This window comes from Physcomitrium patens, chromosome 10, assembly GCF_059467195.1.
Source record: "Physcomitrium patens ecotype Gransden chromosome 10, ASM5946719v1, whole genome shotgun sequence".
Classification (NCBI taxonomy): domain Eukaryota; kingdom Viridiplantae; phylum Streptophyta; class Bryopsida; order Funariales; family Funariaceae; genus Physcomitrium; species Physcomitrium patens.
Window position 1 is genome coordinate 16804851 of NC_143419.1, and position 71203 is coordinate 16876053.

Here is a 71203-nt window from a genome sequence, read left to right on the forward strand (position 1 = left end):
TTACAGTCCACGCCTCCCCCGCCTCCCATACTCCCGCTTCCCAACCCCGACCCCGCGCTCCCAACTCCCTGCCCGTACCCTCCCCCACCCCGCACCATCGACATCCTGCTCTCACCCGACGACCCATTCTCCCCCGCTGTCGATCCCTCCCTCTCTCCCGCCCTCGTACCCCCCTGCTGCCCCTGTTGCACCGCGTGCGAATGCGAATGCGAATGCGAATGCGAACCCGCCTGGCTCCCCAGACCCTGCGCACCACTCCCCCCACCTCCATACCCTCGACCCCCTTGTCCCTGCTGCTTCCCCACCCCACCTCCACCTCCACCTCCTCCCGCCTGTTGACCATGCGCCACCATGTGATGCGTGAAGTACGGCCCGCCCGCCGCGAAAAACTGCGCCGCTGCCTGCACACACCACCACCTCCATCTCGTTACCCACGTCCCCACTTCCCCCGCCCTCTCACTTCTCCCCACTCCCTCCTCACTAAACTCCCACCACCGCCACCCCCGACCCGCTCACTTCTCCCCACTCCCTCCTCACTAAACTCCCACCACCGCCACCCCCGCCCCGCTCACCTGCTGCACACCCGTGTGTGATACCGCCCCATAGTGACCCGGAAACTGCCCGAACGGATATCCCGACGGCTGCTGCATCATCGCCTGCATGTACTGAGCTTGCACTGCTGCCGACGCCACGCCGCCGTTGCTCCCCACCGACCCCGCCCCACCCATTCCGCCTCCGCCCCCCACCCCACTTCCACCCCCCCCACCGCCCGAGCTCGCGTTCTGCGTCACCGGGTACCCGAACATCATACCACTCTGCGCACCCAAACCACCCCTTCCCCGTCAGCCACACATCCACTCATCATCCACGCGCTCCACCGCAACACCCACACCCTCACCCAACACATCCCACCTCCACTCCCTCCACTTCACCCACCCACTCCATCACTCCCTCCCATCGCAATCCGCCCACTCCCACCTGCACTGACAATCCCGCCGCCTGCTGCCCGCCGTGTTGCTCCCCACCTGGCGATTTCCGCCCCGCCACCCCCACCCCGTGCGCCCGCTCCTTCGCCCCCTGCATGCTCGCGGCTGCTGCTGCAGCCATTGCGGCGGCGTTCAGCCCACGCTCCGTCGCATCCACGTCCGCGCCGCCCGCTCCAACGCCGCCCACCATCGGACTACCGACTGCGCCTCCTAACACCGCGTCCGAACCACCCACCGCCACGTTCAAGTTGTACGACTTCGAGTACCCCTGGTTCGGACCACCGAAGAAACTTTGATGCTGCTTCAATTGCTGCTGCAAGTCGATGAAGTGCGCGATGTACACGTGAAGAGCGCACCGCTTCCATGCTGCCCGCTGAGGCACAATGTACGGAACCTGCACATAAACCCAACCCACTTACGCACTGCGCTTCGCTTCGCCTGTGCCAACGACAAACGCGACAGCTCAACAAAGTGCCACACAACCACACAACAACCTTGGAACGCCTACACACAACAGGAAGGCAAATGAGCCCAAACATAGCGGAGATGCGTTCTCATGTTCAACGTCGAACCTGCAGAGTGGATGAGCTGACCTCGGGAACTGCTGCAGGTGCTGGGGTGGGAAAGTACCTGCATAGCATGAATACCATTTCAGGGTAACATTATGGCCTCACATCAAGAAATGTTTTGACGAATATATTACTATGTAGCACTGATGTCCAAGTTTGACAAAGTATTTACCCTAAACTTCCAGGGATGCTCTTAGTGATTTCTGCGGTGCAGCCCAGGACTCCCACAGATTTGGACGAAACCGCTGAATGTGCGCGCCCAGTAGCTGCAGAACTTATAGCAATTGGAGGAGCAGGGACAGATACTGTCGACGTAGTGGCTGAAGGACCTAACCCTGTCAAGAATTGTGCGTGGTTAAAAAATGTCTATTGTCAAAGTGGAAGGCAATTCCAAGCACTGAAACGATAATATGGCCAAAAAGCACCCAGTGGGTCCTGTAGCACACACATTGCAGCCCTAATATTGTGAGTTGAGGTATGGATATGAGGAAACTAGGTATTGAGAGCAACTTTTAGTATAGTTATTCCAGGTCTTAATCTGCGTCTGAACACTACCAAACTACTTCACAATGTCGAGATACTTCAATTACTTTTTAAGTTCTTTTTAGATGTCTTTGTTACAAAGGTAGCAATTGTACACGCATGGGACAGTGTATAGGCATGTCATCTTTGTTCGCAATAATTAAAAGCAAGTTAGGACTCTACAAAGGGACCATGCACACCTGCTTTTTCAGCCTTTTGAACCCTTTCGTTTTCGCCCTTGATTGTATTGGACGACTTTTGCGTAGCAACCTTTATCGCTTCCGTGAACTCTCTTTCCATCTCCCTTGCTCGCTGCTTCGACAACTCTCTTGCCGACTCTCTCTGAATGTTAGCTTCTCGCCGACGGTCATTTTCGGCACGACTACGTTCCAACTCCTGCTCCCTGTCTTTAGCTTCGTCTTTCTTGAGTTGTTTCGCTTTTTCCTTCTCGGCAAGATCTGACTCTTCAGTGTGTTGTCTTGTTTCAGCCCGACTGCTGTCCACATTCACTGCAATTGCCAAATCAACCTGGCCAAACACCTAAATACCACATGTCATCACCACAAATCCTTACATCCAAGTACAAAGTTCCATTCTCAAGCCAATTATTATCAGCTAAATGCATTCCAACATACCGCAGGCTTCTCAGTTGCTTCACGAACATCTCCTACCTCCCCTTCACAGTATTTCTCACTGCTCGAAGCATCTTCAAGATTACTTGGAGCCACCTGAATTATCCAAAAGTAATTATGTCAGGATTAGCTTGTTGAAATACCATTCGAACCATGCCATTAGTGATCTCACACTACAAACGTAACACTGGACTTACCATCAGGTCTATTTCTCGCTTTGGTTGTCGACCTATATCCGCTGCCAGTTCAGGAGTCCTGTCAATAGAAGCGACACACAATCAGCAGGATACACAAATTAACTAAACATTCCTACAAAAGATAATGACAATAACAACAATACTATTGCTATGACTCAGCTAAAGTATGCACCTCTTGCCAAGCTCCGTCTTCGTAATTGTTTCCTCTGCAATAACACTCGCGCTCAGTGCAACATCCACCGATGTGTTCGGGCCTGTTCCAAAACCAGAACATTCGCTCATCCCAATCTTTTTCTCTCGAACCGAAGACCCTTCAACTCCTTTCTCCAGTAAATTAGAGCTTGGAGCTTCCACTTCACCATTACATTGGGTAATAGTCTTCTCCAATAGCGTAACCTTCTTTTCCATACCATTGTTATCAGTCCGAGGGGTCGATACATCCGCTACACCACCTCGGGATGCCGTAACAGTGGCAGCCACGCCACTCGATGCGACCGCGACATTGGGTGCGCTGCTCGCTGTTTCTGCCACGTTGTTAGAGATCGCGCAAACAATGGGTGTCACAGAAACGTTGCCCTCTAATTTCACAGTGCCTCTCTCCGCAGTAGGTCCCTGGCTTGAGCTTTGATTCGCATCCTTCACCTGGACAGCACTTAATGCGATACTCGCTGTCATCGCACCCGTCTTCGGCCGAGACCCACCGTCGTCTGTTCGAGTTCTCAACCGAGGACGCTTCCTCTTCGTGACTGAACAAGATCACAATCACAAGCATAAGTAGAAGAACATTAAATTTTCCCAATTAGTCATCACGGTTTCTAGAAAATATAAGATAACCGGTTCGGAATTGCACGCTAAGCCTCGCATCCAAATCATGCAATACAACTCCAATTTACCACATCCAGCAACAGACAATCACGCTGTTACCTTCATCCGCTGCTACTCGAACTGCAAGTATTACTGATAGGACTACTAAAGAATAATGCATACCCTCTGCAAACGAAGCCCCTGTTGGAGGTGAAGACATCGGTGACGCGGCCGAAGCCGAAACAGGTGAGGAACTCCTCACAGTTCCCGCAACAGCTGCACCTGCTGCAGGACCCGCAGCCGAAACCGACGAGGAAACCGCGGGTCCATTGCTAGGGTGAGGTGGTAGGCTGCTCCCAGAACCACTTGAGATTTTCCTCTCCAATTTTGCTTCCGATTTCAAATCACTATGTATCACTCTCGGCTCAGGCTTCGATTCCACTACAGCTGCAGCAGGCTGCGTGAACATTCTTGCCAGGTCAAACAGGGCCTCCGCCACTTCCACTTCTTGCTCCGACACGAGAGATGGAGTCGTAACCTGCACAGTTCCACCAACATAAACAAAAAACTATTCAATAGAGAAATAAAACATTCACTCATCCCGACATCAACCGCATCACAATGTCAACCACATTTCATGCCTACATTACAGCTGCCAACGGAAGGAACTAACCATGAACAATGAATAAGGTTGTCCGAGAAGCGTAAAAACTAATCAAACTCCGAAAACGCTCTGCGACCCCAGCCAATAAGGCTCTGATCAATCACCGATATTTGACTTAACACAAGTCTGCAACTCATATTAAATCTATTCCCCAACTTTACTACGACAAATACCAAGTTATAACTCCACATTGAAACAAGCTCCTCAATAATTCAAATATGTGTGTCCATTCAGTCCGACCGTGTCTACTTACCTTGGGCAACTTGTGATTCCGCTGTTTCGACCCGCTTGGTTTCTGCATCACCCCCCAACCCCACCCTTCAGTCCTCATGTCCTCCCACTCTCCTCCCCGCCATCCATACCCAACATCCTACACACCACCCCCACCCCCACCCCCACCCACACCCCATTCCCTACCGTCCGTTTCCCTGGCTTTAACGACACCATCGATAACGACGACGGTGTGCTCGACGGACCTCCCACCGCACCCGCCCCGCCTCCTCCACCACCACCACCCGACTCCGCCACTGCTGCCATCGATACCTCCGCAGGACGCTTCCCGATCGCTGCACCACCACCACTCCACCACATCAGCCACCCTCCCTCCTCGCCTCTCCTCTCCTACCCGCCCCCTCCCCCTCATCGCACCGCACCGCACCGCACTCCTTTCCATCACCTCTTCCTACCTCTCCCTCAACCTCCACACACACACACACACACACACACACTCCACCATCCCACCATCGACCACGCAAACCCACCTGTCCGCGCCTTCCGAGGCACCGCCGGTAAATCCACCCCATTCCCATCTTCCGAAAACTGCCACACACCACACCGTCCAACTCCCAATCAGCCCCCACTCCTTCGCAACCCGCTCCGCTCCGCTCCACCCCTACCCCACACTCCCCCACACTCCCCCGCCTCCCAACTCCTCCCCCTCCTTCCGCATCCGCCCCTTACCTTCGCCTGAGCCCGTGCTTTCCCCGACCGTCGCACAATTATGGGTGGCGGCTGGTCGTCGTCGTCTTCCGACGCCCCCATCTCCGTGTCTTCCGTCGTTTCCTCCACCTCCTCGGCCGGGCTCCTCCGCCCCTGCCCCTGCCCCTGCCTCTGCTTCTCTTGCGACCCGTACCGCTTCCTCTTGCTTCTGCTGCTACTTCCTACAATGCTGCTCCCCGCTCCGTGGCTCGACGTCACCCCACCCCCGTCTTTCTTCCCTCTCTCCCGTAGCCGACCATTGTGCCCATCCTCCATCATGTCGTCGCCATCGTCGCCAGCTGCGTACCACCCAACCACATCCCCAACCCAAGCCTATCAGCACTACACCTCTACCCTGCCCTCCCCCTCTTCTCCACGCTCCCCACCGCACCCACCACATCACACACCACCCTCTGCCCCTCCTCCACCACGCCCCACCACCGCAACCCACCCTCTCCACTCGTCGCCAAACGCATTTGCTACAACTGCCCATCCCACGATTGCCATTGCGCCACTTCCCCGCGATCTACCCGCCACCTATTCGTACGCTCGACCGTCTCTCACGGACCTCCAAAGATCCTGCAACTGTCGTGTCGGGACACGACTACACAGTCACATGCGAATCGTGACACACGGAGGGACTACACTGTAACGTGGTCGGAGACGAAATCGGGATGCAGGTTAGCAGTGCACGCACAGAAGCAGAGTCCAAAACACTACATGATAGTGAATGCGTATACGGCAAGGGGCAAAGTGGACTACATGTCCATCGCTCGAAACGACGGCGATTGCGGGACCTTTAGAACCACATTCGCATCAAAAAACGAACGCGGTTCAAACTTCGGTACAACAAACTCAGCTCCACAGCTGATCTGCAAATAGCTGGACAGCCAAGAGGTACAGCTGCATCCATAGGAGGAGAAAGCACGAAAATGTGCTGCACAAATTATCGCCCGTTCGGCTCTCGAAGGTATCAGGAACAGAAATTTTAGCGACTGGTCAACTGACAGAATAAGATATCACTATCTCTCTCAGAACCCAGGTCCAAAATGAGAAAATATTCGCTTATCACCTCAGTTACGAATTCCACTTTCCAAGAAAACACAGGACGGGGCTCGTGGTCGCTGTTCCCACTAATGACCTACGTCTCATTCTCTTGAACAACACTTGCAATCCACATCTCCGTCAACGCTCTAAGGGCTCCCGTACAAACAACGTGATAACCCTTGACATTTGGTTCCGTACTACAAACTCAACTACCCAAAATCATCCCCTTCTCTCGTTCACTTTCGATTGCAATACTCACGGTAGAACAGACTATCGATGCTACTCACCATGCCAAAGTCAAGCATTCAGAGCCTGAGATTAACTCTCCACCTTCACATTTCATTATATCTCCCCAGGTTCCTTTCTCTGAAATCCTCTAGTGACCATAAGCTGGAATCTTCTTAGCACAAAGTATTCCGATAAACTCCTACCAATTAAAAAAGAAAAAATCTCTAAATCCGGCAACTATCGGCTTCACAAGGGCTGACGATCACTACGCACTTCCCGGTGTGGAGGATGAGTGATAGACCTCAGATGAATGAATTGAGACCAATAGAACAGTTCTATCGCCCTCAGAAGTCCCCGATCTTGAGAAGGGCCCCCCACATTTCTTTTAAAAAACACTACAGAAATCCTACAGTATGCATCAGATTTATCAGGCAGCTATGGCCAGGAATAATTCTGAATCTCATAGCGCAAGTAGTGATAAATACCAGCAAAAGAAACCGAGAAGGAAGGCTCATATGTTTACTTATGCAGAGGAAGAGATATGTGGAACAAGATCGGGCTTTGAGCAGACCTGCAGCGTCCTTGAAACCTGTGCGCGGTCGTCTAATAGCTTGAACCATGACGCCACCTACACTCCCGCGCCGACCCTCACGGCCACGCTCCATGAGAGCTATGGAGGACCACACCCCTGGCTATCCTCCCTGCTCCAGCTACTGGTCCCCCCCTACCACTTCAGTTTTGTGGAAACAAAGATTGAACAAACCACGGCTGGCAGCTAGCACCAAAAAGAATACGAAAACACATGTACGGGCGTGTGCACTGGGAGCCAGATTAATAGACGGCCTGTACAGCTCTCCTCCACGGAAACTCGGGAATTGTGAATAACAGGACCAGCACCACTACAATTCCGTGGGGTGAGCTGCAGATGGAAAAGACGCGGGTGATAATGGGAGGAAAGTGAATAATCTTACGAAAGCAAACTACGTGAGGAGCGAGTCGGAGAACCGCACCAAGAGGGTTTATCCACTCTCCTTGCCGTCCCGCAGCCTAAAGCTTTTAAGGGAGTACTGCTCCAAACCCCAGAGATGGCGGGAGACAACCACAAAACGAGTCCGGGACGCGACGACAGAGTCGAAAAGGAAGAGAACACCACAAGGGCCAACGTCACAAACCATGTCACCGCAGACCAACCTGATTCCGCCCACTACCGAAGCTCTAAAATTCACTCCACGCAGTGTAAAGAATCCACACAGGCCCCACAACCGCAGTGTAGAGCATCCACTCATTCCAGGCGGCCGCGACACAAGAACAGAATGCCGTCACAGTTCTCACATCGTCTTGAAGTGGGACGCAGCGCAGGTCGCGCCTCCAAGCACACAGCACCACGCTCCACTAATCAGTCACACACTACTCACTCTACCACTCAGCTACTCTACCCCCCTCAACCGCTCCTTCCCGAATAGGCATTCCTCCCAAGCAGTTCACATTATCTCCGGTACGCGGAGTCCGATCCCAGCCTCAGTCTCCACCCTGTGCTCACTATTTGCACTCACTCTCACCGCAGATGGCACCATTCGGATCCCCTCGGAAGAAGTCGCTACAACGCACTGTCCACCGGCCCAAAAGCACATAGGAGGAGGGGAAGAGGCGAAACTGGGAGACAGAAACACGGTGGGTGCTCTTCAAACACAAGGGTTCTCAATTCCACGACTTTGTTGCGGGGGGGGGGAGACAGGGCTCGTGAGGGAAACGGCAGCACAACTCCCTGCAAAATCACGATTCTCGCCCCAGCCTCACCACCACAACACCACCTTGTCTTCGCCTCGTCGTTCCAATGGGGGGGGAGGGGGGGGATGGCCATTCCCATCCTCATCTTCTTCTTCACGCATACATGGGCCCACATCCACCATTCCATTCCATCCCCCATCCTTCCAATCCGTCCTTGGTTTGGTAATTGACCACCACCAGTTGAGCGGTCACAAGACAGTTTGGGCCAGGTAGGTTCGTAAACCAGACCTATTTCCATGCCTCCTTTCGCCTTCAAGCCCTCGTTCAACCACAGTGAGACGCCTGCCCTTGCAGCAGCATTCTTCTAATTGTTTAGTCATTACTCCGCCAGAGACTTGAGAATTTTAATTTTCCGTTTTGGAGCATGGAATTAAAGCAATCCCGTCTTTTCTTTTACTGTCTGCCTCGAGGAACAGACCGACGCGTCTTAAATTAGCCTTGCCAGTGGTCCACGAGTCTGGATTAAATTTGGTTTTTCACTACCGTTCTGGCTTCTGTGTTGCGACCCCGCTATGTATGGCCCACCTCCCCCTGGTACCAACAAACGTGCGTGTGTGTAAACCCTCTGTCTGCCACAGGCAAGCAGAGTGGCATGCTTGACACGGTGGAGTTACTCTACCAGTCCACTGACAAGGAGGGTAGAAGAACCAACACGTTGAATCTCCATATGAGTGTCATCTTAAATTTATACGTTTTATAAATATTTTAAAACGTGTTCTTAAAATATATATATATATATAGAATGTGTTTGCAGAACGTAGTTATGTTCACAAAAATTTGCATTAAAAGACGAGATGTTTTTATACAATGTGTTTCACAAACATTTATAGAGCACATGCCAAATAATAGAGAAATTTTCTAAAATATTGCAAATTGTCCTTGTTCTTCTTCTTCTTCTTAACTCCTTCAAAACAACATATAAAGCGTTTAATTTAATGAAATCATGTGCATTGTGTTGGTTTTTTCTCTAAGCAAGTGATATCACTAAAGATGAGATTTAATTTACTATACAAACTATATATATATATATATAACATATTATTCTCAAGAACTTGAAATATGTGATGAGCATACCGCTCTACACATGACGTGTTTCTAGGCTGCAACAAAACAATACGTTTGTCAAGTATGTTACCCAAGTAATTGTTACTAAAAGGAAAATTAAAAAGGATTCAAGTGCACCTAGCATTTGACGGCTTTCTTGCAGTGAATTAAAGTAAACTATAACAATCTATCGTAAAAAAGTAAACAAGAATATTTACACCATCAAAAAATTAAGATATACAATTACAAATGGGAAACCGTCCATAAATTGGTAGGCAAGAAAGATTACAAAGAAGTGCGACGTAGGACAAGGCAAAATTCCCAGGAGTCAACAATCAAGCTCTGGGTTTCTCTGTATTGTCAAGCAGTTTGGATGTGAATCGGACGCTCCCCATGGAGTTTGGACGTACACGAGCTCACGCCGTCCCTTGTGCCAGCAACTGCTGCAAAAGTACCACAGAAAAAGACAAACAAACCAAGGCAGAGAAGAAGAAGAGAGTGCAGGTGTTGCGCACTGCAGAGGTGTGCACAGTGGCAAGGTCCCCCGCCTGTTCTGGTCCACGTGGAATGCTATATTCTCCACGTTGGACGCAGAGCTCTACAAGGGAAAACAAACAACATATGCCACGTGATCCCACCCTATGACCGTGTTTCATCACCTCCCTTTGCTGCATGATGCATTCACCATCGGTGATACCCCATTGCCGCCATCCATGCAACTAGCAACCAAGGTTTAGTTCGATCCTTGTGCTGACTGGACGGATCAATTCGGTTTCCAGATGGGTACGAAATGTGTAAATTGAATGCAGTTGAGGGGTAGTAGAATGCCACTTCGACACCCTCTCCGTGATCCTGGCCCGAGTCATTTTGGCTTTAACATTCGTATGTAAACCGTATGGAGGAGGCATTCCAGGGTGTGTTGTGTGGATACAGACAACGAAGCCAAGGACTCCACGTGTGCGTAAAATTTAAGAGAAATCTTTTCACACCGTAACGAACAAAAGGCTCATGAAAGGAAAGTGCGTCGGTCTGTGAGGCACGTGGACTGAACGTGGGACATTCCGATAGGTTAAGAATTCGGCGATAGCGGGAAGCATCGTCTGATGAGCCAATTTGCTTCATTCATTTATGTTTCGGCACGGAATACTCTGCTTATTTAGGGCGTTCTTTCAACACTCAAATAAGTAAGAACAAATTAAGGTGCCAGTTTGGATTGATTCACGCAGTAAAGTAAACTTCGTTTGGATTACATTAAAATCTCGTTCAGGAAAGTCGCACTAACTTCTTTCTATTGCTCCTTATCAGATGTAAAAAAACAAAAAAACATTTAAATTGGTCTATGAGTTTATGTTTTGACAAACCTTGTGGTTTACAAGAATAATTCACTTGTGTCAAAAAAACTATGGAGTTAGCATCTTTATTTAAATTCCAGTTTGTTGTCCCTGTCAAAATTATAGAAAAACGTATTGTCAGCCACAGGGACGCAAACTATATAAATATATATATATATATATATATAATAATAATGTAAAATAATAGATGGCTCCATGAAACTATTTTTCCTCGCTATAACCTTTATTCTGATTTTTAAATAACTGAGAAAATACATGTATTTTAACGTTAAAAATAACAAGTAATAATTTATTTACTTATTTACTTATTTTACATAGAATAATAAAAAAGAGGTAAGCCAAAAGTATATTTTATTTATTCTTTTAAGAAACACTGTCAACCTTGTGAAAGTGGGTACATATCGTCTTCACACGTCCTCCACCTTAGCCTTGCATTACTGTACTTGTAATATTTTTTTATATATTATACGGTTCTTGGCTTTGAGAGTAGTATTCAATGCACAGAAGGAAATGCAGAATGGCTAAACTGAACCATCAGGTATCCAGGACCACTATTCTCCCCCTTCTCATTTACCTGTCAGATATGCCGCTGACACCGACCGCTGGCTGCCGCGGAAAGACGCGGATGGCTGTCGAAGCGAGTCACACTACGAAAAATCATTGATGAGTCGAAACTCGGCCACGGGCTTGGGGCTAGTCAGTAAAAGCCCCGAGACGAAGCTTGGATTTTACTCATTAGCTGCCGCCCCTCCACGTCAGATCAATCATTAGTTAGGTTACTCTGATTGCGATTCTGATGCACAACTAGGTTCGTGACCGACCCACGAAAATCGTCAAGATGCACCAATGATCTCCACCCAATGGCCTCCCGCGTCCACGCTACTGGACTGTAAGAAAGTCGAACATATGTAGGGCCGTTGGATCAAAATTTGCGATCGTAATGGGAGGCTCTGCTTGATTGTGATCCCTCCGATGAGGTGAGAGGTATCCTCAGTGGATCCATGCAGATGGGCCCAGCTATGCCACGTCACGAACTGGCAGAGCAGCGGCTATTCGTGCTTTTATTGTAATTTGCAGAAGGAAGGGAATCTGAGTCACGGCTCCAGCTCTCTGTCTCTCTCTTTTTTTCATAATTGCATTATTGGTTTCAGTCAAATAGCTCCAACCCCTTTGTCCACGTCAGCAGAACAAGAGAACTCATGCACTTTTTTTGAGTTTTGTTGGTATTTTTGTTTTTTGATGTGTATATGTCCTGTTAGTTTAACTTGATAAGAGAAATGTGATAAAAGGCATTAAATTTTGTTTGGTAGGCTGTAAAATATTAACCTTCTAGCACATCATTGATATGCATTTGAACATGTTGTTGTTGTTGTTATTATTATTATTATTATTGATGCTATTGCTGTTATATTCTTCTTGTTTGAGGTTACAAAGCTTAACAGAAAGTTTTGGAATAGAGAGTAGATGATAACGTATTGTCTATTTTTGGAGCTGTTGAAACTTTTTGGTCACTTTTTATTTCTTGCCGAAGTGAGTTAGAAGTAATGAATTTTCTCAATTCCCAAATGCAAGTAGGCTTTTGAATATTAGGCACATAAGAATAGAAGTGGGATAAGCTTTTGTTTCAATAATAGTACTAGGCTTCAAAGCACGAACTTGTGGGATACTGTTTGTGTGTGTCATTGTAAACATAATTTGCTAAAATTTATTAACTATAATTCCTACCATGATTCTTACATATTTTAAAACCCAGAAGATTTGAATCTTTGAGTATTGATATACCCCAATTACACAAATGCTTGAAAACTCTAGGAGGGAACAGAGCCCCAAATAATGAACATTGAAACAAATATCATTATAATCTTACAAATAGATTTCACGTCAAGTAGTTGTAAAAACAAAGCTTTTTGAGCTGCCCAGAGGATTACCCAAAGCTCAGGAGTCAGTACATATTTCTCTTACTCAAACTCTTTTGAACCTGACATTGACGGTTACATTTATCACGTGAGTAAGCCTTGATAATACATATATATATATATACAGATATACGTGAAAAAGGGCGTAGTCAACGTTGACTAGTTTTTCCTACATTACAGACTTCAGGAGCAGGTTGTGGTTGTTACCTTATCAGTGGGAATGAAGCAGCTTATCCTCTGTGCGCGGTAGCTAAAAAAAATAATACTCCTAAATTAGGGCTCAGGTATACGCTACAATTAGGATATAACCCTATCACACTGCCCCACGAAAACAGAAAATAAGGAAAGAGCTGTACCCACCTCGGTGGCGTTAATTTAGCCTTCAAAACAAATCTCCGGTTACCCTGTTGAATGCCACGGAGGCCAGTATCTCATTGTCCTATTAACACTATAACAAGTAAACGTTGAAAGTTAGCACACCAACACCTTGTCAAGCTAACCAGCAAAAGGAAAACTAACAAAATGTAAGGAAACAGAAATAAGAGAAAGAATTTTTATTTTTTTATTTTAAACCTATTTATTATGTGCGTGCATATGTTTATGAGTTTATCCACATATTTGGTAATAGATTTAAATCACAATTCTTAATTCTCTTATTCTACACTGTAAAATGCTTTGAACCTTCACAGGCAAAAGATTTTGAACACTGATTTGCAATAAACAGTGCAAATTACATTACTGCAAATGCAATGTGCCTTCGTCTGATAATTGCCATTCTTTTCTCCTATGGCAATACTGTTTGGTTTTGCTACATTTATTAACTATGTGTTCATATATACATGCATACAAATTGTGTCATGGATTTTTAAGGGCTATCATTATATTCTCATCATTTAAGGGTTATCATTATATTTTGTATTCAGCCGTGAAGGTCGTCGAAAACTATCATGTCACTCTACCCGAAAATATTATCTATTTCCTATACTCATACCAATACCAAATAAAAATATACAGATGGATTTTCTGAAAAAAAATGAAGAAAAGAGGAAGAGAACTGAAGAGGGGAGAAGCAGGGAGACGGAGGACAGAACTGTGGAATCGGGGCAGCCCTAGGCCGAAATAATCGCACGAGGGGACACATTCCACATTCGGAATGGCCGTGGGGACCGCTGGACCCGACTAATCAACACTCGGAATGGGAGGAAGTGGGCTCCTGGACCCGACAGATTCGGGTAGAAGATCCATGCTGACGTGTTCCTCACTCACTCCCTCGTGTCCCTGTCTGTCCATCGTGGACCCAGTTGCCACGTCACATAAAAATATATGACACGTGGGCTTATTGTCACATACTTAAATTTAACACGATTTAATGTGCACAATATTCGTATAATACAACTTAGGATTTTTTATTTTTATTTTTTTTGTGTTTCTTTGGATATTCCAATAGTTTATTCCAGTCATCTGAATATAACCATTTTTTACTTTTTAATTTTTTTGTGGAATGTTTTATTTCGAAGTACAAACTTGTCAATTGCAATACCAACACAATAAAACAAACATAAACAAAGAGGACGGAGTAAATAAAGAAATTTAACATCCAACTTAACCAAACAGAAATTGTTGTGTAAAAGGTAATGTTATTGTGTGAATTTGATATTTAAATTGTGAGATTGAACAATATAACATCCATGAATGCATGCAAATACTACATAGGATTAACTATTGCATGTAACTAATACTCTGTGCTCAAACAATACTACATTAAAAAAAAAAAAAAAAAAAAAAAAGCAACCAATTCTATATTTAAATGAATATTTTTAATTAAATGAAGCCACTTTTTTGTTTTTGTGATGAGTAATTAATAGCACGGAACAAAGTGACGTCAAGTTACTCTTTAACATACAGTCCACACTTTCACGTTACAACCACTTTCATTTTTCTCTATCTTTATAAACATACAAAGTGAGAAATTACTGTTTTTTTTATTAACTGGTTATTAAAACAATATGAAATGAGCAAGTGAATTTGACTGGGTGGAGACCCGGTGCTTGACTGGGAGAAGCTGATCTACTTGTGAGGCCCTGCGGCGTCTGCGCAAGCGGAGGATCGGAGATCACAATATTGTCGTCAGATTACACTCCTTAACTGAGAATTGAGTATAAATTACTTAAACTAAACCATGAAACGAAAGAAAGAGGGAGGGATATGGAAATCAGAGCTTGCACCCGATCAATGGAGTCAGACAGGGCTGGTTGCTGTGGCCTCGTCATAAACATCAGCAGCATCGAATATGTTGGCTACGTGCCAACGAGATCGTGCTTGCGAAAGTTTGAAGAGATCTTTCACAACAGCAGCAAGAGCTTTGTTAAAAGTAGCGAAGAAAGGCTCCACACCACACAACCATCGGACCGTGATGAAAGCGGTCCGTCCTCTGCGAAGAACGTCCTTGGCGACTTCCTAGTATTGTCAACAGTCGTCTTGAACTTGGGTCGGCGTCGAAAGCTGGCCACTAGAATGCGCCACATCTATCTTTGGTTAATGTTCTAAATATGGATCTACCAGTGCCTAATGCTGCACTGAACTGGCTGCTGAACCCAGTTTAATTGGAAGTTCCAAACGAGTTGCACGGCGAGGAGATGAAACCTCAATCGGACACCGTCAGCCGAAACACCGAAAAGATTCGAATGGGTTCGACGGACTTCGGCAGGCACTCTCAGTTGTACGATTAATCCTATCGCACGCTCCGATCAATCCGCGTTCTGAAGCCTCTGCAGCTCTGATGGTATTGTGGAGACTCCTTGTGATTGCAGAATATACCAGCCGCGTACTGGAGGCCATCTCTCTCTCACTCTCCCTGAAGCCCAGTCGCGCTCCGCGCTCGACGTGACGGTGAGGCGGAGAGCGAACCCACCGTGGAGCTTGAATGGTCCATCACCACACACCCAACTTTGCAGAGACCGGCGCAAAGCCAAAACCAGCAACATTAGAAGATTAAGATGAAGATTGGAAAAAGGCTGGGAAAAGAGAAGATCAAATACTGGGTGACGTGAGGACTTCGGAAGCGGTGATTGCGTGCTCGGAGAGCCGATTGCTATCTGCTTTTGCATTTTGTTTCGGAGTTCCGGGCAGCTGACCGCGGCGACCTAGATAAACAACGAATCCGTGCAATCCTAATGCCTATGAGCAGGAACAGAAATAGAATTTAAACGTGGAGCATATGAAAAATCACCCTTTGTGCCTTTTAAAACTGTACAAGTGGCGTTCTGCTTCAAAGCATTAAACGTCCACATTTTCCTTTTATGTTCGACAAGTCCTTTACGATGTGAATGTTTAGACAAAAGGTTTAGCTTTACAGCTGAAAACCAAAAATGAGCCACTTGGCCATCTGCAAAGCTTGTTGCAACTACATGTAAAATAGTCATGTATCTATTTTACGCTTGTATTGTTGTCTAATAATATAAATTTTAACATCTGCAACTTTTCAAGCTGGCATCAACCAAATCAAATTTATTTTATACTGTCATGCATGTAGTAAAACCAATTTAATTTATCAATTAAAAGTCCATTAATATAATAGTATTGGACGTTGAAATTCATGAGGTAAAATTCTATTCAAGGGACGTCGAGTTCGTATAATTAAATTTTTAAATTTTTTGGTGCTTCGATTCTGAATATCTAAATAATCATTTACAAACTACGCGTTTAAACAAATATATATATATATATATATATATAAGATTAAAGTAATGCCAAAAACATACTGTAGAAACATGGTATTCAAAATTTCAAAAGTTAAATCAAACCACCTGTGTTTGATAGATATGACTTCAATGTCATCTTTCTAATCAACAACAATGAATTAGGAGGAAAATAACAATTCTTATGCTTTACATATATTGTGATTTAGTATATATATTCATAATGCTAATTTATTTGTAATTCAAACTCAACACCATTTAATCTGTCTGAGTGTAACCCAATTTAGTAATCATTAGTTATAACAATTGTATTCACTTGAAAATAAACTATTTTTTGTTAACAACATTCTACATTATTTTTTATTTTTGAACGAAAGAAGATGATAAGTGCAGTAAAAAGAATACACAAACACTTATTTTCTTATTGTCTTTCACAGTTCATTTTATGTATTTTTTTTGTTCATAATAATAATTATTGTTATTTATTTATATGAAGTATTGGTAATGCCACTACAATTTTTGATATTGCAACCACAATCCACCTTCTTACTGAACATATTTCTTTGGTTTTTTATTCTAATGTAAAACATTTATTAATATTTCCAATATACATATTTAATAATGAAGAAATAATTGTGGTAGAAGTAGCAAAAATTGTGATGACATTAGCAACATCTTATATGTATGTGTCATAACTTTCAATTTGCAAAACGACCATTACCCTTATTATTTCAAAACAATTAAATCATTTTTTTTAACATCGAGATATATATATATATATATATATATATATATAAGTAATTGGGGTATTGTTAATACCACCACAAATTTTACCACTCCCACCACAACTTGCCACCCACTTAACATATTTCTTTAGCTTATTTTTTTATTTTATTTTTTTATTCCAATAAAAAAAATGTTTAATTAAATGGTTTGAAAAATATTAAACAAAGAAATTTTGTTTCACTTGAAAGATTTTGAAAAAAGGTGGCATACAATGTATGAGAGTTTGTGGTGACAATAGCAAAAATTGCAGCTGCAACATTCTAAAAGAATGCATATTTTGTTTTGATTTTTGATTTTGTCATACTCTAACTATATTTTTATTTTCTATTAATAGGAACATGAACATAAAAAAATACTGACTGTAGCAAATATAATTACACATTTATACGATGTTTACTATCATGCATTATTTGAAACACTTTTTTCCAATGACTTTGGTTGGTAGATACTGTTTGTCTTACCAGAATTATTATGCAAAAGTCCAAGGAGTACCCAGCAATGAATTAGATAAAATCAAATAAAACAAAAAATCAAGCTCAATCACAGGGATAACCAAGTCAACATCTATGAATAAACATAAAATACGCAACGAAATATGAGGGAAACGATTATAGATGTGTTAAGTCATTTTCAAATCTATTTCGATTGTTATTGCAGCACAAAAATGTGAGGGAGAAAATAAAACAAGAAGCAAAAGTCACAACGCAGTGTTATTGCTTTTACAACTTAACTGAAAAAGTATTTGTGGGTAGAATCTCCTCTGAAAAGTGCCACCTTTCATCCAATAGCTAAATAACACGTGGCATATACTTCCCGCGTCGAAAGCAAGGCACAGTTCGGTTTGGTTTGGAATACTTTGCCTGCCCGTTCGGTCAAGGTTTTCCTCACTAGAAAATGTTTCCCTGCCCGAGGAAAGTTGTCCATTTTCTAGTGAGGAGTCTCACACCACTGCCGAGATCAGCAGAGTGGAGCCGGAGCCCGTGGGCAGAGAATTTCTTTGGCTCGGGTCGGGGGCAGTGGATAAAACTTCTTGTTGGCTTGGTTCGGAACTGCCCTGCCCAGTCCTGGTTGGCCTGAGCAAGTATGGAGCTGCTGGGACATGGGTCATGCAGTAATATTAAGCCTGGATTTTGGTTTATAGGGTGATGGTATAAATCTACATATTGGTTTTTTATACTTCAAAGTAGATAGAGTGAAAAAAATATAATATTCTATTATTGCATTTTAATCATATGTTTAATTTGGTTAAGAATACTGCCATCCACTTCTTTTTCAGTATTCTTTGCATGAAACTATTGATTAGGATTGTAATAAAAGTGTTCCAACCAAAAAAGTAACTTAAATCAAATTGGCCTTGTCAGATTACCTGGTTAAAATGTGCGTATTGTTAAAAGGGATTATTTAGACTGAAAATGAAAGGGCTATAACTTTATGGGGCTGACAATATAAACAAGTGTTTCTTTAAAATACCTCTTAAATTCCCCGAGTGTTTTGTTGTGGACGTTGAGCATTATACTCCATGTGAAAAAAATAAATTCAAATTCATTATCTTACCTTCAATATTGGAAAAGATTAATTTCATTATTACCAACTACCACTCACAAATATATTAAAGACGATTTCAAATACAGTACAAACGATACATTACTTCGTTTTCTTCCTCCTTGCTTCAGTTCAAACCTTCCTCAGTATTCCACAAATATAAATAAAGATAAATCCAAGCAGAGGAAGACTATTCCAGGACAGAATAAGAGCCCGAATTGAATCTTACATTGTTATATATCTTCATTAAAAGAAATAAAAAAATCGTTACACAAGGAAGATCTGGTTACTCTATAAATGTGTTGAGCATCTAAACTTCCCTTGAAAGTATGTGTGACTTGCCCCTTTTTTCAACATTTATTATTTGCTTGAGCCATGCCCTTTCAATAGAAGTGCCTTTCATCAATAATGCATTTATAGTTTCAGTCCATTCTTACCATTTCGTTCCATTGTAATTTTTTTTGGTTGCTTTTATAATTTTACATTTCATGTGCGTAAAATCTTGCAAATTTGTGTGGAAGATAACGCATGGATTAACTTTCTCACAACCCAACACAGCATTTGACATCAGATGTAATGTATAATATTAACGAGTGTAAATTTGCTCGTGTATACTTTTGATTATAGAATCAAATTCGAATCAGGTGCTATCAATCTAGTCTTTATAGGTACAAAAGATATGAATTTTTATTAGTCGAAAAAATCCGTGAAGTTTTGATTTGAGATAAACAATGTCGGAATTATTCTTTCCATCAAAACGTCACGTCATGACATATTTTATACATTCATTCTTACCAATACGAGCTGCCAATTTCAACACATCTACAAAACAACATCAAAGCCACTGTTGTTTTCATTTCACAAGTTCAATTTCAGGCTTCAAAGGCATCAACGTCTAACTGATTTCGACACATGATATTACTTCGAGGATATTTTGAAATCAGAACTCGAGTCCGTTCATTCATAGTATCCACCGAAGCCATTCCGCTGTTCGCTGGCGTCTATTGAAGGCGATGATTCGTTCTTTGAACAACTCTTCACACCATTGTTCGGGAACTAGGTCATCCAACAATCCCAAGACCTCTTCATCGCACGATTATTCATAGAGATGGAGAATTAGAAAAAGAGTAATTCGTGGTCGGGTCTGGAAGAGGCGAAATAGAAGCAGATGTGCAACAGAGGTTCAGGCATTCATGAGAAGCTAGTATTCATGGATGTCAGCGATGGTGGTGATGGTGGCAGACTAGGTCTGGAAGAGGAGGAGCGAGAGGGGGGAGGAGCAGGATGAGGCTGGCGCAATAATAAAAATAGAAACCCCTTCGTCGCCACGCTCAGACTTTTCTTCCCGATCGCGAGAGATCCATCCCTCACCCTCCATCCCACCCTCGAGTCCTTGCTCGCTGCTGCGAGTCGTCATGCTGGACCCCACACCCGTGGCACGGCATGAGGGTCGAAGCGTGGACGGTCGTGACGCCCACGGCGGCAAGGAGAAATGTCAAAAGTGCATGTGGGCGTTTTTGTTTTTGAGATTTTGTGGTTAGGTACGTGTATTATACTTTGTTTTGTTTTTTGTGTTCATCTTACTTAATTCGTTTTTGTGGTTTCGTAAGTGAGTTTTTTTTGCAGGTCTTTTATGGATTTAGTGATCTTTCTGTTCACCATACTTTCTTTTTTCTTTTCCTTTTTTTATATTTTACCTTCAGTGACTTGCGGAGAGATTTGTGGGCCTCGGCGGATGAGGTGGGGAGAATTTACTTACCTGCTGGGCTCGGGTGAATTTGAAGCTCCGTGTTATGGCAGATTCCGCCCGATTGGCGCCCCGTAGGAATGGGGGATCATTGTGGGTGCATCCGTAGCTAGGGTTAGCCTGGCCGGTCCGGGATCCGAAGCAAGGGGACCTGGGAGTCGGGTTGTGTTGGGTTGCGTTGTGTTGGCTCTGTTGAATGATCTTGGTCATTTGTTGCAAGCGTGGAGCTGCTGATGGGCGCTTTTTCGTTGACGCAGAAGCAATGAACGGAGAGGAAATAGGCTTCCTGCACCAGCAGAAGTAGTCGTTGTAGTAGTCGTACAGCAGAGGCTCCGCGCGTGATAGTCGTCTCTCAATGGGTAATGCAAATGGAGGTTGAGAGTGTGCGGAAGTGTGTTGTTGTTGATGGTGGTGGTGTATTCTATGCTTCATTCTCTACGCTCGCGTGTGGCTAGTTTTGTGAGCAGCAGCGGAGTGGGAAGAAAAAAGTCGATTTTCCGTGCTGGAAAGGAGGCAGGGAGGACTGGAGTGTGGGGAAAGTAGGACTGCACAGATTGCTGACAGCGGAGCGAGGAGTCGTTTCAGAAAAGTATTCATTCTGTGAGGAGAGAGGTGAGGAGGGGAAAGCCAGTTTGATTTTTTTGGGATGTTAGTTGCGCACGGAGCAGCTCCAATGGAGCCCGGCGTCTTCTTGTCCTGGCTGCGGAACATGGAAGACGATGTTAGGATTGCTACTTTGTGTTCATGTGACGTGACAGCGGGAATGCGTGAGTGACTTTCGGGGGTTGACGTCGTAGTAGCACTTCTGCACTTTTGTCTCCTCTTCTCGTGGTTTCTTTTTGGTGCTTGAGAGAGAGAGAGAGAGAGAGAGAGAGAGAGGGGGTGGGTGGTGAGATTTCAGGGCGGGCTGTGGTGTCGGCCGGGTTGGTGACATTGGCTTGGGTGGTTTCTCTTCTCGTCTGGCTCCATTCAGCCGACGTTGGCCAGTTCCTGAACTACAACTCGCTAGTTCTGGGGTTTGAAGCAGTGTTCTGTGAAAGTTGTCTTCGCGGTGAGGGGAAAATTGAATGAATTCCACGTCTGGGTACTTATCTTAGACTTCATCGTGCTTCTCTCCATCCTATTATTGTTAGTTTTTCCATTCCAACGTTTTTATCCTTGGCGCTTTTCGTTTCACGGCGCATCCAGTGAACGAAGAGAATTTCTGCAACGTCGAAACTCTTACTTTGCAACAACAGGTGCTGGTGCAGAAGTGTCGTGAGAGCTTCTTTCTCGCTCAGGCCTTTGAAGCGTTGGGAGTTCATTTTGGTACTCTCTGCCAACAAAGCAGCAGGTTTAAAGAGTAGACGGAGAAGTATTAGAGGCTTTCACTCCGTTACAGGCCTCATGGAGCGCGGTCGTGAGGGTCGACGTGGGAATGGAGGGGTTGTATTTGTTCAGGCTCCTCGGCGGCCACGCACTGGTTTAAAAGATATTGCAGGTCTGGTCTCGTTGGGCTCTCTCCACTTAATCACTTCGATTCTCAAATTCCGGTCTTGTCACTCATCGCTACTCCTCCTTCCTCCTCACCTGGCGCTCTGTAAATCATGCCTCGATAACATACCTTTCTGCCGTTTATACAACGGATTATTGGCGGCTGTCGCTGGGAGTAGCCATTTGTCGGTGCTTATTTATCCCAGATTGTTCCGTAGTCAAACCTTCTTGACTAATCTGGTACACCGTACCGAATTGCCTCTGGTTTCCTTGATAAACTAAAGGATTTGTCTGCGCATTACAAGAGATCGTGAGAGTATTAGAGCTGTACTGGTTTTAATGGATTTGCCAGGTCCAGGGTTAGCCATTGGCAGAGGCCAGTGTGGTGATTTTGGTTCCCATGTTGTCTCAGTCGTCAATTTTGTATAACTCTATTTATTTATTTATTTATTAAGCTGTTAGAGACTGTCACGGTTAGAAGAACTTTTGCAGAGTAGGTCCTAGCGCGTAATTGTGTGAAGCCTACTCAGAGAAATAACTTGAAGAGTAAGGGAGAGGGGTAGAGGACGAGATTTGTCGTTGTCAATCCCGGGTATTCGAAGCCTGGCTGCGTCAAGGTGAGCAGCACCGATCGTCTGCATCTGACATGAATATTGGAGTCTGGAGCGAATGAGAGCGGGAAAGGAAGCTGGACAGTTCAATTTGTGGTACAGAACCAATTTTGACGGACTATGACGCTGTTTCGTCTCGGTGCTTCAAGTGTTAGGCTGAGCAATGAAGTGCACTTTCTGGTTGAGAGTGAGGTTCAGCATAATAGTGAAAATAGGGACATCGAACTGTTACTTGTTTACTTTTCTTGATTCTGGCATCATTGGAGAGAACTTTATGCGGCATTTGTGTGTTAAGTTGTGGTCGTGAGTATCTCCTTGACTGGGTTAGCCAGAATTCTGTGGCTAAGCTATCAAGTTGTCAGCGATCTATAATTGAGTGCAGCATTGTGTCATCCCCAGATGCGCTGCTTGCGTTGTGGTTCTCTGAGTTTTCTGGAAATGAAATGTGAAATATTCAAGTTTCATGCGTACTACGGCTACTTGAATCGAATTCACAACCTTCACCTTATGCAGCCCGGACGAAGACTCAGAGATCTGATCCAGTGACCTAGTTCAAATTGACATGCTCGACTGTATACTTCAGTGCATCAGTTTTCTTCTACTGATATGTCAGAACTTTGAGTGTAGACTAAACCATAAATGGCGGGTGTTCCTACACCAGGGTCGAACTCAGTAGGTGCTCCTTCTGTGACAAGTGACAATCTGAGTAGGAGACTTTCGTGCCCTTCGCCCCTTGCCGTATACGCATTCACTATCATGTAGTGTTTTGGACTCTGCTTCTGTACGTGCACTGCTAACCTGCATCCCGATTTCGTCTCCGACCACGTTACAGTGTAGTCCCTCCGTGTGTCACGATTCGCATGTGACTGTGTAGTCGTGTCCCGACACGACAGTTGCAGGATCTTTGGAGGTCCGTGAGAGACGGTCGAGCGTACGAATAGGTGGCGGGTAGATCGCGGGGAAGTGGCGCAATGGCAATCGTGGGATGGGCAGTTGTAGCAAATGCGTTTGGCGACGAGTGGAGAGGGTGGGTTGCGGTGGTGGGGCGTGGTGGAGGAGGGGCAGAGGGTGGTGTGTGATGTGGTGGGTGCGGTGGGGAGCGTGGAGAAGAGGGGGAGGGCAGGGTAGAGGTGTAGTGCTGATAGGCTTGGGTTGGGGATGTGGTTGGGTGGTACGCAGCTGGCGACGATGGCGACGACATGATGGAGGATGGGCACAATGGTCGGCTACGGGAGAGAGGGAAGAAAGACGGGGGTGGGGTGACGTCGAGCCACGGAGCGGGGAGCAGCATTGTAGGAAGTAGCAGCAGAAGCAAGAGGAAGCGGTACGGGTCGCAAGAGAAGCAGAGGCAGGGGCAGGGGCAGGGGCGGAGGAGCCCGGCCGAGGAGGTGGAGGAAACGACGGAAGACACGGAGATGGGGGCGTCGGAAGACGACGACGACCAGCCGCCACCCATAATTGTGCGACGGTCGGGGAAAGCACGGGCTCAGGCGAAGGTAAGGGGCGGATGCGGAAGGAGGGGGAGGAGTTGGGAGGCGGGGGAGTGTGGGGGAGTGTGGGGTAGGGGTGGAGCGGAGCGGAGCGGGTTGCGAAGGAGTGGGGGCTGATTGGGAGTTGGACGGTGTGGTGTGTGGCAGTTTTCGGAAGATGGGAATGGGGTGGATTTACCGGCGGTGCCTCGGAAGGCGCGGACAGGTGGGTTTGCGTGGTCGATGGTGGGATGGTGGAGTGTGTGTGTGTGTGTGTGTGTGTGTGGAGGTTGAGGGAGAGGTAGGAAGAGGTGATGGAAAGGAGTGCGGTGCGGTGCGGTGCGATGAGGGGGAGGGGGCGGGTAGGAGAGGAGAGGCGAGGAGGGAGGGTGGCTGATGTGGTGGAGTGGTGGTGGTGCAGCGATCGGGAAGCGTCCTGCGGAGGTATCGATGGCAGCAGTGGCGGAGTCGGGTGGTGGTGGTGGAGGAGGCGGGGCGGGTGCGGTGGGAGGTCCGTCGAGCACACCGTCGTCGTCATCGATGGTGTCGTTAAAGCCAGGGAAACGGACGGTAGGGAATGGGGTGTGGGTGGGGGTGGGGGTGGGGGTGGTGTGTAGGATGTTGGGTATGGATGGCGGGGAGGAGAGTGGGAGGACATGAGGACTGAAGGGTGGGGTTGGGGGGTGATGCAGAAACCAAGCGGGTCGAAACAGCTGAATCACAAGTTGCCCAAGGTAAGTAGTCATGGTCTTTCTTGGAGTTGTGTAGAAATTGAGTGTAGTTAGCGTTGCTCTTCGGAGAGTCTTGTTGTGTAATCGTGGAATTTGGGGTCGGTCATGCAGTCTTCTGATGGGTAATGAGTACCGGAGCGAGGATTTTGTTTGGTCCTGATGTATGATAGGATTTGTCACGTTGAGGAAATGATGCAGTTTCTTGTTAGTGAGTTGGTTTTGTGTAATCTCTGTGAAGGAGTGTGTGATTTGAATGGTTTTGCTTGATCGCTGAGGTTTGGTGATGTGCGAGTAGCTATGGTGCTACATGATTTTTATGATTATGCTGGAGATGTTTGGTACCAATGGCGCTTTAACGTTATTAGTTGTAGACATACCATTTACACATCTCCGGTTTGCACAGAGCTGCGTTTTGGCTGTTGCCTGTAGTTGCATGCCTGGCTGAAGCTTGGGTGGTTTGTCAACTTGCTCAGGTTTCAGCACTGGTTTCCGTGTCTGAGCAAGAAGTGGAAGTGGCTGAGGCTCTCTACGATCTGGCAAGAATGTTTACGCAGCCTTCTACTGCCGTTAGGAAATCTAAAGTTGAGGCGAGCATGGATACGGATTTACCGAAAGCCGTTCAAAGTCAAGTTACGAACGTACCATCAGCTTCTGAATGCAGTGCGTTTGCTGATGCATCGAATGGAGCCGTGGTTGTTCCGTCCGCTTTGACCGTGGCTCCTGTGTCAGTTGCAAATGCTGGTGGAAGCGTGAGAAGTTCCTCACTCGGTTCTGCTTCGGCGGCTTCACCTATTCAACCCCCGTCTCCAGCAGCTGCTCCAGTTGCAGAGGGTATAGTATATTTCCTTGGTTCTATGGGCCATTATGGAGTTATATGTTTAGATTCCTGCTTGGGGGTTGGGTGCCTTCTTCTTCAGAGGGCCCTTAATTTTTTAGTTTTCGTGCGTACAGTAGGAAACAACTGAGCTGTTTGGGAATCCGTGACATGGTATGTATTTACGCCAGTGAATTCTCTCTTTTGCAGTTTTGGCGAAAAGGAAGCGTCCTCGCGTTAAAACTAGGATAGAAGAAGGGGACGTTATACAGTCGAGGACTGGGCAAACTGCATCAACTGCTGTATTGAATTCCGTCGGAACTGGTGAAACCCAGGTGAAGGTTGCGGATCAAAGCACAAGCCGGACATCCCCTGCAGAGAGAAGTGCTGCGAAAACGGACATTAGTGCCACAGCCACACCTGCTGTATCTGCGAGCGGTACCAACATTGTAACGACGGTAAGCAGCACGCGCAACGCGGTGATTGCATCGAGTGGCGTGGTCATTGCTGACGTTGCAGTTGAGCCACCCCGAGGAGGTGTAGTGGGTGGTTCAGTCCATGGGGCGGATAAGAAAGTTGTGGAAAATAAGGTTGTGCAGTTGGAGAAGAAGACGGCTCCCTGTAGTGGTATAATGGATGTAGCAAGCTCAAATCCCCAGGAAAACAAAGAAGGAATTTCTCCTGTTCTAGAGAAGCAGGGTGAAAGGAGCGAGTCTACTCCTCTTGGAGCATGCGCAAAATCAGTTGCAGATCCGATGCCGAGCATGACCGTTTCTGTGGAGGCAGTTGCAGTGAAGATGGAGCTTGACAAGAGGTTCATAATAAGAAACCTGAGCTGAACTGTACGATTTATCAGAATGTTTGTTGACTATTTTGTTGTGCAGAGCTGACTCAATTTTGTGTTGTATGTCAGGCCTCCTCCTCCTCCGCCAGCAGCCCCGATCGTTGTGGATCGTTTGCCGAAGCCAGAAATAGACTTGATGGTAAGCTGATTTTGAAGAGCTTTTTTTCCGGAGTGTGCGAACGTTGGGTACGCAAATAGATTCTAAGTTGTAGGCGTTATGTGTCATCGCAGGTACCTCCAAGCAAGCTGGAAGATGCGTCGAGCAGCGAGAAGGATAGCGAGGGTAGAGATAGATGGAATGATGTTCAGAATGCAGCAGAGAAATCTTCGGTACGTTAAAATGCTTGAAGCTCATAATAGCCGAGGATGACTTTTCGACCCTAGATGTAGCTGTCTTTGTTTTCTGTGGTTATTAATCGAGGTGCTTTGACAGGTTGATGCGGCGATTGCAGTCACTGTGGATATCACTCGGATGGATAGTCAACGAAATAGTGACGCGTCACAGCTTACTAAGATGGAGAGCACAAGTGCAAAGGAACAGGAGGAGCGTGAGAAGGAAACGAAACGAAATATTGAACGCGAACGACATGAAAGAGAACGGCGCCGGGAAGTCGAAAGCCAGACAGGTTCAGTCGACGAAATAGCCAATGGGCGGGGACAAGAGAAAGAAAGGCGAAAGGAAGGCGAGAAGGTGGAGTCGAGTAAGATGAATGTGCAAAGGTCGAGTAAGAGCATGAAGGGTGAAAACGGAAGGGTTCAGAAGGCTGAGAAAGCAGGTCTGTAATGGCCTCTTTTCAAGCGCGATGTACCATGCCATGGGGTTCCATTTTCCTAAATTGTGGGATAAGAGAGTTCTATTCTAGTCATTCCTACTGTCATTCTCAAAATAATGATGGATGTCGAATAGTGTTGCAAAGGATGCCCTGCTAGCGCAGTAGACCATATATGCTCTATGCCCAGTTAGTCTGGTCCCGTTTCGATGTCGTTGAGACGGCTGGATTAGCATTACTCTTGTACTAGCAGTAATTCCTCTCCTGCCCCCTTAGTCCTGTACTATTTAATAAGATTCTGACTCGGTGAAATTTTGAATGCGTTCAGCCACTGAGGCGTCTGCAACAGTGTTTCAGGGGCCTGCACCACCGAACTCCTCCAGTGCACTAGGTGTGTCCGGCAATGTAGCAGTTCTCCCTTTCTCAATGGGAATGCTGAGTTGGCCTTCAGTAATGCCAAGGTGAGTTCAAGTTCTGCACATTCAGCGTACGTCGTATGTGATAACATACTGTGGATTTTCCAAAACTTGCTTGTCGACTCCTCAAAAGGTTTTCCTAAAGGATTTGCATGCGCAACAGGTACATTCAAAATGCAGCGCCCGCTGCAGCTCCAGCAGTTCCTCCAGAGGACAGCTCATCCACTCTGCAGGTTCGACGTTGAACATGAGAACGAATCTCCGCTATGTTTGGGCTCATTTGCCTTCCTGTTGTGTGTAGGCGTTCCAAGGTTGTTGTGTGGTTGTGTGGCACTTTGTTGAGCTGTCGCGTTTGTCGTGGGCACAGGCGAAGCGAAGCGCAGTGCGTAAGTGGGTTGGGTTTATGTGCAGGTTCCGTACATTGTGCCTCAGCGGGCAGCATGGAAGCGGTGCGCTCTTCACGTGTACATCGCGCACTTCATCGACTTGCAGCAGCAATTGAAGCAGCATCAAAGTTTCTTCGGTGGTCCGAACCAGGGGTACTCGAAGTCGTACAACTTGAACGTGGCGGTGGGTGGTTCGGACGCGGTGTTAGGAGGCGCAGTCGGTAGTCCGATGGTGGGCGGCGTTGGAGCGGGCGGCGCGGACGTGGATGCGACGGAGCGTGGGCTGAACGCCGCCGCAATGGCTGCAGCAGCAGCCGCGAGCATGCAGGGGGCGAAGGAGCGGGCGCACGGGGTGGGGGTGGCGGGGCGGAAATCGCCAGGTGGGGAGCAACACGGCGGGCAGCAGGCGGCGGGATTGTCAGTGCAGGTGGGAGTGGGCGGATTGCGATGGGAGGGAGTGATGGAGTGGGTGGGTGAAGTGGAGGGAGTGGAGGTGGGATGTGTTGGGTGAGGGTGTGGGTGTTGCGGTGGAGCGCGTGGATGATGAGTGGATGTGTGGCTGACGGGGAAGGGGTGGTTTGGGTGCGCAGAGTGGTATGATGTTCGGGTACCCGGTGACGCAGAACGCGAGCTCGGGCGGTGGGGGGGGTGGAAGTGGGGTGGGGGGCGGAGGCGGAATGGGTGGGGCGGGGTCGGTGGGGAGCAACGGCGGCGTGGCGTCGGCAGCAGTGCAAGCTCAGTACATGCAGGCGATGATGCAGCAGCCGTCGGGATATCCGTTCGGGCAGTTTCCGGGTCACTATGGGGCGGTATCACACACGGGTGTGCAGCAGGTGAGCGGGGCGGGGGTGGCGGTGGTGGGAGTTTAGTGAGGAGGGAGTGGGGAGAAGTGAGCGGGTCGGGGGTGGCGGTGGTGGGAGTTTAGTGAGGAGGGAGTGGGGAGAAGTGAGAGGGCGGGGGAAGTGGGGACGTGGGTAACGAGATGGAGGTGGTGGTGTGTGCAGGCAGCGGCGCAGTTTTTCGCGGCGGGCGGGCCGTACTTCACGCATCACATGGTGGCGCATGGTCAACAGGCGGGAGGAGGTGGAGGTGGAGGTGGGGTGGGGAAGCAGCAGGGACAAGGGGGTCGAGGGTATGGAGGTGGGGGGAGTGGTGCGCAGGGTCTGGGGAGCCAGGCGGGTTCGCATTCGCATTCGCATTCGCACGCGGTGCAACAGGGGCAGCAGGGGGGTACGAGGGCGGGAGAGAGGGAGGGATCGACAGCGGGGGAGAATGGGTCGTCGGGTGAGAGCAGGATGTCGATGGTGCGGGGTGGGGGAGGGTACGGGCAGGGAGTTGGGAGCGCGGGGTCGGGGTTGGGAAGCGGGAGTATGGGAGGCGGGGGAGGCGTGGACTGTAAGCTGATGGTGGGGACGGGGAAGGGGTCGAAGGGTCGGGAGCAGCAGGTACAAGGTGGGGGTGGAGGTCAGGGAGGGGGTTCGGCGGTGCAGAGGCAGGGGCAGGGGCAGGGGCAGGGGCAAGGAGGCGGGGGTAAAGGAGGGGATGGAGTGTCGAGCGGGGGGCATGGGATGAGCATGGGAGGGGCGATGAACAGAGGGGCATCAGTGGGACCGGGACCTTTGGGACTGGCACCTGTAGCGGCAGTGATGGCACCACAAGGGCACGCGATGATACAAAGCATGGCCGAGAGTGGGAGGGTGCAGCAGCATAACCTTATGCAGATTCATGCTGCCCAGCAGTCGCAGCATGTTCAGGTGGGATGAAAGGTTTGTTGGTTTTTCTTGCTATCATGCTTTGCTTGTCAACAGGAGCTTTGCAGCTTCTTTGGATTTTATTTTTATTTTTATTTATTTATTTATTTATTTATTGTTTCCTGTTTCCATGATGGTTCTTGTTTGTACTGATTGCTTTAGTTTCTTTGATAGGAATTGGCGTTTTCGTTAGATGTTTTGAATTTGATTATGATGGTTGCCTTTGGATGAGGCACCATTGCAGCGTGCAGCTCAGTTTTTTATTGGTGTATTTTTCGTGACAATCGCGTTCTTGACTTGTCAGCAGCAGCAGTTTTCCTTGCAAGGACAATCACCACAATACCAGCAACGTGGTGCTTTGAATGCCCGCACTGGAGCTGGGAACGCTGACGATAGTCTTGGTGGTAGCAATGGGAGCTTATCGAGTAGCGGGGGTCGGTGTAGAGAGCGAGAGGTCGTGGATGATAGGAAGTTACATAGTAAGAGACTCTCTGGAGCTGCATCCTCACGACATGTGGAAAGCGTTGGTGGGACGCAGTCGTCTACTGTTTGCAGCGAAGTGGCTTCCTCTCGCAATCAAGTTGGTACTTCCTTGAAATTGATGGCTCCCACAAATTCTGGTACGGTTTCTAGAGTGAGCGGGCATTCGGGTTCGGACCGAGCGGGCAACGTGCAGCATCAGGCGTTGTTGGGGGCGTCGAAGCACGGTAATGTGAGGTTCAAGGGCACGGCAGGGTCAAATCCTGCTGGCTCTGCACCAATGTACCTGGCAACTCAAGGCTTTTTTTCAGATCATGTTCCCGCTTCCGGAGGGTCCGTTGGGGAGAAGGTTATTGGACAAGGGTTGAATCTAGCGGGACAAAGCACAATGACAAACCAGGGTGCGAGGCCAGTTTCCGTTGGGCAGCATACACACGTAAAGGCGAGCCAGAGGCTATTGGGATCCCTGCCAGGCGCAACCACCCCCCCAACAGGTTCAGCAGTGAACTTTCAAGCAGTGTTGGCTGCTGCGATGGCGAAGAATTTGCAGGGCCCTCATGCACATCGGGCAGCTCCAGTGGGTGGGACTGCAAATGCTAATGTAAATGCCGGGAGTAGTTCTAGGATAAAACCATCGATGACAGGTCCTTCAGCATCATCGGGTGCGTTTCCTATGGCCTCGATCATTCCACCGTCGGAGAGTTCAGGGTTGAACCCAGCGAAGAGTAATTCGTCTCATAAGTCAGAGTTACCTACACTTCAGAAGGTGAGTTCGGATGCGGTTTCCTTGGAACGACATTCCTCTTCTTTGGCGGTTAGTTCCGTTCTTTCGATATTGTATCCAAATATTTTGGCCCAGAACATGTCTAGTAAAAGCTCCCATCGATCCCAGATGCAGAGTCAAATGCAGGGACAGAGCCAAGGGCAAGTTCCTGGTCCCCCGAAGCATGGGGGTAGTCAGTCTCAGGGCTCGGCACAGACACAGGGACCTCCTCCCCAGATGCAGCAGCAGCAACATGTGCGTTATTTGCAAAACTTTTTCGGTTGGTTGTTGTGTCCACACCTGGTTATGTTTGTACAGGGGATATGCTATCCTACTTTAGGGCTGTATTTGTGCTGTTAAAATAGAAATAGCGGGGCATTTTTGTGCTGCATTTACTATTTCAATAGGGGTTGGTGTATCAGTTTTAAGACACGGTAGACCTGGCGTCATGTTTTGTGCGAGTGGGGTTTTCTGTCCTGATTTCACAAATGATGTAGCTGCAGCTTCAGCAACAACTGCAACAGCAACAGCAACAACAGCCCCCTCATTCACAGGGTTCCCAAGATAGCCCTCAACAGTTGCAAGCGTCCCAACAAGCCACACCGCATCAACAACAGCCTGGTTCGGGTCCTCAGACCTACAAGCCTTCGTCTCAACATTTGCAGCAGGCGCAGCAGATGCAGCCACCACAGCAGCAGTTTGCGGGTGGCGGTGGAAACGGTAGCTTGGCATTGAGCCCTGGGGTGTCAGTGGGCGCAGGAAGCAACAGCAGTGAAGGTGGCGGTGGGCGGAGCAGCACGAATGCAGATGCAGGGGGAGGTGGTCCGAACGGGAGGTCATGTGAGAGTGCGAAGCAAGGCGGGGGTGGGAGCGTGGGAATGGTGAATGCGGGAGGTCAGCGGAATGGTGGGTACGTGCAGCAGTATGGAGGTGGCGGTGGTGTGTCGTCGGGTGAGCAGCAGTCGGGCAGTGGTGGGAGCGGCGGGCCGTCAGGTTATAACGAGGGGAAGTCGAAGTCGGGTGCGGCGGGAAGAGGTGAGGAGATTTGAGGGGGGTGGGGGTGAGGGTAGGAGCGGGTGTTGGGAGTGGGGTGGAGTTGGTGCGGTGGAGTACGAGGGGAGAGGGGAGTTTGGGGTGGCTAACGGGGGCGTTGGGGGTTGGAACATGGCAGATGGGGGGCAAAAGGCGGTGAATGAGATGCGGGTGGCGCAAGGTGCGATGGCAGGGAGGGGCGCGTCGACGATGGGAGGCAGCCCCGGGGCGCAGGGTTCGTCGCAGCGAGGGCAGGGGGGTGGGGGAAGTGGGAGTAAAGGGGGGATGGGACAGGCGAGCAATTTGGGGGATGTTGGGCAGTCGCGGACGAGCGGGATGATGTCGAGCTCGATGAGCGGGGGGGGTGGGAGTGGCGGGAGTATGTCGAACGGGCAGAGCAAGAACAGCAGCAGCGGGAATGTAGAGAGTGGAGGAGACGGGAGGGGTGGAACGAATGAGGGTTCGTTACAGCAGGGAGGTGGGAGCGGGAGCCATGGTGCGGGAGGGGGTGGAGTGGTGGGGAGCAGTCCAATAGCAGGGATGGGTGGTCAGGCTCCGACGAGTGTTGTACAGCAGTGAGTCGGTGGAGAAAGTTTTTCTTGCATGCGTCGCAGTACAGACTACAACAGCGGTGTCGGGTAAATTTGTTGGTTTCGTTGTCTAGTGCTTGAGGATTTTGCGACTCCTTTTTTTCTTGTGTATTGGCTTATGAGGGCAGCTCTATGAAGCAACAGGCAGATGAAACATTCGCTGAATTGGATTCGGGCATATACCGAATGTCTAGAGTTCTGCTCGACATTTTTATTTGCCGAGCTCGCCACATGTGGAGGTTCGAGCTGGAGATCGACGTAAGTGTTGTGCATCAGCTAATTCTTGAAGTTTGTGTGTATCATTTAACGACTTTGCGGAGTCGTAGAATTGTGGAGCGAGCGGGATTTGATTAATGCAATGTGGCTAGTGTTGGGGTTTTAGTTGGTGGAAGTGTGGTATGAGTTAGGGGCGGGGGGCGAGAATTTGGTGTTCTTCAATGGGTTATTAATGTATGTGTTGGGTGTTAAAGGTGGCACCATTTACTGACGTTGTCTGTTGGTGGTGGTGTTTTCAGGCAATTGGTGAGGTTGGGCTGTGTAATAATGTAGTTTTAAGGCGTCGAAGTGGATTATCTACACAAATGTGCAGATTGTTACGGAAGTTGCGTAGATGTGATGATTTAGTAGGATGGGACTGATTTGTTAATACAAAAACGATGTACAATTGTGGTGTGTCACACCACTGCAGTGGGCTGGAATTTCGCACTGGGGTTGCACTTGAAGGAAGCGGACAATATATGGGAACCCTGGTGAAAATTATTGGGGTTAGCATTCTTTTCGATCATCGAGATTTGCAAAGGTGGTTGGTATTGTATGTCTGGGTGAGCACAGTCTTGTGATGCTCGTTTCGCTCTCGGTCGACCTCTGTAAGAATCTTCAATCTTGAGGTCGTCAGCCATGAGTTTCCAAGTTAGCTAGTTTGGAGATTTTGTAAATTGTTAATGTTCTATAATGACCAGCAGCTTGTCATATTTGATACTGAATCGCTTTGTTTCTGTTCTGGGCATTGTATGATTGTCAGAGAAGCTTGTGATTGAACGCAAAATGCATTTGGTATATGTATATGATCAAAAGTGAGTTCATTTATCTTCAAAATCCATCCTCCCACATCATGTTTGAAAGTAAACTCGGTTGTGTGGATGGAAACTGTGGGTTATGAATTTCAGTAATTTTAAATGCAGTGGTGTACATGTCTTTTTTCTCTTGCAAAACAAGTTTTCTGAATAGTGAAACCAAGGCATCAAAATATTGGTTATTGATTCAAAATATATAAAAGGCTAAGAACACTTCAAATTTTGACATGAAGAATCTTATGTTCGTTATCATGGCATGTTTTCAATAAATAATTTAATGATTATTTTATATCAACTTACTATAGTATAATCAACTTAAAATTCGGATATGTAACTTGTATGTAGTTATGTTATAGTAATCTTAAATTCTATCAGTTTTGATAACTGATTTTCAACAAAATGAAATTTGAAGTGTATTTAGTAGTAAGAAAATTCTCAGTTTTCATTTAAATGTTAATAGAGTTAAATTTAGTTTTTAAATCATAATCAAGCTCTACTTTTATAACCAAAATAACCAAAATACATCAAGTAGTTATAAAGAAAAGGACACATTTTTTCCATCACATCTACTTGTAATTATTATGAATACTTCTACAATATATCAAACAAAAATAATTCAATTAGTCAAAAAACTCCTTTATGTCCATTTTGATTTCTTTATAGAAAATCAATTGTCTCTTACAAGATTGAAGAAAGTATATTTCATTGAGCATGCCTTTGCCTAACTTGTGATCCATGACTCAAATCCATGTAATCTATTTGTGAGACAAAGAAAAAAACAAACCTCTCTTTATTTCGTCTCTATTACAATGAGTTATTTGTATAATTAAAAAAAAATAGTACAATAAAAAAAATCAAGATATTAGAAAATAAATAAAGTGTTGATATGCTATAAAAATATGTTAAATGGAGAATTATTTAATAGAGAAAAAATTGGTATAAATCTAAATAAAAGAAATTTGTTGTTAGAATAGAACTATTTTAGAATAACCCCCTTTTATTAAAAATAGGATGATAGTTATTATGTATATAATATTATAAGCAAAATATAACAAAATATTATGCATAAAATATATTATATTATATTTATATTATATATTATATATTATGTAAATTATGTCTAGGCTTAAATATAATACAAATGAATTAAATTATACAAGCTTAATCAAAATATCAAAGAATCAACAAATCACAAGAGCATAGCCATTGGTGTTGCCAATGGCCAGCCAAGCTATCCTGGCCTTAAAAATAGCTCTACTGCAGCTCAATCATTGGCCTCGGCAAGGTTGACAATGACAAAATGGACCATTCTTCCAACAATTTGCCATAGAAACAACTCTCTTGTGTTAGGGCCGAGGCTTGGAGTAAGGCCCCAACAAAGCCAATGTGGGGTAGGCAGTTGGCATTGGGCCTAGCCTAGCTTCTACTGGGCACATTGCAAGGCAGCTAGTAGAAGCCACTTTACTTTCTTTTTATCCTACAAGGGGGGCTTCTGGAAAGGAGGGGGATGGAAGTGGAGTCCTTGGGGAGTTAGTGTAGGGTAGGCAAGTTGATGCATAGCTTGGGTGCTACTAGCCACTCCACCTGATGGGTGGGAGCCACACTAAGGCCACCTTGGCTATTGCGCCATGTAGCCACTGATCCACCCGTTGGCCGTCTCCATTGACACCAAGAGGTGGCAATGCTCTAAAATTGAATGAAATGCAATGAAGAATTTCCACAAATAGTTTAAGGAAGCATTTTCTTCTAATAGAACAAAAATCAATTGTGTGACTAAAGAAATTGAAAAAGAATTAAAATTACATTCAAATTAAATTAAAGTTAATAAAACTATATCTATTATTAGTAACATAAATACTCAACAACCAATGGTACATTACTGAAGTCTCCTCAAGTTATTGTAAAAATATTAGTGGTTTACTATCTATCATAGTATTTACTTAGTATTGCTATATGTTACTGCATAAATTTAGTTCGTGATAAGTAACATGTGGTACTGTGTTTCACAACATTACTACGTAACTCATTAATGAGCAATGGTTATTAACATGCTTGGCTACTGCACTCTTCAAACGTTTTACAGCCGTGGACGATTAATTTCATGGTCCCCCATCTTGCTGCACCACCTTAAAGCGAAGGTTGCTACTTTAAACTTCATCAAGGAACAACCACAAATTCCCCTTCACAATATGTTCTTCGTGAAAGAATTGTATCGATAATTTTATCAATGGCATCGTCACTTCACTTATGATTTTTCATGACAAAGTATAGAATCCATAAGTGTTATTCCACTGCACTAGATCCTCACACCCAATTTCAATCCAGTCCAACATTAGTTTTTCAGCAGCAGCAGCAGCAGCAGCAGCGTCGCATCATCTAAGACCATGACAAATCAAAGGTCCAAAAGTAGCATCATAGAAATCACCAGAAATCACGACACTGCCGAAGGTCCAGAATCGGCTGTACGATGTAATCCACATCACCAGGCAGCAAATATTCATGAGGACCAGAGAAGGGAAGACAAGTGGAGACGGCGTTGGCAGAGGCGCTGGAACACCGACAAACAAGTGATGTAAAAACAATGCAATTGGGATTTCCAAGGACCTGTAATGTGATCGATGTTCATCAGCATTGTGAGTGTTTGCAGAAAATGCGGCACAAGAACAGCAGAGAAAGGGAAAGGGAAAAAAAAATATGAGGAAAACACCGTAGGACAGTGTATAGAACATGGAAGCTATCTTACAGGAGTCATTGAAACAGGTTTGCTGCTTTTTATCTACACGGGGTGGACTGCAAGATTCCATGGTTGCTTCATCCCATGATCTGTGACAATGTGATGCAGGTCTCGTTGGTCTTCGTCGTTCTCGCCCGACAGATCTTCCAAAGACCGGCCCTTCGTCTCCGGCAACAGGAACGTGCAAAAGAAGCCCGAGAGGTTGATGACGGACAGAAGAAGGAACGCATTTTTAATGCCAATGCCGTTGGGGTAGCCTTTGTCTCTGCTGCTTGGAGTCTTCCCTTGTGCGGCGTAGAGGAACCCGAAGGCTCCGACAATGGCGCCAGCTTTGCCTGCTGCAGCAGAGATACCATGACATGTGGACCGCAGCCGGGCAGGGAAGAGCTCGGCCGGAATGATGAAGGTGGTGGCGTTGGGGCCAAAGTTGGCGAAGAAGAACGTCAGAGCATAGAGCACGAGGAACGCGACATGGCTGCCGCCGCAGTACTTGCCATCACCACAAGGGTCCCCTCTGAGGTCGTGGTACATGAAAGTGAGCATGAACATAAAGAGAGTCATGAAGAAGAAGCCCCCCAGCTGGATGATCCAGCGGCCGACTATGTCGATCGTTGCCACGGTGAACCAGTAACCAGGAACAGTTGAGCAGAGCGCAATCAGAGCTTGAGCTCGGGAGACCTTGAAAACCTCTTCCAAGGCGCTCATAGTTTTCTGGGGTGGCAGCCAGCCCACAGACGTGAAAATGTCTTTCTGAAATAGATTCTGTGAGTAAAAGGCCACATCTAATAGGAACCATGTGCTTGTACATCCCAGAAGCTCGATGCCATGCCGCTTCATGAACCTCTTGGAAAAGAGACCGAATTCCTTGACTGCCAAGAGTCGGGAAGTGCACACGGGGTTGATTAAGTTAGGGGCTGTAAGAGAACATGAGCACAGAAGAATTGAATGTTTTTGAAGAGAATTCAGAAAGTAAAACGAGAGAAAATACCTCGATGGTATTCCATGGGGGTGTCTACAATGGTGTCAAATTGAACTTGAAGCACTCGGCCCATTTCTTGAGCAGCTCGTCGATTGTTCTTGATGACCAATGCCGTGTACCGAGCAGTTTCCGGCATTTGCATGCGGTAATAGAAAGTCACAATTGCGGGGAGAGCTCCGAACATAAAGATGATTCGCCAGACGTAGTCAGCCTGGGGAGGTGTCGACGCAATTTCGTTGATCTCAAATGCTGGAGAGGGGTAGGCTCGCCGAAAGATCGACGACACAATGATGGACATCGTTGCGCCAGCAACAATCCCAATTCCTTGCATGGCGAACACGGCAGCAATGAACGCACCGCGAGTTTTCTGGTTTGCGTACTCAGACATTATGGTCGCAGACAGAGGATAATCGCCACCTATTCCAAAGCCCAACCAAAACCGAAAGAAGCACATCGTACTCATCACCCCCTTGGCCGAACTACCGAAGGAGAGCCCCGAGGCAAGAGACGTGATTATCATGAGTACCAATGTATAACCATACACTCGCTTGCGACCCAGCCTGTCCCCCAACCAGCCGAAGTAGAGCTGTCCGCAGAAGGTCCCGCAGAGCGCCACACCGTTCACGGCCGCCGACACATTCGGTGGCAGAACCCCGGGTTTGTGCGAATTTGGGTCGAAATAGTACAACCGCCCTAGCAGCCGAGCCACTGTTGAGATGCAGAAGAGATCGTATGCGTCCGTGAAGAAGCCCATTCCTGCAATAATAATAGTTGTGAAGTGGTACCATTGTGTCTTCGCTCTGTCCAAGGCCCCAAGCACTTCGGAGGACCCGGCTCCGATCGCCATGGCCGCCCTTCAATCTTGTCGGTGCCTAACCTACGCAAGATGAACAAGATCATGATCAGCCGAGAATTGATTATTCATATCCTCGTGATATCATACGTAACTTCACAGCGCTTGGATTTAAGAAGATTAAGGAAAAACTTCCTCCGTCTCTGAACAAAAGTTGCTCAATTTCTCTAAATGATCCCTCAAAGCCTTCCAGTCCCTCAATTTCAGTAGAACCGAGGATACTTTCAGGTGAGCTGTGGTTGAATTCCCGGAAGTGGCAAGAAAAAAACACTAGATGAAAATGGTGAAAGACATTGGAGCTGTATAGGGTTTAGAAATCTCGAGATGGTACGTGACTAGAATCTAATGCTAGAGGGAAGAATAAACCGCCGACTTCGTCAAAACTACCACATGGCAGAATTCAAGCGCTCTAATTACTTAGGAAGGAGTATCACCCAGTGGAAGAAATCAGCAACACCTTGCGCTGCCTAGAAATTCTATTCGTAGTAACGTGATACGCGCATCGGAGAGAAAGGTGAAGGAGCCCGCTAACCTTGAAAATCAGTTGGTGTATCAGCAGACTGAGAATAACGTAATTAGGCTTTGCAAGAGTGCGGGCCTGCTACTCGTGGTTTTACATCTCTCTGCTCCAGAGAGGCACAATTTCCAAGAGCAAAGGTCAGCACATGAATTTTCATCCTATACCTTAGATTCTTCCTAAACCCTAGCAAGCTAACTGCGTTCATTGCTCATTGCCCAGCTTGTGCTTCGTCCCAGCACGGCCTCATTCTCTAGACTCTGTGAATCTTGCCATGATTCTCGTCCCATCACAAATTATTTGATCAAACTACACAAAACAATATTAACTTCAGGTTGGCCAACGTTGTGAAGCGTCTGCGGCTCAAACCCATCCAATCTGCTACAACTCTACGTGTTGGTAACAAATGACAGTCCACGAACTAAACGAAGGATCGAACAAGTGACGGAAGGTACACAAACCTGAATCTTGCTTGATGAGCCTCTATGTGACAAATGCCGAGTGCGGAACTTCACATCGATGAGCTAGATTTGGGCAAGACAAGGCTTGCATTTGGAAGAAAAGAAAGGAACATTGTTCAGGGATTAGGGTGAGAGGAACCCCGAAAAAAAAACAACTAAAAAATATATAAGAAGAAAAAATAGGTGATAACCGACGATCTCTCTTACATCCCACCACAGTGCAGCAGTCAGGAACAACGCACTCGGCTCTTTTGCCAAAATTCGTGTAAAGCCTGTCGAAGCCGGGCAATCGTGAATACGGCAATGTACGGATTTCCCGATGATGCGGGAGAAGATTCGAATCGGCATCGCAAAAAGCTCGGCGATCACTCCGAAAATGTCTCACGATGCTGCAGATTTGAGGCCCAGATCCGAGGTCTCTTTGGTATCAGGGATATCCGCCTGACGACTAATTTGGGTAGCTATCATTCCCCTACGCACAATCCACATTTGACCATCTCCACTGCAGCTTCCGTCAGAGCGTCGCATTTTTTCCCTCGTCATCTGTCCCGAAGGTCCACTGGGTCCATCGACATATCCATCCATCTGTGCTTGTCCGGGCATTTTGCCCGTTGAAGATGGATAAATTGGTACACAGATACACATATCCGCAGGTTTCTTAGTATCTGACCACGTGTCGCCAGAGGGAAAGAAATCTCCCACTGTGATCATTTCACTAAGGACTATCTCGGGAATTGAGAGTTTAAATCTTTTGGTTAATTTCTTTACCGCTAGCATCAGAATCCGTACACATCTATTCGAAAACCTCGGCCCTATGGTGATACTCGACGGCAGTGTCTGAATCACATTCCGCATCTGGGTTTACCCATTCCAACCTTTGTCGTAACGAGTCTTGGTTGCTGGAGACCATCGCATCCTCTTTGTGCATTATAGCCTACCGAGCAGGCATGTTGCGACTTGGCCGATGTGGTCCACCACCTGCGCCGTAAATGCTATGCTCGTTTTCTATTCTTGGACATGCTGCTCCTGAGCCCTCACGTAGCGGTATAAAGGTATCAGACAAGGAATATCCAATATCGCGCACCTACTTTCCACGGTCAGTCACCTACTCCCATACGCCAGATTAGTAAACCACGGCTGCACTTCCGAGGTGAGTGGAGAGCTTCTGTTGACGATTCGGGAGCCGCGACATTCTGCATTGGTCTGAAGAGAATCGGCATGCCGTTCGCCGTGTCTGTATCAATCGATCAGTGCGTGTGAGCTTGAAACATCCTCCAAGTTCTCTGCGAGGTCCATCCACACACAGGATGCCTGAACCTTGGCTTGATACAAACCAATATATCACAGTGCTGCCGCTGAGCAGCGCACTGTTGGATGGAGGCGAGCGAATCCAGATAAACAGGTCTCTCATTTTTATTATTTCTTCATTCTAATTATTATTTTGACACAAAATCGGGTATACCTGATGCTGTAGAGAACTCCCATTTCACTCGCTCACAAAAACTCTGCAACAACGCAAGTCCTTCGCAGGGAGCGCAGCCACGAGCGATCCTTTTTTTATCCATTCATTACCACTTTCGCTCAGCACCAAATCTCTCATCGCACGAGACCCTGACAGCGGATACGACAGGGATTGAGCATGTCGCTCTCCTTAGATGCCTTAGAAGCCTGGGAAGCGGAAACGACTCAGCTCACAATTACTCCCGTCGTTCAGTGCTGCCCACTTCCGAGCATGGATCAGTGCCGACGCGTCGGAGTGTTGCGCAAAGGCGACCACGGGGTAGGTACACAAACCTGAAGCCCTGCTGCTCGGTTCACACCGCCGAACGCCGTCTTCCCTTTTTGTTGTTAATGATATTTATGTTCCTTGTTCTTTCCTTGTTCTTTCTTTCTTCCATATCTGCGGCGATGGTGTCATGAATTCTAAACTTGTCAAAACAGCATCCGAAAACTCGCTAGCAAGAAGCTAGCTGTCAAGAACTGATGATCAAGTGGATAGCCTCGCCATAACTGGTGGAATCCATCTCCTTGCAAAAAAAAAAAGCATCAGCACCACGGCAAAGTATATCCACTGTCATTCAGTCCTCCCACTCCTCCTGCGCTTTGCGCCTTCTTGGATTTTACCGCTGAAACCTTGTCCTCCATGGCGAATCCTCCTTGCTATCCGCCTGCACTGCACTGGCCATCCAGGTTGGCAGCCAAAAGCAAAAGCACCGCACCCAGTTGCTTACTTCCGCTGTAGCGCTGACGTCTATCGCAACAAGGAAGCACAACACACGTGCGCTCTGCACTCTCAGGCTCTTGTACATAGCATCGCATTCTGTGTAATAAAACGCTATGCGCACTTGTTTTTTGTGATGTGATCCAATGCGATCCCACAGTTGGTGTTGGCCTTGTTGTGAACTGCACAAAAACGTCTTCTTTTTATAAATTCCTCATTCTCTTAACATTATATTCAATTAAATTTTGAAACAATGATGTGTGTAACGGTGAATTATTGGTCAAACACAAGAGGCTCGTGGTTGACGGATAGGTTCCTTGTGATGGGAATTGGTGAGATGGATTGTATGTGATCTTTGGGGTTTTGGAAGAATGCGTGTTTGATCCCTTTTCTGTCATAGTGGTGATTCTGTTGTTCGGACTGTGAGAAGTGAACATGGATTGTGGATTCAAATAATTGGATTTTTGAGGTTGCACAATGTTTTCATTTCCTTATGTGCCCATGAAGAATTGAAAATAAAAAAATAAAGCATGAATTTGAGACCGTTTCTAGAAAATATTATATTTTTATTTTAAAAAAAAAACACTAATTTAATTAAAAACAATTGCCATAAGTTTTATAGGTTTAATAAGAATGTAAGAAATCCTTAAATAATAACAACAGTAATAATAATATTTTAATATTTTAAACCACAACTTCTTACCTATGTCAATTTTTATTGAAATTTTGATAAATTAACAAATTTAACTTTATACATAGTTGTTTTAAAATATGTGCTGAATAAAATTCAAATTAATTACAAAAAAATCAACATATTTTATATAGAATAATTGATTATCTTTGAAAAAATAATAATTAATTAACATAATAAAAAAATAAGTCCACTATTGCAATAATTGGGGTTATAATTAGAATACAAAGTAAGGAGAAGTTTTGAACATTTATATTGATGGTCCAAGAATCAAATAAGATTTTGATATAATAAAATACTTTTTTTTCCTTCCATTTTTAAAATTATTATATATTTATAAACATTATCTAAAAAGAACCATATAGATGTTATTTAGAAGATTAAACCATTAACTACAACAATTTTTGTCAATTATATTCAAAATAATATATTATTTTATATTCTTTAAGTATTTATAAAACAAAGTCCATCTTTTGCCTCCTTAATCCATGTTCGAGGCCAAAAGAATTGCAACAGCCATGGTCCAAACAAAGTGCTTATTAAAGTATCCCAAGCAACCAGGTGAATTCCAAGTACTAAAAGACAATGGCCAACAAAAGAGACAAGGATGAGAGGTTTTGGGGGGGAAAAGAGGAGGAGGCTGAGAACGAGAGTGGAGGTCGAAGTAGGTGGGAGACGATGGGGAGATGCAAGCCATAGAGTGAAGTGAAGAAAATCTGTATGTTTGTGTTTGCGGTAGGCATAGTAACGGAGATTGGTTGCAGATTGCATGAGCCGTAGAAATGAATGCGTGCCGTTTGGCAGATCGAAAGGCCGGTGTAGGGTACAATGCTTGTAGAAAGTAGAAAGCCTTGGGTGTCTAATATTCTGTGTTATCCGAGAGTCGCCGACTGCCATTGTGCCAAACCCGGATGGATATCAGTGGTGGCTATTATAGTGAGTATTACCATGATGTGGTCCAAAGACGCACGAATACATCCAAACGAGAACTTCGACAATCCTTGGCAGAGGTGGCGATACCCAGATCTGCCCGATGGTTGAAGGCACGACAAAAAGATGGAGCTTTTTACAGAATGTCAGGATCTTCCCCTGCTCCGCGAACGATCGTGCTCAGCAGGATTCGAACCTGCGCGGGCAGAGCCCACATGATTTCTAGTCATGCCCGATAACCACTCCGGCATGAGCACTGCGCGTCCCAGTCTGCATCCGTTTACATCTCTCAACCATACTCATTGTGTCTTTGTCCATCTCATCATGGCGGTGGCCAATTGCCTAACGGTCGTTTAATTCAGCCCTAGTGACATGGCTCCAACCTTTCCTTTTCAAGCACTGACTGCAATTCCATTCACCTTCTCTTCTGCTCGCCCTGGAAGCACCGCAATTCCTTCAGCACACTAGTCGGACCTACCACGATATTCGCCGCTGGGCCTCGAACCACTCCAGCTTGCTTGAACATCTCACCGCAAAACCCGTGCATGTCACGTGTTGTCATGAACCTCACCGAACACGGAACTCTTCGGATGAGTGACTCTCTGCACTAACTCACGATTCTCGCAACTCGACTCGCGGTGCACACATGCAATGCTTACAGGAACACCCGAGTTGAAGCAACTGCGTCATGCTACGCTCCGTTACTGGACTGCACTGCATCGTTGCGAAGGAACGTGGCGATACAGTAACCTCGTAAAATGCCCTGAGGCCACGGGAGGGTCCAGGTCTCTCCCAGTATCAACCATTTGGCCTCCGCGAGAGGATGCTCAGCCTGTTGCTGCGCACTGTGCAGCTTGGTCCGGTGGAATTTGCGGGAGGTCGCCTTCGGCTCTGCAGGTGATACCAATGTAGGCGCAATGTCTAGTTTACTTTGTTAGGTCCGCCATTCCTCCGCCAAGATGGAACGACGTGGTATCCCTGAAGTGAATGCTGTCCTGGTTCACGGCATCCCACATTCCAAACATCCTGCAGGTTTGAAGTCTTGCCCTTAAGCTTTGGTATTCTCAGGACTCAAATGCCTTGTCCTTGCCGGTTGTTGGCTTGAATGTAGGTGTTCCGTGTAAATATTTCCATCCTCTACCTTTTGTATAAAAGAGACAGTTGCCGAACTCTTTTATTCCGCTTGGTGTAACTGACCTCTGAGAAAGGTGTTTTTGTGGAGTTTGTTTGTTGATTCTGTTATTACTTTGTACTGTTGAGATTAGGTCATGTCACAACCTAATTTTTTTGTTAATTCACTACCAACTCTTTTTTTAAGTGTTATGTCGTTTTAATATTCAAAGGAATCAACGTGATAAAATTACTGAGGTATGTTTTAATTTATTTTGTTTTATTTTTTTATGCTTTTTGTGGTTTTTTTTGTGTGTTTGTTTTTATACTTATTAATTTTGTTTCAAATTCTAAAATTATTGAAATGTCATTGTGGACTTGATTTAGCTCAGAATTAAATGTTATGTATTTATTTTTAAAACCACTTTTATTGTCTACACTCATGGACAAGACCATAGCTTGTAAACTTTTATTATTATCATTACTACTATACAATTTATCATATTATTTGAATTTAATTTGAAATGATTTTATGAATATAACATATAAGTCTTTATTTGTACATAATTAAAATGTAAAAATTTCCATATAACAATTGTATTTTTTCTTTTTACAAATTAATCATCCATGCATCTATATGCAATCTTGCCATCATTTTTAGTATTTTGTTAATGCATCTAATAGATTAAGCAATAGATTTAGGCCGATAGGATGTAGACATTAAAATTTTTTTTGATCAATATTGTCTAAGAAAGTTTAAAGATAAACAATTCACTTAAGTTTGAGACATCTTAAAGTGGAGCAAATTAGGGTAGTTTATTAAGTAGCTACTATTAAAAAGATGGTTTAGCAACTATATTTAATTACGAGTAGTATAAGAATATAGTAAGGCCTTTTTTGGCTATAATATTTTAATTACTATTAGAATTTTCTTCAATTAAGAATTGTATTCAAACTAATTATATAATAGAATGTCGCTATTTTTGTTTGATCTATCTTTGTCTCATATTTTTATTTATTTTATTAAGATTAAATTGTATGTAGTCTTGTCAAAACCATTAATAAGTGCAAAAATCTTGACAAAGGATTGACCTACAACAAATCAATTTTAATACAAGGAACCATTGTTAGATTTAGTATTTGAAAATTAACATTTAATAAAAGATACAATAAACTTGAAATAATTAAAGGTAGTTAATAAATCTCTTTGACTTGTAGTAAAGTTTTTATTGTAATTCAATACTATTGGATTGCATATCAACTTATATCTAAACTATAAGAATTTATACAATAGAATTATTAAAGAAGTATTAGAATTTAAATAGAAAAAAACTTAGCCAAAAAAAATAAAGTTGATAATAAAAAATAACTTATTGATATAAAATCATAAAAATATATTTAAAAATAATTAAATAATAAAAATAATAGTATAATTTTTTTTAGAAAATCAAATTATTCAAAGTACCTAATTTTTTTCAAAATACTAAGATAAAAAATATTTAAAAATTATCTTATAATTGATATATATATATATATATATATATATATATATATATATATAATAACTAAATATTAAAAAATTTAAAAAATAAACCTAATTCTTATAATAATTTTTTTTGGATAGAAAAAAACTAAATAAATCTATTTTAAGGTATATGTAGTTATTTATTGATAATAAAATAAATTTATATGTATATTAAATTTTATCAATTTTATAGTTTTGTGATGTTAATTGATGCATTATTTCAAAATCAATGACTTCATATATCTATTTTGCTATTTTTTTTGTAATTCTTAAAATTATTTATTTTAAAAGGTATAATTTTTATTTAAAAAAAATTATTTTTCTGAAATAAATGAAATTTTTATCTAAATCAGTACCAAAATTTTTTAATGATATTTTTTTTTTAGATATAGATATTAGAAAGTCCTATAAGAGAGGAATTAAAATAATATCTAATTATTCACAAAATGTTATGAATGTGAATTAAAGACATGAATCATGCAAAAATCAAAAGGTAAATATACTCTTGTGTTGCTAAAAAAAGAATAGATAAGTTCTTATCAATGTACTCTTTGAGTACAACCAATTTGTTTTGTGATAAGTTATATATTGGTTCAAATAGTAGTTGAATTTCTTCTTGAAGATTAATTACGTAATTATAAGAATAGTACTCTAGATGAATATTTTTATTTTTTTGAAATATCTTAATAATTTTGATATTGGATAAAAATGATATTAAAAGTCTTTTTCTAATTAGGAATATATGTGGAAAAAATATCAAAAAGTGATATTTCTTTTGTATCATGCATAAATATGCTTATACCTACTAATAAAGATTTAAATGTATTAAACTTATGACTTTTTAGAACATTTGAATTAGACTATAGAAAAAAATAAGATTACAAAATTTCTAATTTTTTCAAGGATTATAATTTCTTAGCTACAATAAATCTAAAATAATTAGATTAAAAAGAGATCTAATAATATTTAATATTATTAAATTATTATAACTATTTTTTTATATTTAAAGAAATACTTTCATAAAGAATATTTCTAAAAGAAAATAAAAAATCATCTATTACTTCTAAATATAAAAGTATTCTATTGAATATAGCATCCATTATTTTTCCTTCCATATATAAAATAAATGACTTTAAAAAATCTACAAATCAAATTAAAGGGAGATAATCTATAATTTTTAGTACCAAATAAAAATTCTACAAAGTATAATAGTATATTCTATTTAAAAAAAGAATAAATGTTAAAAAATATAAAAATATTAGTTTAAAAGTGAATAGTTTGTAATCTTTAAAATATAGCAAAAGAAGTAGAGTATTTTATTCATTTCTAAAATAAAACAAGAAATATGAATTAGCACTCTCATCAAACTTTCAAGGACATGAATCACAAAGAATCAAAATATCAATATATTCTTGTATCATTAAAAAAGAATAGATAATCACTAAAAGATAGCATAATATTAAACTAGAATAGCTATTGCCAAAGATAAGAAAACTAAAGACTCTTAAAATAAGACTAAAAAAAAAAAAGGTATTAATGAGTGTAAAAAGACTCCATTCTTATCTCAAACTATACTATCTAAATAAAAGCTATGTGGCAACATTCTACAAGATCTTCAATACATGTTGAAGTTGAAAAATGCATATCTAACTTATAAGATAAGTTTCTTACACAGATGCCACATTACCAACTTATACAACAAGATGCCAATTTGTGTGACATGTGGCTAAGCTTCCAACTTATTAATCAACTATAATACATATGAAGTCAAATTTACATCTCTGAAGCTTCTAAAAAGCTTCTTCATAAGATATTACAAAATCTATCTACATTTATATTTTATCTAATACTTTTTATCTTGGTAATTATATATGTCTGACACAATATGTATAGACTTAGATAAAAAGATAATCATAATAAATAAATTAGCTATCTAATATGAATTATAAATATAAATTAGTTTTATATCCTCTTACGTGCTTTTAGAATTATTTTTATAATTAAATTATTTTTTTCTTAATAAAATCAAATATGAATATTTGTTAAATATTTAAAAATTTAAATTTATTTTATTTTAGATTATTTATGGCCCTACAAAGTAAATAGAAGCCTATTTTGTAAAAAAGTAGCATTAAAATCCTTTTATTTACTATATTTTTATCTATTATCTATATTATTAAGATAATTTGTTATAATATTTTAAAATAAGATTTTCTATAATATAATATTTTCTTCTTTCTTTCATTCATTAATCATGTTACATCACGAGAGCAAATGACTAATACAACATATTGAATGAAACATGTGAAAAAGAAATCTTAAGATTGAATGACATCTATGCCTTAAGAAAAATTTTTAGGGTAACAAAGCTTAGATATGACATTATTCTTGGTATGCCATGGCTAGAGGTAGAAAATAAGCAAGTTGATTGGCTATCAAGGATAATCACTTTCAAGGATAATAGACATAAGGTGAGTCTTCCTACTATTACATTGAGTGAGGTACAAAAACAATATACAGCTAAAGGCTTACATGTAGGGATAATCTTTATGAAGAAGAAAATACATCATAAGCAATCGGTATTTATGGTGGTTTCAAATCTTGCCTTAGTGGTAGAAAAGACAACTAAATGAATAGAATGGGTAGAACAATTTATACGTGAATATTGAGATATTTTTTCAACCAACTTACTTAATAGCGTGCCACATGATCAAGGTGCCTCTTTCTAAATAGAAATATTTCTTAGGGCCATATTGACAAGTTGACCAATTTGCTACCTAACACCAAATGAACTTGAAGAGCTACAAAAGATATTAAATAAATTCTCGGAGAAAGGCTTCATTTGAAAAAGTACATCACCATAGGGAGCACTTGTATTCTTTGTATCTAAAAAAATGGTGGCTTTTAGCTTTGCATTGACTATCAAGGCCTCAATAAGTAGATTGTCAAAAATGCATATCCACTACTATGCATAAATGACCTTTTTGACCAACTTTAAGGTACAACCATCTTTAGCAAATTAGACCTTCTGAGTAGCTATTAATAAGTACCTATTGCATAAGAGGATATAGAAAAAGACGACATTTGGTATGTATTGTGGACATTTTGAATAGCTTGTTTTATCTTTTAGCCTTATCAATACTCTAGCCTCTTTCATAGGTCATATGAACAAATTTTTTTGGGACTTATTAGACAAATATGTAATTATTTTCATTGATAATATTCTAGTCTATAGTAAGATCTTTAAAGAGCATGAGCAACATCTACAAAAAGTGTTGTGTTGGCTACAAGATAATCACTTCAATTGCAAGAAATCAAAATACAAACTCCGAAAGTCAAAGGTCATTTTTTTGGAAGTTATTGTGTCCTTCGAAGGCATGCACATGGAGCAAGATAAGGTAAAAGCAATGGATGATTGGCCAACCACCAAAGATGCTTTTGAAGTCTAGCCATTTTTAGGCCTTGCTAGATATTATAGCCATTTTATTCAAAAATTTGTACATATTACTACTTCACTGACAAACATATTTGAGAAGAGTGCCACATTTGAATGGAAATTGGAGTAGAAAAGAACCTTTGATAAGTTAAAGGAGGCACTCATTACTGCTCTAATATTGTAATTGTATGATCTTAACCTTCTTTTTATACTTAACATTCATGCTTTCAACTTTACTATTCGCATGGTTTTTCAATAAGATTTTGATAGAGGCCTTCAATTTGTGGTGTATAAATCATACAAGCTTAAAAAGATAGAGCATAATTACTCTAAATACAATCAATAGCAACTAGCAATTATACATGTCACAGAGGTGTGGAAATACTATTTTTTAAGGAAGCTAATAATTATTTAGATTGACCATTAACACTTGCTATAAGATTTGCATCTAAAAAATATGAAATTACAACATCATCATTGAAAAGAATAATTATAATTATTTAATATTTAGCTTAAATATAAGCAATAATGGCAATACATCATATCAAACACCTTAGCGCAAAGACTAAACTTGAAGCTCAAATTAAAGAATAAGATAAAAGTCGCAACTATTAATAGTATCATTTCAAAAATAATCAGAGGAGCAAAATGGAAGAAAGCTATGCATCGGCATACTTATTTCAAGATGATCATTGATTGGATGAAGGTGAGTAATGTGCAATATCAAGATTATTGTCTTAATATTAGCTTGCTCTAATTCAAAAAGCTGATTTATGTATCTCACAATGCTATACTCTAAATATACATATTTCAAGAAGAATATCTTTTTCCAATATCTAGACATCTAGGGCATGAAAAGACTCTAAAATAGATCTCAAGGATATAATTTTGGACAAGTTTGGATCATAATATTTGAACTTTTGAGCACTCTTATGAGTCATGCTAACATAATAAACCACATACTATAACATCTCCTAAATTATTGCAGTCAATTCTACTATCTATATCATATTGAGAATAAGTGACGATTGATCTTATTAAGTGTTAGCCACAAGTACCTCACAATCACACCACAATTGTTGTCTTTGTGGACCAACTCTCGAAACAATTTTACTTGGTTGTGGTGTGCTAAAATTCATGCCTCAGCACTTGTATGGAACTTCTTTAATACTATCTTTTGTCACCATGGATTATCTTGTGTCATTATTTCAGATCAAAATCCAAAACAATGGCACAAGAAACAACCACAAAAGATCCTTCATAATATGTTTTTTGTGAAAGAATTGTATCAATAATTTTATCAATGGCACCATTACTTTACTTATGATTTTTCATGACCAAGTATAGAATCCATAAGTGTTATTCCATTGTACTAGATCCTCACACTACCAATTTCAATCCAGTCTAATATTAGTTTATCAAGAGTAGTAACATTGCATCGTCTAAGACTATGACAAATCAAAGATCCAAAAGTAGCATCACAGAAATCACCAAAAATCATGGCATTGCCAAAGGTCCAAAATCAGCTATATGATGTAATCCATATTATCAAGCAACAAATATTCATGAAGACCAAAGAAGAGAAGACAAGTGGAGATGGCATTAGCAGAGGCACTAGAATACTAGCAAACAAGTGATGTAAAAATAATGCAATTCAGATTTCTAAGGATCTATAATGTGATTGATGTTCATCACTATTATGAGTGTTTGCAAAAAAAAGCGGCATAAGAATAATAGAAAAAGAAAAAGAAAAAGAAATATGAGAAAAATATTATATGATAATATATAAAATATGAAAATCTATCTTATAAAAGAGTCATTGAAACAAGTATGTTACTTTTTATCTATATGGAGTGGACTGTAAGATTCCATGGTTGCTTCATTCCATGATTTGAAACAATGTGATGCGGATCTTATTCGTCTCTGTCGTTCTCGCAAGACAAATCTTCCAAAGATCGGCCCTTCATCTCCAGCAATAGGAACATGCAAAAGAAGCTTGAGAGGTTTATGATGGATAGAGGAAGGAATGCATTTTTAATGCCAATGCCGTTGGAGTAGCCTTTGTCTCTACTCATTGGAGTCTTCTCTTGTGTAGCATAGGGGAATCCGAAGGCTCCAAAAATGACACCATCTTTACTTGTTGCAACAAAGATACCATGACATGTGGACCACAACTGAGTGGAAAAGAGTTCGGCCAAAATGATGAAGGTAGTGGCATTAGGACCAAAGTTGGCAAAGAAAAACGTCAGAGAATAGAGCATAAGAAACGCAACATAGCTATCGCCGTTGTCATATTGTAATACCACTATATGGTGAAAGATGATAATATAGATCTTATTATAGAAGAGCCAAGTTAAAAGATAAAGTAGAAAAATATGGATAAAAGATAGGGAGGTAATAAAACTTTTAGTAGTAATGCTGCCTTTTTAAAAAAGTAGCTTCTATTTACCTTGTAGGGCCAAAAATAAGGCAAAATAAGGTAGATTGGAAAAATAAATGATATAGACATCTTTAGGAGGAATTTAAGAATAAATTCTAGTAAAATCTACTTAGAAAAACTAGATGTTGATACCCGGAGAGGGCCAGTTATGAACTAAGGTCGAAATCAGACCCTGAGGCACAAAACTGAGTCTCGACGACGATTCCAAGATTCTTTGGTAGATCGGAGAGTGGGGCTTGATAGCAGATTGGATAGGGTTTCTATAGGCATTGATTTTGGATGATTTAGAGTTGTTATGACTTTGTAAAAGCTTTGCAAAGTCACAGTGTGTTTTGGATGATTTGTATTTTATGAAATAAAATAGGATTTATGTTTTGAGTGATTTCAAGAGTTTTGTAATAGATCTATAGGTGAAATTTTGTGAGTTTATGGTTATAGTTGTGTTTAATATGTGTTGTGAATTTGAGCTCGATCTAATGGTTGAATTGAGGGATATTGAGGTTTAAGTGGATCAAGGTCTCAAAAAGTAGAATTTTAGATCTAGTGAGGGTTTTTAAGATTTCTTACAATCTACTAGTTGGATTGGAGTGAAATTTAAGTAAAAAAATTTTAGACTTTTTTTCTATATGTATGAGAATTTTGAGATCAATCAAACGGTGCAAAGGAGAGATATTGGCTTTGGAAGATTGGCATCAAGGTTGGAGAAGGAGGCCGACGAATACCTGAGCACATTTTTGAGGTTATTGTCTATTTGATAATTCCGATCCTTTTCAAAAATTTTGTGATTATTTTTAACTTAGTTTTTAAGAAGTGTGCAAAATTTGAGTTAAGATTAATGGTTTATTTATTAGTTATTGAGGTTTAAATCTATTATAGGAATTACTAGGATTTAGTTAGGAATTGGTTTAGGATTAGGGTTTGGTTAGGATTTGATTTAGGATTTAGGGTTTGGATAGGGTTTGGTTAGGATTTGGTTTAGGATTTAAGATTTGTTTAGGATTTGGTTAGGATTTGATTTAGGATTTGGTTTAGGGTTTAAGGTTTGGATTAGGATTTGGTTAGGATTTAGTTAGGATTTCATTTAGGATTTAGGATTTGATTAGGATTTTATTTAGGATTTAGGATTTCTTTAAGATTTGTTATTATTTCTTTGAATTTGATTAAGCTTGTTTAGTATTATTGTGGTCCAATTAGAGCATTATTAGTATTCTATTAGAATTAGGATTTTTTTATTACAATTTCCATTCTTCCTACCACAGCCAGGTGCCAGGAGCATTCTGAAGCAAGACTTTACGTATTACAACACCGTAGTATTTACCATCACCACAAGAGTCCCCTCTGAGGTTGTAGTACATGAAAGTGAGCATGAACATAAAGAGAGTCATGAAGAAGAAGTTCCGCAATCAAATAGTCCAGTAGCCGACTATGTCAATTGTTGCCACAATAAATCAGTAATCAAGAACAGTTGAGCAGAGCCCAATTAGAGCTTGAGCTCAAGAGACCTTGAAAACCTCTTTCAAAGCGCTCATAGTTTTTGGAGTAGCAATCAATCCACAGACATGAAAATATCTTTCTAAAATAGATTCTATAGATAAATGCCACATCTAATAGAAATCATGTACTTTGTGGTTGTACCTCATGCCATTGTTTCAAATCTAAAGCTTTATGGGAGATTTTTGGCAAGCTTTATTCAAGATATTGAACACACAACTTACCATGTCCATGGCCTTTTATCTTTAAACAAATGGACAAATGGAGCATTATTGTATTATAATTATTTATAGTATATTAAAATTAAATAAAATATATAATATATTTATTAGTGTTGATGTACATTACAATGGTTAATAGGTTAATTTAAAGAGATTTGATGTAAGAAAATTTATTTTGAGATTTATCAATGTTGATTATGATATTTAAATTATATTAGATTTTGGATTGTTTGGATGGTCCGATCGTGAGATATGAGCTATTGAAGTTTGGAAAAAATTCACCTTAAGGACATATAAGATTTTATAATATTATTATCATATTTTTGATGATCTTCAATACTTAGGGCTTATGTATTGATGTAAGTATCCTTATAGGGACAATTTTATATATAAACTTGGAATTTTTTTTTATCTTGAGACTTTGCTGAGTAATTAGTAATAGCTAGAGATCTATTATTTTTTTAAGATAAATTCTTTCTACCCTGATAGTATGCAAATCAAACTTTGAAAGATATGCTACGGGCATTTGTGGTGGTTTATTATAATGATTGAAATGAATATTTAATGCCTTTAAAATTTGCTTACAATGATAGCATTCAAGCAAGTACTGTTCATTCACCATTCTTTCTTAATATCAATGAGCATCTAATTATGCCACGAAGTCTCCATTGTCTTATTAATATTAACAAGCTGATAATAGAGAAGTTTATACAACAACTTACAATGGCCTTACAAGAAGCATGGCACTACCTTTTTATTGCACAAAATTGACAAAAGTAGTATGTGGATAACCATTAGTAATATAAGACCATTCAAGAGACTAATCAAGTGTTACTCTTCAATGCCAACTTTTCACTTGCTACATCAATCCAAATCCATAAGCTAGCACCTTGGTAGCTTAAACCTTTCCATATTTCTGTAATGATTTCTATTGTTTTATATTACCTTGACCTTTTGCCACATATTTGGATCTATTTAGTCTTCTATATTTTGCAACTCAAAGAGTTTTATATTGATCCAAGGTGCTTTTTGGACTGATACCAACTACCACCACTACCACCAATTGTGATTAATAACCAATAAGAATATGAAGTAGATAACATTTTGAAACATTGCTACTTTTGCCGAGGTGATGGACATCCATAATTTCAATATAAAGCCTTTTAGAAAGATTATCCTATTCACAATGCAATGTAGAAAAGTACACAAAATCTCACCTATTATCAAGAAATAATTTGGAGATACCATCGAGAGCAAAACAAAGGCGTTCTACATTAGTGGAAGATAATTAATTATAATAAAATATGGATAAGATATTTCTATTGTTAACGCATAGAAATAGTTAGTTGGAGTTATATTTGAGAAGTTTTTAGAAGTTTTTAGAAATTTCTAGAATTAAACTAAGGTTGGTGGTCTATGTAGGATCTACTATAGAATATTCTAAAAAGTTTCAAAATGGTTGAACAAAGTGTAAATAGGATTAGTCAAGGCCATTTGGATACTTCATCAAATATAGCTTTGGTCCTTTTTTCTTGGTAAATTTTGGTTTGTATCTTTTTGTTCAATTTTATTCTATTCTATCTTTTATGTTCTATTTTGTTTAATTTTTTTCAGTTTTGTTCTAGTCAATGCTATCTTAGGTTGTGATGGAGTTTATATTGCTATGGATTGAAAGGATCTTAGATCTTAGAGTTAATCTAGTCCAGTTTCAATACATATATTGGATATTCTATAGAATATTATTACATAGTTCTTAATTAGATAGTATATGTAAAGGTAAGAATGAAGCCTTTTTTTTTATTCATATCAATACTTTTTTGTTTTTAGTCTAGTTTTAAGAATCACTATTTTTATTGGCTTTAATAATAGTCAATTTAATGCTAATAGCATATTACTTTGAGTAATATATACTCTTTTTGATTGACATAAGAGTGTTTTGAAGGTTTATTGTTGTGATTCATGTCTTTGATAGTTTGATAAGAGTATAAATTCATCATTCTTATTATTTTTAGATGCAAGTGAATTATTTTCACTCTATTATTATATTTATGAAGATTGCAGGCTATCCACCTTTAAATTAATTTTAGTTTTTAACACTAATTTATTTTTAAGAAAAATGAACTATCCATTTTTATAGAAATTTTTATTTGATATTAGAAGTTGTAGATTATTTTTTTCTAAATTTATTTTTAGATTTATTTAAGTTTTTTATAGAAGGAAAAACTATAAATGCTACTCTGGACAAAAGTGTGAATATATTTGTAACCATTGTAGATCTTCACAAACTTGTCAATATTTTGAAAGTAGAATCTCATATATTTTTAATACCAACTATAAAGGTACTATTCTAATACCTATGGAAGAAATAAATAGTGAAATTCAAAGTCTATACTAAGAAGTTTTGAAATTGAAAAAAATAAGTAGATTAAATTTAGAACTAAATCTAAAAAACCTTGTTATTATATGATAAAGACATAAATTTCAAAGAAGTAAAATTTCAATTCATTCTTGTGTCACTTGAAAAGACTAAAAAATCACTCAAAGATGATATAATATTAAACTATAATGGCTATTGCCAAAGACAAGAAGATTAGAAAGTCTTGAAATAAGACTAAGGACTAAAACATCATTGATAAGAGTGAAGAAGGTTTCATTCTTGCCTCCATATAACTTCTTAACTAGGAGCTACATGGCAATGCTTATAAGACCTTTAAAACATGTTGACTTTGTAAGATACATATCTTAACTTGTAAGACAAGTTTTCTACATGAACACTATATAGTTAATTTATTTCATAAGCTATTAATATATAGTTAATTTATTTTATAAGCTATTAATATATAATAAATTTATTTCATAAGCTATTAATATATAGTTAATTTATTAATCAAGTTTCTAGCCTACTAATCAACTATAAACACATGGAAAGTCAAAGTAGCTTTTAAAAAGCATCTCTAAAAAATATTATAAAATAAATCTATTTTTTTCTACTTCTATTAGATCATTTATGTAAATATTAGAATAAAGATGTATGTCTATGATATTACCCTTCTTACTAGAGACAAGTTCCACAAAGAGTGGTAATCATATATCAAAGAAATTCAACATGTAGCAAATTGTATTTGCTACATATTTTGATCTTTGTTCTCTTTGAAGATGGTTGATAGGTCCTTTTAGCCATTAATAATATCCAATACCAAGGCAAGTAGGCCACCCTATTATTTGATTATTGGTTCTCGATCTCTTTAGCAATTAAATATATGGAAGCTACAAACAAGGATAGAAGGTAGAATGTAATCTTCTTTGGATCTTATTTCTTTTATAGTAAAAATTTATTATTCTTCATCTTAATTTTAATAGATTTCGTCAATAAAAAGCCTCAACTTTCTTTATTGTATTTGCAAGATTTTTTGTTGGCTTATATGTATATTCACTAATATCATATGTATGCCAATGAACAAGATATTTCAACCTATTTTGGTGTTTACTTGAATCTAAGATTTCTTTCATCTCAAATTCTTGATTGCTATTTACTTCTATAGAAGAAGGTGGAATTTGTCTTCTTTTCGAGATATTCATTGTTTTCTATAGTTCAAAAAGAGACATGTGAAATACAAGATGGATCTTCATAGATTTCAATAAATATAATTCATAAGCAACATGATTGAATAGTTTATAAATAATAAAAGGTTTAAGCTTATAATATTCTAACTTGTTAGAAAGATGGATAGTCTTGATATTGTAATAAAGTAGCCATACCTTGTCATCCATGTTAAATTGTGGTTATTCCTGGCAATACATATTTATATTGATCTTTTGTTATTCTTAAGCTAGTTTTAACTGTACCTATTTTTTATGTAGCTTTGACAAATATTATTTCATATAGCTTTGACAAATAATTTACCAAATCTTCTTCCAAAAGATTATCAACTTTTAAAAAGTCAAAAATATCAAATTATAGATGATAACCATAATTAAAAAAGAAAGATATTGATTAAGTAGAAGAATGTATCAAATTATTGTATATAAATTCTATAAATAGTAAAATAATTATTCAATCATCTTGATGATACTTGATATTATATTTCAAATATTATTCTAAAACTTGATTCACTTCTTTTATTTGTCCATCAGTTTGAAGATGAAAAGTCAAAAAGACCTTTATATCCATCTTTAAAATCTTAAAAAAGATTCTTTAAAATCTTGATACAAATTAAACATCTTTATTCAATATGATATCATGGAATAATCTATGATAGTGATAGATATTGTCAAAAAAAAGTTTAGCCGTTTCTTCACTTGTGATATATTTTATACATGGTATAAAATATCCCATCTTAATAAAATGATCTATTATAACAATTATAAAATCATGCAAATCTGAGATTGGAAGATTTTTGATAAAATCTATAGAAACAAGAGACTATGGTTGTTCCAAAATAGATAATGGCTGAAGAAGTCCATAAGATTGATGACAAGGAGTTTTTTTTTTTTTTTTTTATCTTAAACAAAGATCATATGAATGTATAAAGTCTTTAACTACCTTTTACATTTGAAGCCACCAAAAATCTCTTGATATTAATTCCAAAGTTTTATTGTATTCAAAATATCTAGTTGTTGAAAAGTCATGATGAGCTTGAAGAACACGTAATCATGCTTTGTCTTTTGGAATATATAATAATTGGCCTTCTTTTTGTAATATGTATGAAAGTTCTTGCACCTACCTATAATAGTTTGGATATATCAATCTTATAGATTTTTACTTCACTAATAGAATCTTCAGCTAAATTATGGAAAAAATTAAGATTGCAAGAAATCCAAAATATCTAAAAATTATATCTTTCTAACTATGATAATCCTAAAATAATTAGATTCAAAAGAAATCTAATCATATTAAATATTATTAAACTATTATAACCACTAATTGCTACTTCTATAGGAATAACTTCATATATAACATCTCTAAAAAAAAATAAACAATCATCTATTACTTCTTCATAGACAAGTTTGATTTTTTTAAATAAAAGATATATCTTATTTTTTGAAAAAATCTTTAATTATAAAATAAATTAAAGCTCTTAAATCTAATAAGGTAAAATTTCGTGATTTTTTGGTCTTAAACAAATTTCAACTATAAAATAAGGTAAGAGATTTGAAGAGCGAATAAGATCTTTATTAGAAATTGCATAAGATTCCAACCATATGGTCTCTATTTGAAACAAATTTAGTCTATTTCAAAGATCTAAGATCCTTCAAATCCATAGCAACATAAAGCATCATCACAAAATAGGACAAAATAGACTTGAAAAAAATTGAACAGAACTAAACAAGATAGTATATGAAAGATAAAACTGAGCAAATAAAATAAAATAAAATAAAATAGAATTAAATATGAAGATGTAGAATCAAACTTTATTAAGAGAAAGGATTTAAAGCCATATTTAACCAAATGCCTCAAAAGTCCTTGGCTAGTTCTATTTATTCTAAAAACTTCCATGATTCTAACTATCTATATAATTATCTTATCTATACCTTGTTACAGTCAATCTTCCTATATTAATGTGGAATGTCTTCGTTTCACTTCCAATGATATCTCTCAATTGTCTCTTCACAACAGAAGAGGTTTTGTGCATATTCCCATATTACATCGTGAATAAGTTAACCTTTTCAAAGAACTTTATATTGAAGTTGTGGACATCCACTACTATGACGGAGGTAGCAATGCTCCAAAATGTTGTCCACTTCATATTCTTGTTGATCATCACCTATAGCTAGTAGTGGTGGTGGCTGTTATCAATCCGAAAAGTACTTTGGCTCAATATGAAATTCCTTTAGTTGCAAAACATAAAAGATTAGATGGACCTAAATATATTGCAGAAGCTGGAGGTGGTATGCAACATCAAAAATCATTGCAGAAATGTGGAAAGGTCGAAGCCACCAAAATGCTAATTTATGGATTTGGATTGATGTAGTAAGTGGCAAGTTGGCAATAGAGAGTAACTCATGATCACCTTTCCGGAAGATCTTGTATTATCGGTGGTTATTTACATATTATTTTTATTAATTTTTTATAGTAAAGAGGCAATGCCATGCCTCTTATAAGGCTATTGTAAGCCATTGTATTAATTCCTCTATTATCCAATTGTTGGTATTGATGGCACGATGGACAGTTGCTAGCATAATTGGATAGTGACTAGTATTAAAAAAAAATGGTGAATGATTGATATTTACTTGAATACTATTATTATAAATAAACTCTAAAGGCATCAAATATTCATTTCAATGATTATAATGAACCACTACAAATGCCCACAATATATCCTCCAAGTCCAATTTGCATGCTCTATTTGCCCATTTATTTAAAGATAGAAGGCTGTAAATATGGCAAGTCGTGTGCCTAGTAGCTTGAACAAAGCTTGCTAAAAACTTCTCGTGAAGCATGGATCTCGATTTGAAACGATGACATGAGGTAATCCATGGTGATAAAAGACTGTATTAGAAAAGATTCATGCAAGCATTGGAGCATCAATATCCAAGCGCACTATAGCCAAATAAAATTGCTTTGAGAGTCGATCTACAAAGACGGCAATTGCAGTATAATTATGAGGCATTTGCGGCAAATAAGTAATGAGATCTATAGTCACCTATTTCTAATGTGATGTAGGTAGTAGTGTCATGTTACGTGTTGTTTGCTCAGGATTGCGTTGAGTACCTAGCCATGGAAGGTCAGATTGTGTTTCACAAGTAGCCAAGAACTTTAATAGGTTTCACCTATACGAGAAGAATATAATCTGAATTTCAATTCAAAAGTGCTTAAAACACTCTTCTTAGTAGTCTTAACCATATATAAAGCCCAATTACCTTGTTACTTTCATATTTAAATAATTTAGATTTTTTTTGTAAGTTATTATCCTAATTAGTGAGCTTTAATAAAATGTAACATCCAATCCGACCATCCACTTGATATGGAATTTTGCATGAAATTTTCAATGTAAGTCTTCTATATGCTCAAGAACTTTTAGCCCAATCCAACTTATAAATTGAGAGAAAACCTCCAAAAATTGCAATGATATCACTCGGCCGCCAACTTGAAAAATAAAGCAAAAATCCCAACAATGATTTCTCCCTTTCCAACCGTTAACTTTGTTTCAAAATTGGTGAGTAGCTTGATCTTCAAGTCTTTCAATACCATGCCAATTTTTATCTTAATCCGACTAATAGATCTCCAAATATCATAGAAACCCTATCCAACCTCAAACTGCCACCTTCTGAAACCCTCTTGTGCTAAAAACTAGATATCTCTAAACTAATTTATTAGATTATCACAAAATTTTGTATACTCTTAGCACACTTAATAATACAAATAATATAAAATTTTCAACTATAGATGTTACACCAATTACACGAACTAGCCAAAATTGCTAGCCCTAATTATATTATGTAAAATCCAAATCATTGATACAAATCCTAACTTTGAACAATAATTTCTAAGTCCTTCAAAACCCTCTCAAATCAATTCTTACGTCTCTGAAAAAAACTTCAAGCTAACTCTCAAATCCTAACCTCAGATCTTCAAATGATCTCCTAACTTGTCCTCGGCGGCCGTTTTAGTGACTAGAGGTCTGATTTTGACCCTGTCTCACAAATGATCGATCCCTGGGTATCAATCTAACTTATCCTAAGGATTTTTTTAGCCCAATTCTATCCTTAACTTGACCCTAGTATTAACCATACCAACCATTTATCTCTTCTATCTTGATTTTATCAATTTATGATCTTTTCAAGCTAATAGAAGAGTCTCTACAACCTAGAAGGTAAAATTACCAACTAACCTTCAATCTACTAACTATTAAGATAAGAAAATAACCTAAGAAGCTTTTATAAAAGCCATGTTTAGATACCTCAAATTATTATTGAACTAAAAAAATTAGATACTAATTAAAAATTCAATTTTAATTATAATTTTACTATATAGTCATATTATATCACGACAGCGGGATTGACTTTATTACTTCAAGAGATATTACGTTACATACTTTATTATGTTGACATGACTCGTAGGAGCATACAAAGGCTCAAACATCACAATCAAAACCTATCTAAAATCATGTCCTTGAGATCTATTCTAGAATCTTTTCTCGTCTCAAATGTCCAAATATTGGGATGTCATGTTCCTCTTGAAGTGTGCGCGTCCAAAGTTTAGCATTGTTAGGTACATAATTTTTTTTCTTAAAATAGAGCAAGCCATTAGTAAGAGTGTAATTCTAATATTACATATTACTCACTTTCAGTTGATCATTAACCATCTTGAAATAAACATCTCAATGCATAGTTTCTTTTCATTTTGTATCTTTAATTAGATCTAAAATGACAATACTAATGATAGTAAATTTTATCTTATTTCTTGATTCTTTCTTTAAGTTTGGTCTATGCGATAAGCTGTCTAGCACTATATGTTGTCACCCTTGCTTATACTCTATATCGATATCAAAAAAGCTACAACTATTTTTCTTAACGATAATGTTGTGATTTCATATTTTTTAGATGCAAATCATGTAGCAAGGATCAATGGTCAATCTGAATAACCATGGCTTCTCCAATAAATAGTGTGGCCACACCTTTGTGGTGTATACAATTGCTAATTACTCTCAGTTAAGTATAGAGTAATTGCGCTCTGTCCTTTTGAGCTTGCGTGATTTATATACCACAAGTTGAAGGCCCCTACCAAAGTCTTATTGAAGGACTGCTCTAGTAGTAAAGTTGAAAGCATCAATGTCAAGTGTATAAGGAAGATTAAGATCAAATGGTTGCAATCTTGGAGCAGTAATGAGTGTCTCTTTCAACTTATCAATGGTATTTTGCTGCTCTAGTTTCCATTCAAATGGATCACCTTTCTCCAATAGATTTATCAATGAGGTAGCAATGTGAGCAAATTGTTAAAAAAAACCACAATAGAATCTAACAAGGCCTAAAAATGAGCAAAATTCATAAGCATCTTTGAAAATTAGCCAATCCTCTACTGCTTCTATCTTATCTTTTTCTATATGCAAGCCTTTAGAGGACACCACATGTTCCAAAAAGGTAACTTTTGACTTCCAAAGTTCACATTTTGATTGCTTGCAATAGAAGCAGTTATCTTATAGTCGACGTAGGACTTTTTGTAGGTGTTGCTCTTGCTCTTTAGAAATTTTATTTTATATAAGGATATCATCAATAAAGACGACTACATATTTTTTTCAAAAGGACTCAAAAAAATCTATTCATCTAATCCATAAAAGAGGTTGGAGCATTAGTAAGGCTAAAAGATAAAACCAGCCATTCAAAATATCGGTAGCATGTATAAAATGTTATCTTTTCTACATCCTTTCTTGCAATAGATGTTTGCTAATAGCCCTTTTAAAGATCCAATTGACTAAATATGATTGTACTTTGAAGTTGATCAAAAAGAACATCTACTTGTGAAAGTGGATATGCATTTTTAACAATCTGCTTATTAAGGCCTCAATAGTCAATGCAAAGGCAAAATCCTCCACCTTTCTTGGGTGCAAAGAGTACAAGTATTCCCTTTAGTGATGTATTTTTTCAAATGAGGCCTTTCTCTAAGAGTTCGTCCAATGTCTTTTACAGTTCTTCAAATTCTTTTAATATTAGGTAATAAATTGGTCAACTTGTTAGTTTGCTTTCAAGCAATAGTTCTATTTGAAAGGAGGCTCAATTAGAAAGACATCTTGATATTCTCATATGAATTACTCTATCCATTCTACTCTTTTAGCTTTTTTTTTTCCACTATTGATGTAAGATTTAGAACTACTATATATATATATATATATATATGAATTATTCATGTTGTATTTACTGCTTCATAAAGGTCGTTCCTACGAGTAAGTCTTTGATTGTAGATTATCTTTCTTCTTCACTTGATGCAGAGGTAGAAAGAGTCACCTTGCGTCTTCCATCTTTAAAAGCAATTTTTCTTGCTACCCAATCAACTTACTTATTTCTCATTTCTAGCCATGGCATATCAAGGATAACATTATATCTTAGCTTTGTCAACTTAAATCTTTCTCTTAAGATATAGGCATCTATCAATCTTTAGATTTTTTCTTTATACGTCTCACTCAAAATGTTCTCTTGATCATCTATAAGATATATACTTCTTTCCTTGATTGCCTTAGTTTTAATTCCAAGTCGGTCAGTAATTTTAGTTGAGATGTAATTTTTTGTAGGGGCATAAACTACAAGTACTCGATATAGTTGTCCTTTTAGTAGTCCCGTTAGATGTATCAGTCAATTCTTTTTATAGTTGTTTAAGGCCATGCCATTTGTCTTTGAGAGATAGTAGTTATTTCCAATATTGGTCCTCGGTGCGATTATTGGAGAGTTTTATTTTCCTGTTCTCACTCATTATTGACTTGGTGGGTTTCAAGACTCTAAATCCACCTTATCTTGCTGGTGCTTGATTTTTGACATTTTGAACAACCTTTGATCTCATGGTCAGGCTCTCAATAATAGAAACATAATTTCTTTTGCACCAATTTTTGTCATTTTTATGATGTTAATGATCTTTGCAGGACATCAATCTCCATTGACATTCGTTGTTGTGCCATAGTATTAAATAGTAGCATAGGACTTTGTATTATAGGTTGTGTTCCATAATTTTTGAAATCTATGACATCGACCCTCTTTGCAATTTGAATTCCTTCTTTGAATGTTTGTGGATCCCTTAGCTCCACCTCTTGCTAAACCCTAGGTTTCAAACCTCATAAAAATCAATCCATTATCTTTGCCTCCAAAATATTACCAATTTGGAGACATAGTAACTTGAATCGGAAGACACAATTTTACACCAACCTACCTTATATAAGACTTGTCAAGTGATCGCGTGCTATCTTATCTGTATTTATGGGCCAAAATTGGCTACTAAATTTGGTCTCAAACTCCTTCCAGTCACGAAATCCACCTTCAGCTCTATAACTTTAAACTTGATGTTGCCACCAAATGGCTATTGCATCTCTCAAATAGCTGGCTGCATACATAAATCCTTCAGTGGCATTTATCCAAGATAGTTGGAGGTATAATCGCATATTGAAGAGCCATTGACATACATCATCTTGTCTTGAAGCCCCACAGTATATACTAAGCTTACTCAATTTTAACTTAGTAGATGTCAAGTCTTATCCTTGAGGCTTTTCTTTGCCCTTAGAAAGTAGTAATCTGGCGTAAGAGGTATTATATTTGAATCTCCATCTAAGATTGCTTCGCCGTATCTCCCATATTGTAATTTCTCCATTAGACTCTACTATCATAATGCTTTTTCACCTCTTGGTTGACTTTTTAAGAGTAACATTGTCATAATATAACATGACTAATAGATGAAAGAATGTAGAAATTATTATAATATAAGAGATCTTAGTTCAAAATATTAGAAATAATTATCTTAGAAATATAATTAATAGTCAAAAGGGTAGTAAAATTAAAAAGTATCAATATTACCTTTTACAAAATAGCCTTCTATTTATTTTTTTGGACCATAAATAAAGCAAAATAAAGTAGATTAGAAAAATAAAGAATATGAACATTTATAGGAAGAAGTTAGAAGTTGATTTTAACAAAGATTAACTCAAAAAGACAAAATTTGATATCCAAGGAAGGTTGGTTATCAACTTGGATCGAAATCAGACCCCGAGGCACAAAATCGAGCACTTACGGCAACTCCAAGGTTCTTTTGTAGATCTAAAAATGGGATTTGATAGCAAACTAGATAGAATTTCTATAAGCATTGGTTTTGTATGATTTGGATTTATAATGACTTTGTAAGAGCTTTACAAAGCCAAGTTTGTTTTTAGATGACTTGGATTTTGTGAAATAAAATAAGATTGATGTTTTAGACAATTTCAAGAGTTTTGTAATAGATCTATAAGTGAAATTTTGTAGATTAAGGGTTATAGCTGTGCTTAATATGTGTTATGAATTGTAGCTTGATCTAATAGTTGAATTGAGGATTATTGAGGTTTAAGTGGGTCAAGGTCACAGAAAGTAGAATTTTAGGTCTAATAAGGATTTTTAAGATTTCTTGCAATCTACTAATTGGATTGGAATGAAATTTATAATTAAAGATAGTAGAATCATATTTATGTATATATATATATATATATATATATATATATATATATATGAGAATTTTAAAATCAATCAAACAATAAAAAAGAGAAATATTGGTTCTAGGAGAATGGCATCAAGGTTAGAGAAGGAGATCGGCCAATACCTAAGCATGTTTTTGAAGTTATCGTCTATTTGGTAATTCCGATTCTTTTCAAAAAATTTGTGCTTGTTGTCAGCTTAATTGTTAAAAAGTGTGCAAATTTTGAGTTAAAATTGATAGTTCATTCATTAGTTATTGAGGTTTAAAACTATTGTAGGAATTGCTAGGGTTTGGTTTAGGGCCTAAGATTTGATTAGGATTTAACTAAGGATTAGGGTTTGATTTAGGATTAGAATTTGGTTAGGATTTGGTTTAAAATTAGGATTTGAATTTAGATTTTGATTTAAGATTTAGGATTTGGTTAGGATTTGATTTAAGATAAGAATTTAGTTAGAATTTGGTTTAGGATTTAGGATTTGATTTAGAATTTAAAGTTTGGTTAGGATTTTATTTAAGATTAAGATTTGATTTAGGATTAGGATTTGATTAGGATTTAATTTAGGATTTAAGATTTTATTAGGATTTATTTAGGATTTAAGATTTAGTTAGTTTTTGGCCTAAAGTTTGAATGAAGTCCAATGGAATTTTAACTAGGATTAAATTAAGATTGAATTGAGATGTATTTGACATATATTTGTGATCATTCTAATATTTTTTTAAGATTTTTTATTATTTCTTTATAATTCCTTTGAGATTTCTTTGAATTTGATTAAAGCTTTTTTAGCATTGTTATAGTCTAATTAGAATTTAATTAGTGTTCTATTAGAGTTAGGATTTTATTGTTACAATTTCTATTCTACCTTCTACAGCCAAGTGCCTAGACTAATCTCAAGCAAAACTTCACGTATTACGATAGTGTATAGTAGCCTCAACACAGTACCCAATATCACCACAACAACTGATCTTAGATTGGATGATGATTATTGACATGTTACCAAAAATAAATAGTCCAAGGATTATTTAGATACCACTGAAATATGACTACTCTATCTCAAAGACCTAAGTCCTTTTTAATCCACAGCAATATAAAGCCTCATCACAAAATAAGACAAAATAGATCTAAATAAAATTGAATAGAATTAAAAAAAATAAGACATGAAAGATAAAATTGAAAAAAATAAAAATAGAATATAATTAAATTCAATAGAAAGATGTAGAATCAAACTTTATTCAGAGAAAGGATCCAAAGCCGTACTTAATCAAATGTCTCAAAAGGTTCTAGCCAATCCTATTTATACCTTGTCTTACCACCCTAGATTTTCTAGAATGTTCTTAGGTGGTAGGTTCCATTTAGATAATAGTCTTAACTTCTTTTTCTAGAAAGTTTCATGGTAGGCCTTACTTAGATAACCGCCCTAAGTTTTTTTTTTGAAAGATTCTATGATGGACTCTACTTAAGTAATCCCCTTAAACTCTTTTTAGAATGTTTCATGGTGGATCCTATCTAATCTACTAATCTAATTCCAATTATAGAAAATTCCTTAGTTCTAACTATCTATACAATTATCTTATCTATACCCTGTTACATAATTATAGTTGGAAAGACTTGTCTTATGACTCATTGTCTTTTTTTGCAATTATACTCCTCATTTTGTCATTGTATTGCTTCTTTGGATAATGTTGAATAATAAGCTTAGATTTTCAATAATATATGCATAAATCTTTTTAACAATGACAAGTCTTTTCTTATTTAATAAGAAGTTTAAAACATATCATATAAATTTACATTCATTTCAACCTCAATGATTGAATTTTTAAAAACTTAGGATCTGCCATCATTACTTAATTTTTTTTTCTCTAGCCAAATCTTTGTTTCTTGATCCTTTTTAAATAATCAATTTTCATATGCAATGGCTTGAATAATAAATTATTTGAAAGATTTTATTTTTGACATTGTCAATCACAAATCTTTGATGTTGTTCTTTAATCCATATTGAAATTGATTGATAAAGGCTTTGTCATTCCAATCTACATCGCAAGCAAGTTGTGGAATTTAAAAACATATATGATGAATAAACATGATGCTTGTTGTAAAAATAAGAGTTTAGTCTCTACTATTTTTTTTTTATTTCTTTTTCCAAATGTGATTGTAAATACTTGTAAGAATGAATTCAAATCATAAAAGGAATTATGAATCCTTTTCTATTAAAGATACAAACTAAAAAAGAGTACTTCCATACAAAAGAGCACCTATGAATCCAACTTCAATGAATCCATTAAAGTATTGGAAATGATGCAACCTTAGATAGAACTTGATTTGTTGTATAAATCCTTGAAATTTTGATCTTCTTCCATTAAACTTCTTAGGCATAGTAATCTTTGTCCTTATTGTACTTGTAGAAGCAAAAAATCTAAGTTTTGATTTTGATATCAATCTACTTACTTCCTTCAACTATACAACTTCTTGATGTAAATTTTGAACTTCTTCTATAAGTATAGGATTAATATTTCCTTGGTTGATGCTAGTGATGCATGAAATTTTTAGTTTAAAAGTATTGGCAAGTTCGTAAAGATCTATAATAGTTATAAATCTATTCTCAATTCTATCAAGTATAGCATCTATATCTTTTTCTTTTATTTCAACTAATTTAACATATCCATAAGTCAAATTAGAAGAAGATAATTTACATCCTTTAATATCAAATAAAAATTTTCACAAAAAAAGATAATCTACTTTTTTTAAGAAAAAAATCAATATTAAAAAAAAAAATTATTTAAAGGTAGATAATCCACAACCTTCAAAATACAAGAATAGAAGTAGAGTAATTTACTCACTTTTAAAATAAGACAAGAGCAATGAGTTAGGACTCTTGTAAAGAATATGGACCTTAAAGAATAAAAATATCAATATACTCTTATGTCACTTAAAAAGATGATATAGTATTAAAGTATAATAGTGTGATTGCTCGTTTTACTTATTCTAAATTAATCTAATGGAAATATATCTGTATAGGGAGATTCGAACATGGAGAATGATTAGTTGCTTAAGCGTTCATGTTAGGATCATACAATCAATTACCTCCTGAATGTATCATCTCTATTTCCAATATCTGAACATACAAAGAAACTATAATCTCCTCCTTCACCTTATCAGTCTCTTCTTTATAGCAATTTGGTCATACCAATAACTACTATTTCTACCAATATATTCACCCTCATAATCTCCAACTGTAATATTACGTGTTCACAGCTTTCAGCACACAATTACCCTCATTCCAATCACTGGAATTCTTCACACAGAACTGCCATTCACATTAGGGTGTTTCACACAAATACAGACTCATTCTCTCTACTGAACTACAATCAAATTTCAGCATTCAATCTTTCTTTTTCTCAAATAATACTAATCACATTTCCATTTCATAATTCACTTCACAATATTCAGAAACTCTCAATCCTCTTATTCAAAGAAAATAACAAACAAAAAAAAAGAGGTAGCACCAAGCGTACCCCGGCTCACACTATCACAGCGATGGCCCTCAGCCCATGACTATCACAGTTTGGCACCCTAATTAACTTCTATAACTCCTATATACTTTCCCTTGATTCTCCAGATTCTAACCGTAATTCTGTAATTAACCGCTTTTAAGAACTAAATCACTCATTTATCCTCCTGAATTTCCTATTATATGGACTATTAATATATTTTATCAATATCTTTCAAAAACAAATTAATATCTATTCTACATAGCCCTATTCCTATCTGTGCAGTGTCCTCGCAAACACTCAATTGATACCTATCTAAAAACTACTTAACAAATCTCCACAAAGTTACTAGTTCCTCTGGCCTACCTAATTAATCATTTGCTGCATTGTCGAATGTAGATTCGACCAAATCTGGTTCCAATTACAAATCTGGTTCCAATTTCAAGATCTGGACATCTCAAAGTTTCAATTGTTGTTGCTGTTGACTCATCCATTCTAGAATATCTTCAATCGACACTTGTGACCGGCTCCTCACTGTTAACTCTTAACTGGAACTTCTATTCTCGAAAACACAAGAAATATAAGAAAATGGCACTCTAGCCAATCCAAAAGAATACCACATAATGATTTTAACTTGTGCCTCATTCCTATTCTTTTACTACTTGGTGATAATGACAACATGTTATCCATACTGTCCGTGAAAGATAATGAGAAGTAATCTTTTTTGGTGGCCGCATTTAACTTTTGAAAATCTTGACATATCCTGATTGTCCCATTCTTCTTCGTTACCATCATGATTGGTGACACCCATGCACTATGCAAAATATGTTAAATAAAATCCACGTCGAGAAGGTTATCCAATTCCTCTTTCACTAAAAAAGAATATTTTGAGTTAAGTCGGTGTTGTCTTTGATGAACTAGCGTAACATTTTCATCTAAAATAATCTAGTGCTCACACACGTCAACTGGAATCCCTTTCAAATCTGCATACGACCATGCAAAGGCAGATTTGTGATGGACGAAAAATTATTTCCAAGCATCCAATTCTGTATCTATAATATCGGCATATATTTTAATTAGTTGTGGCATTTTGTTGGTGCCCACGTTAATAGATTGACACACAGGGTCTTCAACAACCTCTGGTTTAATTGTCTTCTCCTGATCTGAATATCTTGTATTATCCGACATATGGAAACCACCCAAATCTGATTTCAATGTACTGACTCTATTGACTGCGGAATTGTTCATCCATTCGGCAATAGCATGATCTGAGTTAGTCGCATCCTCTTGATGCAGTAAATATTCACCGGGACCTCCACATTGGTAGGCTCTTGCCTTTGTTGTTGAAGTGTTTTATCTTACTTCAAATTATGGTGAACCTATAGCATTGTCATCTTCCTCAATCGATTGACTCTCATTGTTCGATGTAAACTTTGATTCTGGCAATTGAGATTCTCCATGATATTGTACCAGATATATTTGTAGAACAATCTGATCATCGCCTTTTCTAATTGTCAATGTGCCTCGGCCCGAATCGTTCTTAGCTTTGGCTTGATAAAGCGAAGGTCTGCCCAATAAAATGGGATACGATAATGTAGAACTCTGTAATCGAAATACAATATAACAATTTTGTATGTCAATCTCCCAATTATAGTGGCAATATTTCGTAAGATTCCCATTGGCTTTACCCGACTATGATTTGCCATTCGCAAGACCAATGTCATAGGTAGCAATTACTTTAGATCCAAGTCCTCCATTGTATCCGCGTTCATTAAATTCACACTGGAGCCACCATCGACTTATACCCCTGAAATTAAAATGCCATCGATTGATACATTGATTGTTGGTGCTCTCAGATCTGGATTTAAGCTAACTTCATGAATTTCTTTAGTGTGGTATCTTCATCATATTAGCGCTGAATTCAACGTAGATCGACATTCCCATGCTACAGCCAAAAATTGCTTCATTGTAATTGAAGGCTGAATAACATCCAAATCCTTCAGAATGTCATAGGATTCCATATTGAGAGTAATTCCCAATGCTCTTTTGCATTTCATTGGTTTCGATTTTACTCTGTGAGGTAAGATATTCTTCTGTCCTAGACACGAAATTAGAACAGCAGTTGGGACTTCCTTGGAATTCTCACCCCCGAGAGGATCTTTCAACAGATAGGACGTTTCTCGAAACTACATAAAGATCGGAACTGCTTGGAACGGAACCAAAGCCTCCATAATTAGGACCTCATTGGGTTGTGCCACCGAGT

The 71203-nt window shown here is 39.8% G+C and overlaps 4 protein-coding genes, 1 long non-coding RNA gene and 1 other non-coding gene across 11 annotated transcripts in view; 2 read left to right on the plus strand and 4 right to left on the minus strand.

Moving 5' to 3' along the window:
• The window catches only part of LOC112287391 (uncharacterized), a 12288-nt gene extending 3817 nt beyond the window's left edge, over nucleotides 1-8471 (minus strand). Inside the window, exons 1-15 of the mRNA XM_090253948.1 lie at nucleotides 7199-8471; nucleotides 5335-5651; nucleotides 5136-5193; nucleotides 4792-4940; nucleotides 4628-4669; nucleotides 3894-4248; nucleotides 3079-3652; nucleotides 2907-2964; nucleotides 2713-2805; nucleotides 2278-2617; nucleotides 1728-1890; nucleotides 1580-1616; nucleotides 979-1380; nucleotides 573-815; nucleotides 1-401 (exon numbers count right to left, since the gene is read on the minus strand). The exon at nucleotides 1-401 is cut by the window's left edge and continues 421 nt beyond it. Coding sequence (XP_090110074.1) covers nucleotides 1-401; nucleotides 573-815; nucleotides 979-1380; nucleotides 1580-1616; nucleotides 1728-1890; nucleotides 2278-2617; nucleotides 2713-2805; nucleotides 2907-2964; nucleotides 3079-3652; nucleotides 3894-4248; nucleotides 4628-4669; nucleotides 4792-4940; nucleotides 5136-5193; nucleotides 5335-5651; nucleotides 7199-7292 — 3326 coding nt within the window. The 5' untranslated portion in view covers nucleotides 7293-8471. The remainder of the gene's footprint in view (nucleotides 402-572; nucleotides 816-978; nucleotides 1381-1579; nucleotides 1617-1727; nucleotides 1891-2277; nucleotides 2618-2712; nucleotides 2806-2906; nucleotides 2965-3078; nucleotides 3653-3893; nucleotides 4249-4627; nucleotides 4670-4791; nucleotides 4941-5135; nucleotides 5194-5334; nucleotides 5652-7198) is intronic.
• Nucleotides 8472-12058: 3587 nt separating this feature from the next.
• Nucleotides 12059-13748, minus strand: LOC149988312 (uncharacterized). The gene is made up of 3 exons (XR_016505270.1): nucleotides 13462-13748; nucleotides 13088-13175; nucleotides 12059-12789 (listed from the first exon to the last, which is right to left on the minus strand). It is a non-coding gene; the product is annotated as an uncharacterized LOC149988312 (long non-coding RNA).
• Nucleotides 13749-20561: 6813 nt separating this feature from the next.
• LOC112287227 (uncharacterized) lies at nucleotides 20562-33613 on the plus strand. The gene is made up of 21 exons (XM_073536569.2): nucleotides 20562-21584; nucleotides 21739-21980; nucleotides 23764-24080; nucleotides 24222-24279; nucleotides 24475-24623; nucleotides 24746-24787; nucleotides 25258-25615; nucleotides 25809-26412; nucleotides 26512-26581; nucleotides 26674-26772; nucleotides 26876-27218; nucleotides 27541-27673; nucleotides 27792-27861; nucleotides 28040-28441; nucleotides 28605-28847; nucleotides 29019-29768; nucleotides 30070-31011; nucleotides 31138-31263; nucleotides 31506-32043; nucleotides 32180-32888; nucleotides 33146-33613. The coding sequence occupies exons 1-20, from the start codon at nucleotides 21568-21570 to the stop codon at nucleotides 32617-32619; spliced, it is 5943 nt and encodes a 1980-aa protein (XP_073392670.2). The 5' UTR covers nucleotides 20562-21567; the 3' UTR covers nucleotides 32620-32888; nucleotides 33146-33613.
• Nucleotides 33614-35714: 2101 nt separating this feature from the next.
• Nucleotides 35715-39389, minus strand: LOC112287620 (putative inorganic phosphate transporter 1-3). 6 transcript variants are annotated; one of them, XM_024530793.3, is made up of 5 exons: nucleotides 39248-39389; nucleotides 38802-38892; nucleotides 37426-38293; nucleotides 36447-37306; nucleotides 35715-36251 (listed from the first exon to the last, which is right to left on the minus strand). In XM_024530793.3, exons 3-4 carry the CDS (start codon nucleotides 38261-38263, stop codon nucleotides 36480-36482), a joined length of 1665 nt encoding a protein of 554 aa, XP_024386561.1. In that variant the 5' UTR covers nucleotides 38264-38293; nucleotides 38802-38892; nucleotides 39248-39389; the 3' UTR covers nucleotides 35715-36251; nucleotides 36447-36479. The 6 variants fall into 6 exon arrangements, with proteins under 6 accessions (XP_024386561.1, XP_024386562.1, XP_024386560.1 ...); XM_024530794.3 differs by having other exon boundaries at nucleotides 35715-36307; XM_024530792.3 differs by lacking the exon at nucleotides 35715-36251 and having other exon boundaries at nucleotides 36272-37306; nucleotides 39248-39294.
• Nucleotides 39390-40513: 1124 nt separating this feature from the next.
• Nucleotides 40514-41608, plus strand: LOC112287621 (uncharacterized). Its single transcript, XM_024530799.2, has 3 exons — nucleotides 40514-40649; nucleotides 40768-41027; nucleotides 41189-41608. The coding sequence occupies exons 1-3, from the start codon at nucleotides 40555-40557 to the stop codon at nucleotides 41215-41217; spliced, it is 384 nt and encodes a 127-aa protein (XP_024386567.1). The 5' UTR covers nucleotides 40514-40554; the 3' UTR covers nucleotides 41218-41608.
• Nucleotides 41609-43264: 1656 nt separating this feature from the next.
• TRNAS-AGA (transfer RNA serine (anticodon AGA)) lies at nucleotides 43265-43346 on the minus strand. The gene has a single exon. It is a non-coding gene; the product is annotated as a tRNA-Ser (tRNA).
• Nucleotides 43347-71203: the final 27857 nt, after the last annotated feature.

Coding starts and splice junctions, on each gene's coding strand:
- LOC112287227 (XM_073536569.2), top strand. Junction 26,413..26,511: donor AAGATGGAGCTTGACAAGAG/GTTCATAATAAG, acceptor GTTGTATGTCAG/GCCTCCTCCTCCTCCGCCAG. Junction 27,862..28,039: donor ACAGCTCATCCACTCTGCAG/GTTCGACGTTGA, acceptor GTTTATGTGCAG/GTTCCGTACATTGTGCCTCA.
- LOC112287620 (XM_024530793.3), bottom strand. CDS start 38,263: ATGGCGATCGGAGCCGGGTCCTCCGAAGTGCTTGGGGCCTTGGACAGA. Junction 37,307..37,425: donor CCCCATGGAATACCATCGAG/GTATTTTCTCTC, acceptor GACTCTTGGCAG/TCAAGGAATTCGGTCTCTTT.
- LOC112287621 (XM_024530799.2), top strand. CDS start 40,555: ATGCCTGAACCTTGGCTTGATACAAACCAATATATCACAGTGCTGCCG. Junction 40,650..40,767: donor GAGCGAATCCAGATAAACAG/GTCTCTCATTTT, acceptor CAACAACGCAAG/TCCTTCGCAGGGAGCGCAGC. Junction 41,028..41,188: donor TGCGCAAAGGCGACCACGGG/GTAGGTACACAA, acceptor TTGTCAAAACAG/CATCCGAAAACTCGCTAGCA.